The 72,089-nt window shown below is 42.0% G+C and overlaps 1 long non-coding RNA gene across 2 annotated transcripts; it reads left to right on the top strand.

Moving 5' to 3' along the window:
- Positions 1 to 26,210: 26,210 nt before the first annotated feature.
- LOC112963325 lies at positions 26,211 to 29,044 on the top strand. Of its 2 annotated transcripts, XR_003252568.1 has the most exons (3): positions 26,211 to 26,306; positions 26,988 to 27,765; positions 28,489 to 29,044. It is a non-coding gene; the product is annotated as an uncharacterized LOC112963325 (long non-coding RNA). The 2 variants fall into 2 exon arrangements; XR_003252563.1 differs by lacking the exon at positions 28,489 to 29,044 and having other exon boundaries at positions 26,988 to 28,414.
- The last annotated feature ends 43,045 nt before the right edge of the window (positions 29,045 to 72,089 follow it).

Genomic DNA, 72,089 nt, shown 5'->3' on the forward strand with positions numbered 1-72,089 from the left:
AGCTCTATTTTCCTGGTACGTTAGCATCTGTGTAACGCTCCAGAGATAAAATCTGAGGGGGTGAGGGGACATTTATGGTCCAGTCCATCAACAGCGCGCTAAATCTTTCTATTTCCCCTATCAAAAATGGGATGAGTTTGAGTCCCCTTCAAAACAGCTCAGTTTTGAAGCAACTGTTAGAAAAATAACCTGGAGAAGTAACAGAGAAATAAACCCCTACTGACTTGTCCCAAAGCCAAGTAAGATATGTGATGAGTTCAGCTAGGTTTTGCTATTTAGATTTACCTGCTAAAGGACTGTTAATCAGCTCTGCTCTATAGACCATTGCTGGCCTGGAAAGCATCACAAAGCGGGGTGAAATTTTACCACAAAGCGGTGTAATTATGGCAAAAATAATAAAAGATGGCAAATGTCATCAGTAGCTGCTTTCTGATTGCTGACCATGGCTGCCACCAAGCATAGCTGGTACTTGTCATTTACAATGTTGGTAAATGAACAATAATATTTTGATTTTAGAAACATTTTGTTTATCTACTTTCTAAATACAATATTTATCAATCTCACTCCCAGCTGCTAAACAATAGCAGATCTCTGGGCCAGAAATATTTTGTTAATCAAATAGGTTAGTGGTTCTTCCCCTGAAAGAGCTCACTCACTCTCAATCACTTCTCTGTCTGGAGGTTTTGGTGTTTCAGGTTTAGGTCTACGTGAGGCTGCAATGATCTCATTCCAAGCACTGCTCTTAGAGCAGAACATGAAATCACATCTGATTTCCACATGAAAAAATGAGCAAACAACAAATCTCTGAAAAAGTACTCAGGGAATAGGTTGTTTAACTGAGCTGATAGTGGGTTTTTTGACTGCCAGCAACCAGGGTCTTGGCTTGATCTTTATATTTAAATGAGAAAAGAATAGCATTAGCATTCACTGAATATTTTGATTGAGATAATCATCATCTCTATTGATAACATACTTCCTTTAAACATCTGTAAAGCAATCAATCGGGAACTGATGCGGTGCTTTAATCTTACTTTACAATCTGGTTCTTGCTAAGGAGTTTTAAAATCATAATGGAGAAAAAAAGTAGACTTTTATGGAGGTGAAGCTCTTCTAGTAAGTATTCCTTTTAAATATATTTTAATGTTTATTTTCTGAAGAAAGTTTTCCTCACGGTTGAGGTAAATCAATGTAGCTCCACAGTATTCAATAGAATTAACTGACTTACCCAAGTATCAGGGAGGTCAAGAAAAAAATTCCTCAATGAAAAATACACAGCTAATAATTAAAGAAATGYCTTGCTTTAGTAAATCATTTTCCAAGTGTTTCATTAATAGTCATCAGGGTGTTAAAGTACAACTTCTTGAGGCTGCAGTATAGCTTGCAGTTGCTCTTCTATGAGCATCACAACAGCTATCATTAAATAGATAAAGCACAAACACTATCTGTAGCAGACTTCTAGAAAAATATTATTCCCAAGGGAATTCCCCCTTCAGAAACCCCAAAGAGTCATGAATTTATTTCAAGTTCCTTTTCCTTCATCAACCAAAACTGGTATAGCAACTAAAGAAACAAGTATACAAGTTTGGGTTTTTTCCCTCATAATCTAAGTTTATAAACAGAAACGGAAGGATATATAACTCAGCTTTTAAGTACAATCATCAAAGATCTGAAATATGTCAAAATTCTGCAGTATTTTAAAAGGTCACATATTTGAATAGTTGGTCTAAATTACCTATGTTAGGAACAAATTCCCAGCAACTGACCTCCCAAACTTGGGAACATACTCTAAAAATATGTGAAGCTTTTGAAACATTATATACAAAACGTGAGCCAGAGCATTTTGGAAAGGCGGGAGCAATTTCTCAGCTGGTGTGAGCCGTCACAACGCTCCGATGGCCAGCGGCAATTTACACCATCGACCTTAATGGCTTTTGAATGAGGCCCTTCCATCCTTCCCAAAACGAATTTTGCTGGTTGAATGGAAATGCTCAGCTCCAAGCGGCACTAGCCGAGGGCAAGGGTATGGCGTGGTATTCCCAGGCAAGGGGAGACACAAGAGTCATTGCTACTGCTTGAGCTGGACAGACAACTTTATATTGGCTTTCTTTCCTGTCTACAAACAGGACTTCTGATAAAGTGATACTGAAGTATCAGAGGTGCGGATGGTATACTGATAGCTTCACCGTGCCCACGATGTCTTGTGTAAGAGGAGCTGTGATGTGGTGTAAATTAAGGGAGACAGCCTACATAGCTTTATTTATTTACACTGGAGCGTTCGTATGACAGATATCCAGCATTTTATGTGTTTATCTTCTGTGAGTCAAAATGTTGGCTAGTTTGCAAACAGAGTGGGCATGGATGTTCTGCAAACCACCCGGTAAATAATTACAACCAGGTTTGCATTAACTGCTTTTCCTTTCTGCAGTGTGCTGATGGAAACATGCAATTGGTGAGCATCTATGATGGGCACTTGTTCTTTCTCATTTTTGTCTTACTCCAGGAAAAGGCAATTTAATTACTAGTGCCAAAATAGATAAAACATAATTTGTTCCTGCTTTGACATTTGTTAAGCGTTTTTAAGCATTAAATAGTAAAACAAGAACTATAGTTGTGGCTTTAGATAAATAATTCCAGCAACTGTGTAGAATGATGAAAATACTAAGGCAGGATTTATGTCTTCAGTGTGATAGTAAAGAATATACAAACTTTCTTACACCAAAGAGTCTTTCCCTGTGTCTATATATTGTTTGCTGTGTTGAGCAGCTCTTGTTATCTGGAGGTGAACAAACTGTGCACATTAGAGAACTGGACAAAATTGTCCAGACAAAAGAAACAAGACTGCTTTTAACCAATGTTAAAAATAAATATAGCATAAAATACAGAGTGGTGAGAATGATGTTCATGCCTGGAGATGGATTCAATTTAGGGTTAGTCTGGGTTTTGAGGTTCGAATGAGAGAGTTAATTAAGACAAGGGTTGTGTTCAACTGCAGTGAAATCTGCAGGAATTTCAGACCCTCCTGGCCAAAACCTCCTAAGAATCACTGTTTTCATGAGATTATATGTATAGTATATACAAATGGAAGCAGAACATATGTGCTCCTCCAGGCTTGGAAATGACTTAGAACCAAAAAAATGAGAGTTCAGATTTCAAAATCTAGCTTAGCTCATTCTTCCCTAATGTTAACAAATTCAAGAAAGAAAAATATATTAAAACACTATGAAAGTGTGAGAAAACAGATTTTAACTTGAACCATGGAAAGATGATCGCTCTCTATCACTGGCCCCTGCCTGTGGCCTATTTAACTTGCTACTAGTATACATGGTCTTCTGTCAGTCCTAAATTGCTGAGCGATGTGATATATTGTTGGAAAGCGCTTGGAAAACTTTCCTGACTAAAGTGCAATTTAAAGATCTAGTCTTACAAACAGCAGTACCTTAGCCCACAGCGTACGAGAGAACCTTTTTCAGGATTTTTGAGCAGAGGCACCATTCTTTACTGTGTTATGCAAGTAGCTTAGAACATTTTTGATCCAAATCAAGTTAATTTTTAGCTTCTCCTCTGCAAATCTTCTGAAACTTTTCCTTGAAGATGAAGATCCTGTTACTTGCTGTATATTATGGAAATTAATAAAGCTAATGAAATCAAGTGCTGTTGGTTCATATGTGATTCATCAGTCACACATCTCCTTTTAGCTGATTTGCACAGGTTTTGAACCTACTTCTCACTTACACAAAAGTCTCACACTGGTAGTTTAAGAAGTCCTAGTATGAAAAAGAATCCATTTTGTGATGTACCATAAAATATCTAATAGCAATGAATGATTACAGTCACAAGAGCTATTTTGGCTGGAATCGTGCTAGTTCCCCAGGCCCAGGATTAACACCACCTTCCCTGTGTCTGAAGAACATAGCAATTGCCAGGATCCTACAACCAGCAGTGACTAAAACCAGATGTTTCAGCACAAGAAACCTCTCATCAGGCTCATAAGGAATGAGTATGGAAAAACTGGTTTGCTTGTTTGTTTGTTTGTTTGAGCAAAGGGGAGTGCAAATGCACCTGAGTGCAAATGCAAATTGAGCTTTTTGAGTTTCATGTTGATACAGCAAAGCCTAAAGGAAATGACAAAAATACCCAGCCAACAAACAACCCTGTTTAGTTTGTGGTTTTGGGCTTAAACTCCAACCCTTGAGGACTGCTGAAGGCAAGTTCACTTTAGATATTCTGGCCTTTGGAAACTCTGCATTTCGTAGTAAAACTCCCAAATTGGTGAGGCCTGGTAGATCTCAGATTTCGTTCTGAAGGACTCATGTATGGCTACCTTCATAGCCAGGTATTTAGTTTGTTTAAAATCATGTTGTTTTGATATTAAGACGTAAGAGATAAGCTAGAGCTCTAAACATACCACCAACACGTGTCTTCAAGTCAGATGGGTTTTTAAACAGTAGCAGTAAAGCAGGAGAACATGAAGCTCAGCTCCGGCAATGCCTCAAGTAAAAACACCACCCAAAAATAAGAAAGATGGAGGGTTGTGTGTGCTCTGGCTACGGATAAAAGAACCTACTTCAGAAATGAGGTATGAGGCGAAGCATCTCGGCTGAAGCAGTTTGCTTTGGAAGTTAAGCCCTTTCTCGAGGCAGCCGCGGCGTGGCCCACCCGTGACGGAGGCTCGGTTGCCGGACACTCATCATGAATTACGGGCTACCACTAGGCACATAGTCACCGAGGTAAACCGCCAAACATCTTCAGTCATGGACACGTACTTCAGTACTTCCTTCCCTCATGTCTTGTATTTATCTGGCTGTCAATTTAACAATAAAGCTATTCTGAGTTTAGGGGTGACTGTTGAATTCCAGCCCCAGGCTGAGCCGTTAGACATCAAGATGGCCCATAAACAGCCTCTGTCTCAGGAAGAGCAGTGTCAGGACAGTCTGCCTACAAGGGCAGGTTTTTAGGGCTAAAGAGTATGGAAGAGGCTCGCTCCGATGTGACGGGGTGCAGCCCCAGAGGAACGAACACGCACGGGGCATCCCTGCCAAAAACAATATCTGCCTAACTTCAAGCAGGTCACTTCATCTGACCCACGCCGTCTCTGCAGAACGGATAAAGTGGATTCTTCTTGGAGGGACTGAGGGGAGCGGAGGCCCTTGAATAATCCTGAAGTGCCTGAATTATGCTGAACCCCATGACAGCACGTGGAGAGGGAGAGCCCCCACTTCCTTCCTATTTGCCAAGTTCAAAGCTACTACACAAGAGCCAGGACACCGAGATTAGAGAGAGAAACACTCATAGAGGACGGGATCCCAGAGGGATTATGCATTTTCTGCATGAATAATCCTGTGTGCCCCCACTATGCGTCTTTGTCCAACATCACATTCTACATCTGGGCTTTGGCAGCTGGAAAGGTATGTTCAGATATGGCATGACAAAATGGCTCAGAGAAGCATACCAAATATCAGTGAGGTTTAGTGGGTTTTTTTTGTTTTTGCTTTTGTTTTTTTAAGTCAGGGGCTTTTCCATTTAAAAACAAAATTCCAGTGAAATAACAAGTGCTTAAAACATGTATTATTTATTTTCAACAGAATAAAAGAGCCCCTACAGTATTTTGAAAGAATGTCTGTTTTATAGGTCTGCAGTGATAACATGTTGGAAGTAACTAACAATTATGTTATTTTTGTCCTCGCTAATAATGCTCAGGGAGCAATTGATGTTTCTTTTAGAGTTAATAAGAAACATTTGCAGCAAAAGCAGGAACTGTGGAGATAAAGCAATTGGCAAGAAATAGTATGTTTAAATACCATAAAACAGCCAGTATCCAAACAGGTGTGAGATAAAGTGGTATAAATAAACTACTCTGTATGCAGCCCATCACACAGCAGAGTTGTGTAAAAAATTGCATGAAATAACTTCACTCCTATTCAGACGAAAATATAACAAAACCGATCCTTGTGTCTCCTAATTAGCCTTAGCAGCTGAGAAAACATTTCTCATGTGGAAATTTCTAAAAGTTAAGAGTTGTTCTGTAAAAATGAAAAACAAACAAAAAAAGCAGTCAGATGTACAAATCTTTTGGAGAAGCCGTATCTGAATTTTGGAAATCTCTCCACCAGTTAAACCTCTCCACAAGTTAAAACCAGTTATTCCGCATCGGCTGGTGGCATTACGATAACTAGATGATGTCTATGTTATTTTTATTGGTGCTGCTTTCACAAACACATGGACGTTTGCCCTTTCTTCATCCAAACATTTGGTTGCATTAAGGATTGTTTGGTTTAGATTAAAGATTTTCTTTTTTTAAGACCAGTCAAATGCAAAGTAAATCAGCACTAGCAGACATGAGGTGAAAATAATTACACATGCTCACATGACTGATAAGCAGAACTATGGAAAATGGCTCACAACAAAATCCACCTGGTTTCTGTGGCTCTTACAAATTAGAAGCCACGATAGGTTCATTGAAAGGTTTGTCAAGATCCATTGACCTTTTGGGCAAGTCAGGCTAACTGTGGCATGATATATTTTTATTTAACCAGCATGTGAGTTTGTTCAGCATGAGAATTTTAGATGATTACCTATTATGGTTTTTGTGATTCTTGCTCACTGTCTTTGGGTTTTTTCAAACTCAAGTTAAAATAAGTGAAGGAATTATGTGCACAAGTGTGCATGTAGAAGCTCCTATGGAGTGAAACTGCTGAATTTCAGACAGGTTTAGTAATCACAGCTTTCAAATGTTCCTCTCTGCAACTCCCTTGTTCGTGAATCAGGTCCCTGAATGCAGCTCTGTGCTGTCCAAGCTGTGCAAAAAGCCAAGGAAAACAGCATCTCTTCTGCAACTGCTTCTCCGACCTATAGTGCAGAGCATGAGTTGGAAAAAGCCACCTCTCCACTGATACTCTCTGCTGACAAACCTCTTCCATAATTTGTGTTACGTATAGCGTGGAGAAGTCTCTAAACACAATGGCTTGGTTCCCACCTGGTGTTAGGACTAAAGGAAACAAAATTTACGTAATGCCAGTTTTTGCTTCTCCCCCAACATTCAGCACTGGAATGATTCAGCCTGCCGGACCAGAGGGGCTAGTCTTGAGATTATATGACCTTTTTTGTGTGGAGACTGTAAGAGAGATTTTAACAGTCAGATTACTCTGGACCAACTGTCCACGATCGGGAGCAGATGAACATGACATTCAGGTGGGCACCACACTTAGTTCAGAGTCCCTTGGAATCAGTCTCAGAGAGGACTCACTGGGCCAAGTCACACACAAATAAATATTGTGTTACAGAAGAACACGGCCCCGTAAGTCCACAGGAGCTCACATCATTTGCTTTCAAGGTCCACCACTCCAAGCATGCTGTATGGAGAGAGCCAGTGGCCACAAGATAAGGGTACTCCCATGAGATGCCCACACTGCTTGGTGGAACGCAGCTGGAGCAGCCCCATGCTGCTCAAAAATCAAGATGCACATGGGGTATGCACAGGTGCGGCACCAAACGGATGTGAACTTGTTTTGGCTGCCCAAGTACCCTCCTGTGCTAAGAGAGGTGCCAGGACAGCCTGGAGTTGGCGTGGGGCCCTTGCAGCGTATCGCGTTGCGCAGTGTGTACATGCCCCGTAAGAGCAGAGATGTTGAGAGAAACTGATACAGTACAGAGAGACACAGAAATGGGAACGCTGCTTTTTCAAGTTGGCTCTTTTCTGTTAACCACTGATACATATGATAAACTCCCAGCACTGCTACTAATAAGTAAAGGAAAGGAAGCCAATGTTCTTTTATACTCTGACACATGGTGCGTTTTGGTTTCACTCAGAGTAGCAAACCTTTTTTCCTTGTAGCAAGTATTATAAATAGGCCCACTTCTTATCAGATCCTCCTCTTAATGTTTTTCATTAGAAAACCACAGTTAATTTTAGATAATTGTTAGAGATAATCTCAAATTTGTGTGTAATGTATGCCCCAGTTCTAAGAAAAACATGACATTGGGGAAGGTACTGCCTGCCTAACAGCTTTTCATTTACAACACTGCTATGAGATCTCTTGTTCTTGTCAAATGAATTCTTGTGTCTTAGACATTCAGGCTCCTATCTCTCAAAGCAGATAAAATTTTAACTTGCTTAGTATTTATTGTCTTCTATATTTTGTAACAGCTTCTGAGCAGTGTGTTCGGGGACTGAGCACACGTTCTACCAAACAAGAAAAAGGTTTCCAAACAGCGTATGCCAGAATTTGCAGTGGCATATCTGACTCTTTAAGCTTTCCTGTGGGAGTCAATTTTACTTTATTTGACAGCAGTGGCATTTGCTGCCAGAAGAATAAAGACAACAGTTGTTTAAAAAAGCACATGTCACCCAGCACTATCAAACAATCTGCTCTGCATTGCAAGAGATTTAAGATGAAGTGAACAGATGAATTCCCAGTACTAGGGAGAAAAAATGTTTCTAACTCCAGAGAAGGAAGGAGGTTCATCTACCAATAAGAAGGGATTAAAAGTGGACTGCAAACATTATGTTATGTTATATTTCCTTTCCTTCTGGAAAGGACAAGAAGGAAAACTAAAAACATAACAAGAGCCTAGAAAAAAAGCATTATGAGAAAAAGGGAAACAGTTACATATCTCCCAATGCTTCTCAGAAGACTGAGCAAAAAAGTAGGTTTCTGCTCAAAGCACCAGTTTTCTTCTGTTCAGAAGTAGAATTGCAAAATATTGCTTGAATAGTATTAAATATATATAAAATATAGCAGTACAGGGGGTTATAATATGCAAGATACCATAAAAATAAACAGAGTAAAAAGCAGTCTTGGATCTTCCACTTTAAACAGATAAAGAAAGGCAAAGGGTTTCTTTGGGTGCCATAAGATGGTCTGAGAGAAACATGAAGGATTTGAATATCTTGGTCTTCCTACTCCCAAGCAGAGACCTCTATTGCCTGAGTAACATTCACTTTAATATCTGGGGCTAAATGTTCCAAATATTTTTGTTGCTGAATTCTCACATTTTGAAGGCTATGTACCTTGAATGCTGTGTTTTCTGGGCAAATTAATGGAGAGAGCTCTTCTTGGCATATTGAAATACTAGGAAATTTAACATCATGCACTAAATTTCAAATCTGCCTTTAGGAAAACCCAACTTCCTTTATAAATTGGCTCCTTCTCACTGGCAAAGGTGAGCAAGGTCAGGCAAAAAAGCAAACACAAGCCTACTTTTAACTTTGTGAGGAAATTTTAAACCCCATAAATTTCAATAAATTTTGCCTTTTATCGTGAAGTCCTGGCATATTTCTAATAGCAAGTTTTTTAAACAAAGTTCAGCTCTGCTATTTTATACTCTCTGTTTATGATATGTGTGAATGGACATGTATCCAAGTTTATAGCTGACAGCCCAATTGGAATGTCAGCTAGTCTAGAAGCCTGGAAAATTTTGAGGTCAGTCCCATTTTTCCACTCCCTGTGGTCCATGGAAATCCGTAGCTTAGAGATCTTAAGATAGAGAGACCATAGTGTTTTCACCCAGTGTTAATTGTTGTTTTAAACCAGCAGGCATATGCTTTTTACTCAAATGCATACCCGTAAAAAACAGCTCACTTCCATACTTACTGGTGAAGGAGAACAACGTGAAGGTTGCTAGCTTTATTCATATACAATAGTTTTGCTAGTTAGCCTCATTTCTGATCTTGCTATTACTGTCTTGCACCTTAAATGAGCCACAACTGCTAGTAAGATCTGAAGGTAGAGTGTTTTTAATAAAGCGATACATTAAACTCATTTTCACCTGTGATCAGAAGCCTTTCAGTATAGACTTAAAGAAGTTAAAAGTTAATGTATGAATGACACAGATTAGCTAGCCTGGGATATTGTAGAACAAAATATTCTGCTCTTCAGGGCCGATCATTCTTGTGGCTGCATTAGCAAATTAACAAATGAAGGGAAAATACAAAAAAACAATATATTAAAAAAAAATCAGGCTCTTTAAAGATATCTATTAGGTCATAATGCATCAACAGCAAAATAGAGGACTGCCTGCTTTAAGATTTCAAAAGTAGAAACTAGTAGGTTTACACAAGTTCATTGGTTCTTACTGTCAGCATAGGACTTCTTGGACCAACAAAGCTCTGTGGGAAGAGCCATGCTGTGAGTGAGTACCTCACTATAGGAAACTTTGTAAAACACAAAAAAATGGCCCTATTTCCTGTTTTAAAACTATAGGTATGCATTTGACAGCAAGATGAGTTTGACCAGAAAGTCTGTCTTGAAAATCTCAAGGGTGAACTTTAACCCTATATAGCTCACTAACTATTTAATAAGGCTGGCAAAAAGGCCAAACCACTGGCTGTACTCTACTGTCCAAGGACAAGGATAATGTTAGTTTAAGAGGCACATTTTGTTTGCTGAAGCATACAGCACACTGCCAAAAGGGATTGTCCGTTGTCTCTCATTGGAGCAGCCATCACAAGAGGGTTTGTAACTACTGTCTCTTGACTGCATAAATAACCCATAAAGAAAAGATAAGCTCACATTTAAACAATGTTCTTTTTTTCAAACATCTATGAGGTGACTTATTTGCAGAAAGACAGGTGTGGATTCCTTCACCTCTCCTCTCCTGTTAGACGTTGCTGTCCTTCCAGCAAGCTGTTTGGAAAGGAAGACCCCTGAACAGTCCTGCAAGGGATGTGAACTAGTCATGCAAAAAGCACAAAATCCAGGAATCCTGATTTAAAAAACAAAAACAAAAAAACAACAACAAAAAACCCACACTCCTTCCTTTCAGACCCCAGGCCAAAGAGAAAACCAAGACCACAAACTTCAATGGGACTCCGTTGGACTGATGGCACTGTAAGAGACTAAAATTTTATCATCATATAGGCTCCAGAATGTGCTTTCTTTTCTAGTCTCCAACCTCAGTTCCTCCACAGCTGTGTAAAGACGCTAAGGCTAGCACCTTCACTTGCAAATGGTTACAAGCTGCTTTCTGCATTGTACGGCGTTACAGAACAAAGGATTGTGGAAGTCTACACTCAAATAACACTCATGAGTTACCTACAGCTGTGGGGCCCCACACGGAACAAGCCTGTATTTCATCGTCCACCTCTAGTGCAATCAGAGCCCAGCAATGACGATGACCAAAAATGCATCCCACTTTCCAAGTGCAGCATACCAGAGAGTGGTTTTGGCATCGTTGCTCTAAACAAGATACTGATTAGCTAGTAATCAGCCAGCGATTAGCAAAGACAACTGGGTCACTTGAAGTTCAGCATGTGCATTGTTTGCTGGGAGGCACAGGAATGCTAGCAGCATGAGCAGACCTCCTGATACGAACATCCACTGCAAACATCGATTCAACAAACTTGGTTTGGAAAACCAATTTGTGTCCCAGAGAAGTTTAAGCATAAATACTGCAAAATGAGAATCATGATACTGACTGGCTTTATAAAACATCATAAGGTGTAGGTTATTCATGTTTTTTTAAACAGTTTCTCTATGTAACACGATCAGGAACACTAATGTTAAGAAGAGCCATCTTTTTTTCAAAGACTACTATAAACAAGTTCTACCATTACGTACAGCAGTCCAACCACTGTTCATTCGATATCAGATCTGGAGGTACCAAAAATTGGCTGATAGCTGATTTGCATAAAGAGCAATTACACAGTAGCCTTTTCTGAGCACAGATGCACTGAGAATCAAACGTGTAGCTGATTTCAGTCAGCAGGTTTTCATTAGAGGCCAGCTGACACTCCATGTATTTGTGGACCTCCTCCTGTTCCAAATCAAAGCTTGTATTGACTTTGGAGAGTCAAAGTTACATCCTGTGAAACCTGCGAGTCCTATAAGTTCATCACTTTTACTCTTTGTGCCACCATAAAGGGAAATCAGGAAGAAAGTTCCAACCACTTTAAAAACAGGGCTAAATTTATACCCAAGGCAATTTCACTGTCTTCACATTATCTATTGCAGCTAATCCAATTGCTAGGCTAGAGGTATCCAGGGTAGTTTATTAACTCATCACTAGCTATGTTTGAAATCTTCTTGTTCGTTATGCATGGCGGCAGTGGAACTGATGTGGTCCCACCTCAAAAGAGAGGAGGGCAGAAATCTCCAGTGTTGGCATTTTGGTAATCTGGGGAAAAACAAATTTATGTACTGTCACCATCACTCCCTCCTTGCTAAAATGGTGGCTGTCTATTCCTGCCAGAGGACAGTTGTGTTAATTGTATGAAAAAGCTGTTAATTTTTGGAGTTTCCATATGACTAACAGCGCCAGAAACTTGACCTTTAAGTCTCTACCTAAGGGTTTTGAAAAAAAGGCCTGTTGTACAGCACTGTGTAGTGGCTTGCATTTCCTGATAATGTGTATTATCTGCAACTGGACTTCTTTTTCCTACTTTAAACTTGGTTATTGTTGACTTTTACAAAGATTGTCATGCAAAATTCCAGTAAACTTTTAAAACTCTAATTTTTAGCCAGGTTAAAAAGAAAAAAAAAAAAGTCCTCTATCAATCTGCCCTCTTTTTCTTGCCATCTTTTAGTGGGTGTTACAAGAAAGCAGCTATTCAGTTATTACCAGAAATGACTGTTTTGTTAAAGCACAATATTTGAAGTAAACAGATATTTCAGAACATGAATACGTCCCAAAGTTAAGGTGAGTCTAGAAACTGGAAGCACTGAATCCAACTAAAGTTAAATTAGACTGGAACAAATATGGACAAATCCTCAAGCCAAGAGGCAAAATAGTTTTTTGTTTCTAGTCTCTAGGACACTAAAAATATCCTGGCATGACAACACTATATAATACATGAAGCCTGATATGGTACAGAATAAAGTCTGATGATGCCATCCTGGAGACATTCCTTGCATCAGGTCTGGATTTGGCCCCCAGTACTAGGCAAGCTTGCTAGCCTAGTAAAGCAAGCATTGCTTAAATCAGAAGGTGGCCCCGGCCTCTTCTTGAACAGGAACTGCTGGTTCAGGAGATGGCTTCCTTCCCCGAAGGAGTCCCAGTGCAGCGCTGGTAGGGGTTGCTACACTCTAAAAATGGTGGTTTTGAGACCAAGGTCACTTGGAAGAGTTACAAATAGGAACTAGTCCTGGTCCCATCCTCTCCCCCGATGTCTCTTCCTTCTTCGGGGAGTGAGAGGGACAGAAGACCCAGGTATGCCACTTGTGTGCATCTGCAATAGGATATGGAGACATGGCTACCCTGCTTAGGGTAACAGAAAACATTTTGATTTTGCCATGTACATGCTGTTGTAACCTAATGTATGTGCGGAAATGTGACCTCAGATTAGAAAAACAGAAATGAGGCATACAGAGGATTTACAGGAAATAAAGCAAATGGAGAGGAGAAATATTTTAAGTTTTTTCTTTGCCAAAATCACACATATCCACAATGTCAGTGCCAAGCCAGTGCCGGCTCTCAAAATAATGCCTATAGGGCTGAGGGAAAACATCACTGTAATTATTACAGTATGATTAACGAGTTGTTGCTTGAGGAAAGAAAAGCATTGGAAGAGTAGGGCTGATTTATAACAGCACTACTATTAGCAAGAGACACTCTAGAAGGGGTGAAGAGCAGTAGGAGAAAGCAGAGAAGGCAAAGAAGGTGTGACAACAAAAGGTTGGTTGCAGGAAGCAGTATCTCTCTGCTGCTCTACAAAATCCACTCAGTTTTCTCCTCAAATGGAAGTGGTTAAGAAGTGTAACCAACCTTCTCTCTCTCTCTTTCTTTTTTTTCCTTTCTTCTCTAAAACCCCCCACCTTACCTACTGTACACAGAATGAGACAAAGGCTGATCAACACCATGCCTTTATTATGAATTATCTTGTGCCCAGAAAGAGCATCAAAGCTGAGACAGAAAGCTGTTATAAACCCTTATTGAGCAGAATGCCTATACTATTAATTGCAGAACATCTGTGTTTCTTTGTCTGCTGCTAGGAACATTTTAATCTATATGGACCACAGAGTCTTCTGTAACCTTCAATGTGTGCTTTTAGTTAAGACAAAACTGTTCTTGATGTTACATCAAAGCTCTTCAAGGAACTTTGGATTTAAATTCATTTTCGTATTTGGGCCTGAGGTGTCTCCCTTTAGCCCTTATGGAGGTTGACGTAGCAGCCCTGGAAGTTCACGGTCAGTAAATGGAGGCAAAAGAAAGAGAGCAGAGCCATCAGGGTTACCCGCTATGCGTTGAGGGTGTGCTCACTGCAGCACGCAGCAGGGACAGCCGTGTTTGCACCGTTTCCCAAGAGGATTTGGAGGGCTCTTCTCCCTTAATTCCAGAAACGCTTAGGAGGGGGCATGTAACAAACCCAAAGCTTTGTCCGGCTTGAGAGAGGCTGACTTGCTACTGCACTGGGATCAACACTAGGATTTGGGATTTGAATACTTCCAATATTAAACGGTTTGAGGCAGTCCACTGGAAAATATAGCAAACCCAGGGCAAAGATAATAATAGATATGTGAAGAGAAAGACAGACAGACAGACTGGGCTTGCCTCATTCCTCAGCCTGTTAATTCACATTTGGCTTAAGGATTTTCTTGCCCGTTGTTGTTAAAATAATCCTAAAATTACCATTGAGCAGATCTCCTAAGAAATACAGCCAGAATATCAGTTTACATCACAAGAGGTTCCTGTGCAAATAGAAAACGCTGTCCTGTTGAAACTGGAAGCTCACGTCTCCCACACCGCACCTCTCTACCGACTGTCATGTGTTTCGAGTCCAGCAGGGCTAATAGGCTCCGTAAAACCCAAGGACTGATTATACTCAGAGCACAACACAGCACTGACTATTATGTAGCAACTTAGCTGGTATATAATTACTTTTGAGGAAAACGCATTGCAGAACAACATCAGTTCTCAAAGATTTAAGTTATTAAGGAAGATTAAGGAATTTCACTCTGGAAAAGAGACTTCACAGTGACCTAATTGAAGTTTTTAGCATTCTCAAGGGAACTAATAAAAATTGGTTCATGCAAATTCTTCGTACTTTCAAAGAACATGAACACAAGAGAACATTAGCTAAAAAAAAAAATTAAGAAATTGAGATCAAAAAGAATTTAGAACAAAAAAACCAGAATAATTTGAATTAGAGGGGACTATTCTGCCAGGTCAGTTAATCCATCCCCTCCTCCCCTTGAATCACAGAAGGATTGATTTCCTTATCCTTCAATAATCCCTAATAGATGGGTGTCTACTTGAGCCAATGATGACAATTCCACAACCTCTCTTAGCAGTCTGTACTTTCAGAATAATAAACATATTGAATAAATTATTAAAAGAGGCCACTGTGGGCAAGGAGAATCAATAAAATCTAGGGAGAACTTGTTAATATAGAGTGGGGGCTGAAAGACAGAGCACAAAAATAAGCTCATTAGATGAATGAAAGATGAAAATGGCAGAAAAGGAACAGAATCCTGCGGTGTATTTTTTATTCTTGCATTATCGTTTTCACTTACTATTTAAAGAAAATGCACAAAAAGAACACCCACACATTTCTCCAAGCATTAAGCAATTTCAAGAATGATCACATTAAAACTGCAGCTAATCTACTGTCAGCCTCTGACAAAGTAAAACAAACAAAAGAAATGCCCAGCACTACATATATGAACAACTTTCTTCCAAACTGAAACCAACACATTTGCAAAAGATAATTTCAGGTAGATTCATAACAGTACATTCATCCATAGCAAAACATACACAGAAATAAACCACATTAATAAAATACTAATATGTGAAAGTTAGATTTTAAGGTCACACAGTATAAAGACAAAGCTCCTCATCCTGCAATCAGGCACATATTTCGCTTTGTGCAGAGGAGTAGTCCCAGCCAGCTCACTGGGAATATTCACCTCTGCAAAGTATTACTCACTCCGTGGCTGCCACGCCAATTAACTCAGGGAAATTAATGCCGGTGTCCTTGGTGCAAGATTGTCATCAGACAACCAAGTGCTTTCCATGCCGCTGTGCCCTACATGCTTGCCACAGGAACACAGTTAGGATTTTGCACTTGAATTGGGGCTGGGGGTAGATTACCTGGGTGCTGGTACAGTCTCTGTGTTGTTCATGGCTGCAGGGGATTATGCCTGGTTTAGAAGTAAACCTGATCCGATTTTCCCATGGTTTCTCCAGAACAAGCTGGTTGTGAAACCATGCAGAAGGTATGGTTGAAGGGCAGCAGAAAAACTGAAGAAGTTGCAGAGTGGGGCTGTGAGAGCCTTTAAGAGTTCACATGAGCTCCAAAAGGTGCAATAGGCTTCAGCTGATCTTGGGTGTAATTCAGATTCTTCATTTGAACTTTTATGTGGTGGCTGCCATCCTTGCACTGCAGTGCTTGGAGACAATTTGTTTTCTAGAACGAGGTCAAAACTCACAGCTCCTCCTCTCTTCCCTTTCCTTTAAATGCTCTTGGTGGGCTATTATTAGATGTACGTGAGTCTCCTGAGAGGAGAGGGAGGGATGCGGCTTGATTGCTTTCGCTCTGATGGATTAGCTAATTGCACACGGTTACATGTGACATTTGGATCTTTTCCTTTATGCATTTTGGGGTTTTGGATTTTGGTTAGAGCATTTCTGATAGACATTTAACAGGGACTGAAAAGCAGAACAAATATAAAAGTGGAGAAAGTTTCCACTGCCTACAAAGTCACAGATAAACATGCTGTGTTTCAAGAGAGGCTGAAGAAACTATCAAACAGGTTTTTTTAGGCCCCTATATAGTCATGACTGCACATACAATATTTGCAATACTTGTTCACTCTATATACATGAAAAACTGGATCAGTTCTGCTCTGTCACTGACACTCCCCATGTCCCATTAATAATATTTACTGTTTGTTAGACTTACTTCTACAACTTCACTATTTATTCAGGCTATTATGCATAGAGCATGGCCATATACTCTTTACTAACTGTCTGTGCAAGGCATTTAAGTGACCTACAAACTATAATTATAATTCTGTAAGTACTTTCTGTCACTTTTACTATAAAGATACAGATTTACGTATCCACATTATGGATTCACATAATTGCAAGGTTCTACCTGGTTTGTTTTCAAATGTAGCAACATTTTCCTTAAAAGGAAAAGAAAACAACTCTCATTTGAGAAGTTTACTGTTAAGTTTTGATTGTATTTCATCAGGATTTTAGCTGTTTGTTAGTGTACAGCCCTTGCTGAGATTAGTCTGTCTGTATGCAATGGATACAGACCAACATTTTTGTTCCTGACAGGTAAACCTATACTTCCCAAGGCATTGAGTGCGTTCTCTCTCATGCACTTTTATATTTTTGTTAACCCCTTTGCTAGTAAGATGTGAACTCTAGTTCTGCCTTGAAATTTTGCACTGTACTTGGACTGGCTGCTAAAAACCAAATGACCTCATTTCAGCTTAAGAGACATTGTGGGAAAAAGATGATGATCAAGAAATAAAGATTCTGTTTTCCTGCATTTATATTATCTTTTGCTTCTAATAAATATTTAAGTAAAATTGAATTTAACTTAACTTGAGGATTGTTTAAGCTTACCAGTCATTAGTTTATTGCAGTTACTTTCAGAGAATTTTTATCTTAAAAATCTTTGGCATTACACCAAAAAACACTCTAACTTTCTTCTTCTTCGTCTTTAAGCTTATGAGTTGCTTGTGCAGTTGTTGTATGAAAGTAATTTTACATATTTTTTTTCCTCTTATAGGAAAACAGATGGAGAAGAATTTATCTGCAGTTGGGATTTGCTGCATATAATTTATTTCACAGGATCAAGCAAAAGATAACTGTGAGCTCACGCTAGCCAAGCTTCCAGGATGCCATCACTTCCAAATTATATATATATTTGAGATTATAGTCATGGAGAGACGTGGGTAGAAAGCCATTGAGGCATTTTTTTTGATTTCCATGAAGGCTAAATGCTTCTCTGTAAATATACAGTACATTCCTCATGCTCCCTCTTGACTGGGTGGCTCCCATGCACAGAAATATATTTCATATTCTATTTCCCAGCTTTCTGAAGCGTTTGGTATTGAAGAAACAGCCTAAGCACCTAAAGGAGCTGTGCACATTTCCACGGTGGGCAGGAAGTTGTGTAACTTTGCCATACGCTCGGATTATGTGAACGGGGTGGAACTCATTCTGTCACAAGCTTGTTACAGAAGTACCATTTCTCAGTGGAAATTTTCTGGTACGTCCTATTGTTTTAGCATTACATTTTATTATTTTTCGTTAATACGGTAGGAAAATCACATTGCTTCCAGAACACGTTGATGCTAGTCAGGACGCTCTTGAGGCTAACAATGAGTCAGGACTCTGGATTCTCACCAAGCTCCCCTGCCATTGAGCTGCATTCGTTTTCCTTCCTCCTTAAGGAACTAGCTTTTATAGGCCTCCTTAGCTTTGGATTAACTTACATCATACATTTCATAGTATATATATTCTGGTGGAAGAATACAAACAGTATCATGCAAATTAATGCTCTAATCAAATTAAAAGGTTGAATGACATATATAGAGCAGTGTGGAAAAGAGGCTCCGCACTGCAACATGATGGTTCCCATTATGCGCCTTACAAATCACTCATCCGCAATGCACTTAGGGAGTGATAAAGCCAAATTACACTTGTGAGTCAAATGCTGAAAGAGTCGTGACAGAAAGCTGTACAGCGAGCAAACTTTCTCTTCCCACGTGTTTTAACACAGTTGGGCACAACACTAAGTTATGGAGGACACACGGCAGTTCTGAAGGGAGAGGGGGAAAGGTAATTTCCATTAGGAAAGGAAACAAAAGGGTTTTTCTGTCAACAGTGCAAATGGGAGACAGAGGTTCAGTTCCTGTTTTCTAAGCACCTTTTGTACCTTTAACCTCCCCCCCCCCCCAACCTTTTTCTTGCAGCTCCACTGTCTAGGACGGGAGTCTCACCTGGGCAATAGACTGCAGAGAGCAGCAGCGCTGGCTGTCACTGCCTGCACAGTGGGACGTGGTCACAGACATGCATCTCTTCTCTCAGACCAAGAAGCTCCCCTATAAAAAAGGAGTCCGTGTTATGGTAAAGGTGTAGGATGAAATACTGCCAGCACATGCTTTATGACATTTTAATGCCTCTCAGTGCCACTTCAGTGCCAGCAGTGCTGTGACAGTTCCTCTCTCCCCCACACCCTCGACTGTTTCACTTCTCAGCAACACATTTTCGTCCTGTGGCTCCACTTGCTTTGCTTTGCTTGTTTTTCTTCTGGTCCTGAGTACAGGGTCACTGACTGCCTTAATCAAAACTCACACCATATTGAAAAGTAAAAGGCATATGTACCATTTAACAGACTAACTCTCCCCTGTGCTGACTGGCATATGATTTTTCTCAAAGAACTAAACTTCAGTAAGACCTGAATGGCTCAGTTCAGGAAGAAAGAGAGGCCAAATATCTTTCTAATCACAAACCTTTGCCCCATGGGGTCTGAATTCTTGCTTTAAGGACCACATCAGAAGATTTATGAAGTCTGTTGCTTTGTTCCCATTTTTAGGAACCCCTCCAAGTCACACTGGAGTCAATAGGAATCCTTTCATTGCCACGATTGGGCTTTGGAGCAGGTCCATAGAGAATGTCACTTTTCTGTGATAAAAAGAGATGAGCACTGAACATGCTCAGCATTTCCACTGATGCTCACGTAGGGTGGAAAGTGTTTCTTTCCGGATGAGTGATCATCCTGCACAGTCTGTAGAAACACTAACCAGATGCAGCACTTTTACCCAGTTCATCTTTCTATTATTCAGAGCAAGGCAGTAGAGCACTAAAGACACAGCTTTAAGAACACTTTAAGATAAACTTGAATAATCACTGGAATTATCCAGTTTCACAGCTAGACTTTTACAACGCTGAGCCCAAAGGAACCTAAATGAAGGCAATTTTCCCTTGGTCAGACAATCAGAGTCTTCATGAACCAACCTCTGAAGAATTCATTACAAATTACTGCCATGTTTACCTTGATTTTTACTTTCCTTTATGGCCCAAATACAGCTGTTTAAAAGCCCCTGCATTATGTTAGTGTGTATGAGTTTTCTCGGTGTGAAAATCAGACTTGCGATATGCCCCAAAACTCTGGATCCTAGGACCCCAGAGATACCTGAGACAGAATGAGTAAAGATGATGGATTTTTGTTATGGTGTTTTATAAAGATCCATTTAATACTAGCTCACTGTCGTACTCACCAAAGCCTTCATTCACTAAATGACAATACGTCACCTGTTTCCTGCCAAACCTGTTAGTAATTTGAATGTAAATAACGTTGCTTTAACTGGGCAGTAACATCCCCCTGAACCTCCAGATAAGGAAAAACTCTTGCCTACTACCAGAAGGACAACGAAACTGCTCGGTTTGTAGCCAGGAATGTTTTGTGCCTGCTTTAGGGGGACCCAAAGTTGGCAAGGAATGGAGCTAGCTGCGCATGGTTGGCTGCAGACTCCAACATACCTTAACTACATTATCCCCATGAGCTGCCTATTCCCTGCAAAGACCTTGGTTTGCATTGCTGATGCTTTTACCAACATAATAAGGAACAGAAGACCTTCCCTTGTGAAAGCATCATGTTACCAGCGCAGCAGCTGGGCCCATCTCTTTGTTCAGCAGGCTTAAAAAGAGCAACAAGCATCTCCATCGTTATCACCGCTACGCGCCGTAGGTGTCCCGGCACTCTGTTTTTCACTATACATTGACAAAAAAGATGCTGCTAAGAAGAACATTAATTAGTACAGGAGGGGAAAAGAAACAAAGCTGTACGTGGGAGCACTGTGGATCGGATCAGCTTGTTCGCTCCCAGCAGGAGCACACAATAAGTATTTATTTACTTGGAAGTGGAAGGTGTGCCGTGTCAAATATTCTCTCTGACGGACGCAGGCCCCTGTTGGATCACGCTATTCTGCTCTCTCTTTGGGGCTGTTTGTCTTTGGTTTTCAACTGTCTCATCATGATATATGTGCACTGTGCATACCATGGCGTGTCAGGCTAGATCAGACTACAACTTGTCACACACAGCAACAAATTAAGGCAGTATGAGTGAGCTGCAGATACATATCACATGACATGGTGAAGTTAATAAAACTTAGTTTGGTGGAAAATATTTTGGTGTGTAGTAAGCATCCTTTGGATCATGTTTCCTGCTCTCTTGGCTGGTTAAAATCATTCTTTTTAACGCACAATTTGAAATTTAAAAGGTAATTATATTTTTTAGAAGTATACTTTTAAACGTTCGTCTGTGTGGCTCCCTTTGTTCTCGCAACAGAGTAATCTGTTACTGTCCTCTTTGCAAAATTATTCTGACTCGCATTTATTTTATCACGTATCTTGCATTATTTGAAGGTGCCATTGTGACATAACAAAAGATGAGCAAGCTCTTGATAACTGACTGAAGCCACCTTGGCATTTATTAAAAGGAAGAGGGAGAAGCACATTTTTGGCTAATATAAGAACCACCTGAAATTCTAGCCCAGATCTCCGCTCARATGTCACCCCAGCATTTCTGAGGTCCCCTGACTTTCCTCTGCTGCCCCCCTCATGCATGTTCCTGGTTTGGGTCAGAGGTGTTGAAAACCTGCGTGAAAGAAGTCCTCTTCCAGCACCTGCCCTTCCTGCAGAAGCTGGGCACGTATCGGAGACAGTTTGGGGGGCAAATCTGGAGAGGAAAAAAGGGCTTGAATTCGGGGCCCCAAAGTGGAGAGCCAGCAAGCCGGAGCACGGTGCTGGGCTCGGCCGGCGTCTCCCGGTTTGACTTTCTGCAGTTTGCTTAGGCTTCAGTTCAGCAACATGCAAAGCCCCATGGTCATCTTCGAGCACAGGTGGCTTCACGGAAGTCAACAGAAAACAAGAGGACGGTTATGCTGCTGGAGTCGGAGCTGCGCGAGCGTTTCTGTTGGCCTGGTGGCAGACCTGAGAACTGAAAGAAGGAATCAGGTGGGGTTGCTCCCAAAACATGCCGTGTTTTGGTGCGACAGCCATAAAACCCCCTGAAAAGTTTCATTTTGGATCATCTCAGGGTGTTTTGATTGATCTAGAATGGAAATTTTCATTTTGTTTACATTTTTTAAACTGAAAGTTAAACCACCAACAAACCCCAAGCCCTTGCTGAAAAATCCCTCTGTTTCAAAAATGTCAAAATGAAACTTAAAGCACTGACAATTTCCTCTCATAGTGAGAAGTCTAATATTGCCTTCATCACATTACTTTCAAAATAATCCTGAACAAACAAAAAAAAAATTAATTCTGGAAAGTAACTGGTATAAAAAAGGTCAAAATGACATGGTTTATTTTGAAAACATTGAAATGAAACATTTAAACTTTCCTGGGAAAAGAAATTCCCCCGGTTTTCTTTCTGACAAAACTCTTCATTCCATTCAACCTGAATTTGTGAGGAGTTTTCCATTTCAAATTGCCCTTTTTGGCAAACTTAGTCTATCCTGGAAAGATTCCACCAGCTCTGTTGAAACTGGCACATGCTTACATACTTCACTGAATAAGAGATTTCATCCTGTAAAATGGGGATAATAATAAAACTCCCCCATCAATGGAGAAAAATCTATAGGTCGACTTGTTACTATTTGTAAGACATAAATGGCTATGGTAGACACCACAAGTTTTGACTTTTCGAGGTATAACTCTTGACAACAAAAGGAATTCTCCTGGATTTTAATGGAAACTAGATCAGCTCTTAAAAATCTTAACCAGGTAGGTGAACAAAGAGCTAAAAGATAAAACAAGTGTAAGCACTTTACAATTATGATATAGAAGACCCCTAATTTGCAGTATTACGATACAGCTATTTAGTTTAGTTTAAAGTGATAAATGGACCCAGGCATCTGGCTTCTGGCTGCAGCGGTGAAGGATGAGGGCTGGCCGTTGCAGTCGCTGCACGGGATGCTTTGCCGCATCCAGCAGCGAACAACAGCGGGGATGAGTCTCTTGGCTGCAGGAGGTCTAGTCCTGCCGGTCGATTCAGGTATCGCCCACAGCGTCTCGCTTATCCTGTCCTCTTCCTGACCGGGAGGGAATTTCACTGCTAAACTGGGCAATCAGGTGGCAGAATGTTTTGGGTGGAATTTTCCTGTTTCATTATATGTGACATGTTTGAGACTGAATTTTGCTACAGACTCGTAGCCTATGGCAGTGGGCAGGCCAGATGAGGCTTCACCGAAATGTGGAGCAAACGTACACAGAAAGAAAATGGATAAAACATTAAAATGACAGCTTGCTGAGGTAGCTTTTTGTCAGAGCAGCTTTAGCAGGATCACAAAGTGATGTGCAGTAGTTGACATAGCTCGCCGTGACGGGGTGAAACAAAATCGATGCTTAGTTTGCCCCGCTAGACCAGGATTTGCTACATGCACAAAATTTCCAAAGCGGGCCACAACAGGTGTGCCAACAAAATTGTGAACGTACGAAGAGATGTGTCTATACAGGATGCTTGAATCAAACATCTAATCAAACTTTGTCGCGATGCATTCAGTGGTTTGATCAATGAGCCGTGCTCTGCAGCTCACGTCCGCTGTTAACTTTAAAACGGTTTTGCGCCCCATGCGATGTGACAGCATAGATGCAGGAAACAGTGTCAGAGCTAATAAAAAAACCTCGGAGCCAGAAGGAGAGTAAGTGTTTTTGGCAAAATTCTGGCCTCAGGAAAATCAATGGCAATACTCCTGCTGCTGCTGCTGCAGTGCCAGGATTTCACCCTTTACCTGTAGGCAAGTCAGTGGCTACTCACTAACATGAATATCTGTTACACTGAGCTTTATTTTTAAAAATACTTGGGTTTAGCTTCTGAACATCATTTCCAATGAGCTTTTGTTTAGCTCACAAAGGTCAATTAACGTAATTCCAAAGCTTCTGGATCAAGTTTTGTATAGATCATTCTCTCTAATGCATCTGTCTCTCATGAACTACTCACATCTTCAGTTTTCACTTAATTCCCTTTGAAGTTACCTGTATGCCTAAAGTTAAGCCTCTTTTTTTTAAATCTTTACAGAATCAGGGACACAGTTTTTCTAATTCTCCATTCAGCTGATGTGGTAAGAGCAGTAAGGATGGGCTGTGATGTATGCAGAATTACATGCTGTGTTCTTCCTCAGAGCTGCTGCTTTTCCACGGCAGTAAAAAAAAGCCTATTTGCAGGGAATCTTGTAGTGGTTAAAATACATATTTTAGTTTTCTCCATTTCTCCTTCTCAAACTGAACTAACAGGTACAACACACATATGTATGAATGCGCATGCAAATATTTAAGAACAGCAATCGTACAAAAAGGCTGTGGAGGATGCTGGAAAAACATGCACTTGTTTTAACCACTTTAAAAGTATTTTTTTCAAAGGCTAAAAATGGAAAATATTCATGTGCTAATTACCACAGGATGTGCAAATATAGGAAGGGTTTTTTTCTGTGTTTTCAGAACCTTTACGAGAAATGTTGTCATTTAATTCATGTATATCACGAGATTTTTAAATTTACATTCCTACTGGTTCCAACAAGAATTTTTTATCATCTACAGAAGGAAATAATAAATACCCATAAATGTAATAAAACCTGCTTGCATAACATGTTATTTTTTAAAAGAAAAAGATAACTTATCTTAGCTGCTGCCAAGTATTTAAGTCATCTTTGTTTCTAGCATTCACTCAAAGCTCAAGGACTTCAGCTGGGAAAGCGTGCACGCGTACAGATGTGTACACAGGGCACCCTCCCCACGGGAGTGAGAACATACCCACTTTTTGCAGTTGCAACTGGTGATGAAAGGGAAAAAAGGGTTTAAATGACAGCTCCTAATCTCTCAGACCTACAGACAAAAGGGAAAAGTAATCCTCTATTAAACCAACAAGTTTTCACAACTTCTCGTGAAAGTTTCACCAGGTCTTTATATGCTTTACGTGTCTCTCCGGTACGTCAAGGACCTGCTGTTTCCCTCGCAGCAAGCGTGAAACCACGTGCTCGCAAGCCGTTCCCTGAAAGGTGCGGGAAGGCCATCTTTAGCTATTGAAATCTAGGAGAAAGGGGACGAGCCATAAATAAATACACGCATAAACAAGCCCGCGAATGATCTGTACACAGCATCTTGCTGAGAAAGCACAAAAACGAGTTGAAAAAGCCAGGTGGATGAGGAGATGGGGAAGAAAAGAGGGAGGAAAACCCTAGCAGCCTCACGGGGCGGCGCCGAGCCGTCGCGGCCAGGGATGGGGAGGACGGAGGACGGGCAGGTCTCTGCCCTTTTCCCCGCCGCTATCTGAGAGAAGGTAAGCAGGGAACATTTCCCGCGTTTTAGGATGGTGGAAAAGCGCGCTTTTGCCTGCACGCAGTCTGCTTTGTAGCTAGGCAGCAAAACGGCACGGATTGACCCATTCCGCAGGCGAACGCCGGGCTCTGGGCAGCGGCGCCCCCGAGGACGCCCTCCTCCCCGCTCCCGGGCCGCGCGATGGGGCAGGGCCTCGGAAAGGCCTCGCGGAGCCTCGGCAGGCCGCCGCAGCGAGGGCTCTTGCACGTGCAGAGCGGCAGCGCCAGGGCGAACCTCTCCCATCGCTGCTCTTCCTCCCCGCGGGCATTCCCGAAAGCCCGCGCTTGAGCTTGCTCCTCCGGAAACGCCGGGAACGGCTCAGCCGCGAAAGCCCTTTCCAAAGGGCCGGCGAAAGAGTTAACAATGCCCTTTCATGCGAAACCGCAAACAACCGGCGGGGCGGGGGGGAAAGGGTTTTTTAACTGGGAAATGGAAATCATCCAAACTCTAACCGAGAGCAAAAGCGCAGGGAGAGAATGAAACGCACAAATCATTCCGGCGTTCGAAGTTGATAAAGTTATTAAAAAGGAAAAAAGGAGGTGGTGGGGGGAAGGAAACCCCCCCTTCAGTTCTGCCCTATACCTTTAGGCCGTGCAAACAGAGCGCGAGAGCCCAGAACAAGTCGGGCAGGATAAGGATCTGCAGCAGCCGCTGCCGCCGGCCTCGGGCTCGGGCTCGGGCTCGGCGCGGGGAGCTGCTGCTCTCCCGCTCCGCTCTGCCCAGCTCTTGGCCGGAGCCGCCGGGGGCTTGCTTGCATAAACTCGGCACTTCTCGGGCTTTTTAAAAAATTATTATTATTAGCAAGTGGGAGAAGAGAGGCTTTTAATAGGGGCGGGCTGGAGCCTGGCTCGGCCGGGCGCGGGGTGGGGTTTGGAGGGCCCCGGCCGGCTATTGGGCCGGCCGCGTAGCAACAGCGCCGAGGGCCAACCCCGGCATTTTTGCAGCCAGGCCACTGTCCAAGGATGGGTGCCAAATGCTTCGCTCCTCTGCCAAGAAAACAAACAAGGGCATTTTTAAAAACTCCAGAGTTAAAGGTTCCTTTTTTTTTTTTCCTTTCTTTCTTTTTTTTTCCCCCTCCTCCGCAAACTATCCTCGCTCGCAGTTAATGCTCCCCCTCTCCCCTTATCGCTGCAGTTGGCGCTCTGGGGAGTTGTTGCTTTTGCAGGTTTCGGAGCCGCTTCCACTTTCACTGCATGGGGCAGTTTCATGTCTCTGCACCCCAGAGCTGTTGGTAGGGCACAGTCAGCTCGTTTCTCCTCAGACCCTGTAGGTTCCCTCATTTCTTTCTTATGGGAGAAATTGCTACCGTGTGCATTAGCTTTGAAATCTGCTTGTTACTGCTGTGCGTTTATATAACTTACATAATTTACCATCTATGTCATTCTCTCATCTTCAGTCCCTTTATTTCAAATCTGCTAAAGACATGGAATAAGAAGCACAGAGGCTTAAATTCACAAAAAGTGGCTTGCAGCTAGAAACTCTTTTTTTCTGCAGAGAAATAAGAAAGGATTTTGGAATCCTCCCTTCCTTTTTATTAAAGACATATTTTTACATTAGATTTTTAATGTGGTCTTTCTTATATATTAGTCTTTGTGACTGCTGAAGTTGGGGTAGAGCCAAACTTTTTTTGAACAGCAATCCGGACTATGGTTTTTACCAGCTGAGAAATCCCTAGGTCTATACTGTGACATAAAATCCCTTCTTTCCTTGTGCAGGAGAAAAGCACTGAGCTCAGAGCCCATTTCCAAGAGACGCCAAGTGTCTTCAGGACCTGGTGGCTTAGTGCCCACCCAGACAGAGTGAGCTCTCGCCCTGGATCTTGACTTTTATTGTGCTACAGGAAAAAAAATGGAATTGAGATTTCTGTTGCTGTTGTTGTTGCTAGAAGACAGTTCACCATGAGGTGAAGCCAAACAGGACCTCTTGGGAAATGCGAAACACTTCACCGAGAAAGGCCTAGAGAGGCCAGGACTGCAGCCCTCTTCTCATGCAAGTCATTCCATGAATTTCCAAGACGCTGCTCACATGAGTAAGTCTGGCAGGGTCAGGCCTTTATTTACACACAGTAGCACCTCCGAAGGTTAAAGGATGTCATTGGCAGTCATGATCCTCTTTCACTTCCTACCTCTACCTCTCTTTACTGGGCAACCTTGAGTAAATCACTTAACCTCTCTAAGATCAAGTTTACCCAAGTGCAAGCGTGTTTGGAGCCTCAACAATGTGTGAAGTGCTTTGAGGTCCTTGGAGAAAAGAAATAATGTACCTGCAAATTATCCATGTAGCTACTTCTATAGAAATAAATCTAAGTTCCTGTGTTTAAGCGCATATCCCGGCTGCATCCCAATCTCAGGTCTGCGTAATAGTGGTTATATCCCATACTCTCCCATTTGGCTTTCACAGGAAAAATATGCAGGAAAAGAGGTTGAAAGGGCCTCTCAGCAATTGCACTCAGGTCTCCTGAGCCACAGAGCTGGACTTCGCGCATGTTGCAAGGTGAACTTCTTTCTCAAAAATTTGTATCTGATATATGGAGAGATACATTTCTACAGCTGCATGCTGAAGTTGGGCATGCAGGTTACAGATTGATTAGCCACATGCACTATTTGCTTTCTTAAACTACCTAAACATCTTGTGTAAATACAACTGGACCGGACAAGATTTTTGGAGCTCAATTTCTGAATAGCTAAGAAGCACGATGACAGTAACTCGTGTGGCTGTGACTATTCTTTCAGTCCTAGGCAGAACTCAGAAATGCAGAGGTACAAAACTGCACAACAACAGGAACCATACAAAAAAGAGAGTTTGGGTAAAGGTTCACTGCAGGGAGAAAAGGGAAGGGGCTTCCTTTTTTATCATCTGTACTGGTTCTGCTTATCTTTTACTAGAGGTTATTTTTAGTGATGAGGAAGTAGAATGAGAAATCCATTTTGTTTTGCTCATGACACAGCAACATTCACAACTTAATAACTCAGAATAACATCCCTTCTGCCCTAAAGAAATAATCTGACAAAATTAAAACAAGACTTTATCCAGAGACTGTCCAATTCAACAGTAACTTTCCACTCAACTGAAGAGGCTTTGGATAAAGCCTTCATGTGGAAATCCAACAAATTGAAGCAACACAATAAATGCTTGCTATGAATTCGGGGCTGTGGTCTTTATTATTTTGCATTCATTACTAAGCTAAGTATTATATGCTTGCATGGGAATTTACAGGACTACAAAACAGGACAAAATACTGTGGCACAGAAGGGCAGCTGGATCAACCAGGAGGCCTTGAGCCATCAGCCAGCCAGTAGGCGCTGAGCCGCGTTTGCACAATGCCTTCCTTGACGATGGCTTCCCCTCCCATGCTGCTGCCTCCAGCATGCTCTGCCTACCTCCGCCATCCGCGACAACATGTTTCACCACCATCTGAAACGGTATGTTTTTTAAGGGGTACATGCATTGTGTCGGTAATTCCTATATACCCATAATTGGTTTTATAATACTTGGTTACGTATAGGTAGTACAGTAGGTAGTATAATTTGCCAAGAACTTGATATGAATGCATTTCATAACACGCTTTATATAATCCATTATTAAAGAACATAGCTGCATCTGTAATTATGTTTGCAAATGCATTTTATTGAGTTCTGCTTAAAGTATGCAGTGCTGAAACCAGCTGTTAGGCTGCAGAAGTATATATACTTTGCTTCTTTCCATATAATTCTTCTTTCTGTATAGACAACACAATAAAGGGAGAAGTATAATATTTAGCCTTGTTTTCATATCAGAGTCCAGCCCCTGAAACTTGGGGAAAAGTCTTAAACCTTCAGTGGAATCCGGTCATTTTTATCTGCTTCAGTTCTAAACAACAAAAGTGATTATATAAATTCTGGTTTGAGATCGATCAAATCTTTGTGTGTCTCCTCCATCCCTGATACTGCTGTGAGAGGCAAAAATTGCATTTTGTACAGGCTTATGTTTGCAGAACCCACCCAGGTATGCAAGCTGGACTCTACTGTAGTGTGTGCTAGAAATGCTAAATATATTCTGATTTCCCAGCCTCTTTTTGGCACGGTACGAGCCAGAGAGGATCTGGCTTGTCACATCCCAGACTGACTTTGAACGACCAGCAGCAGCTCTGGGAGGGGAGCTGCCTTTACAGCCGCTGGTACTGATTCGGCTAAGCACAGGCAGCAGAGCTTAGCCTGGTGCCTATAGATTTCCCACAAAATCTCTCCTGTACATGGTTAATTTGCAGGAGTCAGGCAGCTCAGACAGCAGCAGCATCTTTTCTCATACTGCCTTTCCAATAAATGCCCTTTCAGTCGAGGCTGATTAGTTCATCTGAAGCTTAAGTCCAAGAGCATCAAAGCCCTTACATATATAGAGCAAATATACTACCCCACTAATCTGCTGTGAGACAGTTATCTGTTGTACTTTAAAATTACTGAACATGTGAGTTTTGGTGTATTTTTTTCTCTTGCATGGAAATACGGTAGAAATGTGGTAAAACGCTTGGACAAGGTGAATTAATTATAGTTCCAGCCTTTTTCCATTTATGGTGAGCTTTCTCCTTCCCTCCCAGCCCCCCGAGGAATTGCACTGTAAAACACTCCCTCTAATAGGTTTTATCTCATTCTGCCTCGCCTCCGTTTTCTCCAGCTCCTCTAGTGAATATTTGTCTTTTCTACCTGCTGCCCAGTTAAATCAGCCTCGGAGGCAGTGACATATGCCAGATCGCGGGTGCTGTCACTTTAATTCCCTGTGCTCATATTTTTCTCCTCCTAGTGGGGAGCTGGGGGCAGATGTTTAGAGAAGGGACCCCTTTGCTGCCTGGCACACTCAAGTCCTGACGTTAGCTGCTAATTACTGGAGTTGAAATCCTGGCCTTCACTGACAGTACACAGAGTTAAACAGCCGGCTTCTCCCAAGCGCACTTGAATGCAGGTGCTAGACATTAGAAATGAAATTTCGTGCTCCACCACAGAATATTTCCGGAGCAATTCTTCCAGTTTAAACTCAACCATCTTGTCTAATTCTTGCCTGAAGGTGTAGGCCTCCAGAAGGTGCCCATGCTAAAGCTAGTTGGCTCCCATCCCTGAGCCTTTCACAAACGAGTTATTTTTCCTACATGGCAAGGGAGAGACAAAGTCCCAAGAAGCTGTGGCCTTCCCCGCCGTATTGCAGAGATCGTGATGGGTCCCAAAGTGTCCATGACTCCCAGCTGTTCCACTGCAGCAGTGCTGTGCAGAGACCATGCCAGCGAGACCATGTGTGGGGCAAGGCTTGGCTGGGTGACCCTGAAGCTCCTTGGCTGGGTCACCAGAAGCTCCTGGCAGTGGGCTATGGCTGCTCTGGGATCACAGCACATTACAGATAAGCCAACAGATGCATATCCTGCACCTTCTCTCTTTCTAAGAGGGAAAGAGAAGTTGATGTCCCCTTTTCCTTTCACAGTGGTGTGCTGCCCAAAGTCCACCTAACTCAGGTTTCCAACAGCTAGTGAGATTTTACCCTCTTGGATATATGATATGCCTCAAAAGCCCTTTGAAATCGATGGAAATATCTCCATTGACTTCAAAGGGCCTTGATGAGAACCTGAACTTTAAAATCTTACTGGGCCAAAACTCCAGTCTCTACCTGGCTTGTTAGTGGTGTCAGTAATTTTTCAGCCAATGTGACTAGGAGAACATATTCTTCTACTGGCATCTTTTCTTGGGAGTAAAGTGAAATCCTAAAGCTTCTGATGGTTTGCTAAAAACCAGCTACATAAACCTTCTTCTATCTCTGACACCGTAAGGAGCACTCTAATCTAAGTGTTCCTCAGGGCTGGGGAAATTTAAGGCTGAGCCAGATGAAATCTTGATAGAACAAAATAACCATGATTTATTAATGGACTACAGGTTTGGTTTTTAAACTGATATTTATCAGGAAAATACTGGAAGGGGGAAAACAGACAAGTCACTGATTAATGCAGGCACAATGCCAAAAGCAGCCAAATCATAGCTCCCACCTGATGGGATAGAGTAAAATGGACCATCCCCTTTTCTTTCACCTTTACACCACTAATCCCCTACACCCAGCGCAGGGGAAATCCTTAAAAACTGCTGTTCTGAAAAAACTAAGATGCAGTTCCCAACACCACACCTGCCTTTTCCAGCTAGAACTTAACACCATCACTAAACAGACAATGATATAACACACATTTCTAAGTGAGAGTGTCCAGGGAGAGATAAATTGAAGGTTTGGGTTTTATTTACATTAATAATGCATATAGAAATGCTGTTTGAAAATAAGAAAGTGATACGTTTTATGCTGTGCAGTTTCTGGGGCAGGAATGGAAAGAAGAAATTTAGTTTTATGCTTCTTTCATGCCAGCTAAATGCTGGGTCAAGGTGACTCCTATTGTAAGTTAGAACAACTCCACTGGCAACCTCCTACACACCTACCCAGTATCGCTCCAGATCCTCTCCCGAGCTTAGTCATTTCTCCAAGCACATCGTAGGGGTGAGCGAGAGAGATAAGGTGCAGCATTGCTCATCCCCTCCCTAGAATGGCCTGGGGCAGGACATGGGGACTCTTTCCACTCCTTTAGTCCTGTCTCCTGATCAGAGCCAAGGACTTTGATGGGAAAACTGTACTTAAGGATGTAGATGTTAATTGGGGAAGGAAATGGCTGGAGCTGAGCCCTCAATTCACTACTCTAAAGAAAGCAAGCAAACTGTTTCTACTGAGCTTGAACGACCACACAACGTTCACATGAAACACTGTGAACACTGACGTTGCAGCATGCGTTTGCTTCAGCTGTCCTGGTACAGGACGGCAGGCCACAGGCATTTTCATCTGGCAAGTTTGGGGAATGCATGCCTGACTCTGCTCACTGGCACTGGCTTATTTTATGAGTGCTTGATTCACCCAGGGAGCGAAGAGTCCTAGCACGAAGACAACCAGTAACCAAACCCTGAGAACAGCCAGCTGCACCCTTTGCAAGAGGGACTGCTCGCACGTACAATTACTCCTACCAGCCGCTGTCGTGACACAAAACTGCAGTGACGCACTTGGGGATACATCCTATGGGATGTGAATGGGACGTTGCTTAACCAAGAAAGGGGACAGGCTTCCCAGCATCCCAGTGTGGAGGCAATTAAAAAAGCCTCTGAGCCACATCTGACTGTGCCTTAAGAAATTAATGTGATTCAGAATGATTTGGGTAAAGGAATATTTTCCTTTAAGGGTTCTCCCTGGGCTGTTCAGTGTGTGGAGGGTAGGAGAGGAGCGTTTCCCAGTCTTTGTGCAAAGGTGAACTTTTCCCAGAAAGACGAAATTTGAGCCCACTGCAGCCACCTCAGGGCATTCCATGAACCAAAATGGAAAATTAATTAAGAGGGTGAATCATTTTCTGAGACTTATTCAGTTTTGTGCAGCTTTAGTTTTCATCTTTTCTGTCAGTGGAGAAGCTTTTGATCCAAAACAGTGTTTATAGCCATGTTTCCACAGAGCCCTGGCTTTCAGAGCAAACTTGTGTGAATGACCTGCAAGACCTGTTTATAGACCTCCATTACAGGGCCTCTCATTTTCTAGGATGATTATCATAGGTGTCAAATAAAGCTAGATTACCTGTTTTATGTCTTAGAATGATAAGCAAGCCAAAGCAAGTCATTTGGCTCGTGCAGTTATACAGGTATACCTAGATATATGCATATATACATTATTTCAAACACTCAAGGCAATCTTACAGCCTTTCTTGTTGAGATTTTGAAATCTTTTCGTTTTACCAAAATGTTCCTCTTGGTAAAGCGATGCTGGAATTTCAGCTTTTCTGGATGAGCCAAAGAGCTAGTCTGCAGGATCTAAAAGAAGATGGAGTGGACACAGCAATGTGGTTTCAAAGGGTCAAGAAGCCCTTCTTCCAGAGGGCTGCCGTGGTCCTCACTGCACGGACGGGGTGTCTTACCCACGACAAGGTTTGGCTTGGCGGTGGTGCCTACGATGGTAGCAGGAGGTGAAGCATGTGCTGACAGAGCTCATTGCTGGGAAGCGAATAAACGATTCCTGGCACTAGAGTTGGCAGTGGCCAGCGCTACCAGTCCTCCCATTGCATAACATCTGCACTTTACCACAATCACCAAAACAATCAAATGAGAAAAGCATGCTAACGCTTGTTCGCGAATAAACTCAGCAGTCGCTCTAGTATCACCACACTTTTTCCAGCGCGCGGCTCCACCTCCTTGTGCCTCGTCTGCCGGGGATGACTTGGTCCTCCCGGGTACCCGGCGGCCCCACCTCCGTGGGTGCGGCGCGAGCCGAGCCCTGCTTCCCTTGGGCAGAGATGTGCTAAGGCTTTGGGATGTGCTGACTCAGTGATGCACGGCTGATTGCAAGCAGCAGTTTCAACCAGCCGGCCAGCTCCAGCTCGCGTTTAATATGCATTTACCAACAAACAGACCCAACCACAAGCTGCTTTTGTAAATGGATTCCAGAGCCCGGACAGCAGAGAGCTGGCAGTGGCTGGAGACATGCAAAGTGCAACCCGGGGTATGTGGGAGGCCTGGGCAATGGCAGCCTTTGCGCTCCCAGAGCTTGGGTCAGCTAAATCCGGAGCTAAGCCCCATCCCTCAGCGTAATCCCGAGATGTTCGGAGGCTGCTCTAGTTAAAGCAGAGTGCCGCAGCCCCAGGGAGGCTGTTACAGGAAATGGAGCTCAGCTGGGCCTAAGGAAGCTCTTTCCTCACCCCTTCCACCTATTCTAATACACTAATTAATGCCCTCAAAGGATCCACTTCTCAAGGTATGCCCTACATGCCAACAGCTTCAAGTCACTGCAGGACAAGCTGTAGAGAGAAGCAGCCCTCACAAGAGTCTCAGGTCCTCACTTGAGAGCAGCCCTCTCTCTCCTCCCCAGAAACGACGTGCTAGCTCACATGCTGCTCCTCTCAAAAGATGAGGCAATATCCCCCGAGAAGAGAGGGTGTCTCTCGGATAGACAAGCTATGCAGAGATCTTTGGGCCCGATCCAAAATAATTGCAGTACACGGCAAGTCCTTCCACTGATTCCAAAGAGGTTTGAATTAGACCCAAATATCAAAGCCAACACCATAAACTCTGCCTGGAAGCCAAGAAGCAGCCAAGTACCGATTCCTCAGCATTGGTGTCATGTGCGTACAGCATGACACCCTGCTTACTCAGCAGGCTGCTCCCAGTCAGCACCAGCTTTTTGGTTCCCAGTGGATTTAACTTCCTTCCCTGCATTGCAGTGCTCAAGTCTGCAGGTGACAAAACGTGGATAAGAGCGGCAAGGTCCGCAGCCACGAGGGGAGGTCACAGCACCTGCCACCAAGCAGCGACAGGGGAAAAAAGGACAAAAATCAACAAACCAACAAAGTTCCTGTATACAGCGAATGGGGTCTCCAAGCTCTCAGCCAATTATGATAAATAGTGGGAAAATCATTATTCCCCCCCAACCAAATGGAACAAAACGATGACACAATGGCCTCAGCACTTTAATCAGCAGGACAAGTCAAGCCTTTTATTCCTTTGTATATTCCAGTCAATGGGAAGTTATTGCTTAATTAACCCCCTTGAATGAATACCTGATAATTAATAAACCCATATACTGTACCCCAAGGCTTTGAGTTTAAGAAATCTCTTCTGTTCAAGTATGAAAAAAGAAAACATGCTGAACTAATGGGAAATAATTCCGGTAGAAGGCAAACCAATTAGGATTAGTGAATTCCATTTCATTTAAAGTTCCAAGATAGAGAAGTAATTTATCTAGTAAATTAATAGTGTTAGTGACTTTCCTAATATATTAGCAAGTCTTTCGTATCATATTAGTGAAAACCAAGCTGGCTAATACAATAAAAGACTTATTATAAAGGTATGAAGGTTACTAATGTGATAAGATTTTTGCATCCAATTAGTATTAAAAGAACGCTGTTCTGAAGTGGACTTCTATATTTATTTATATCATTAGACAGTCTACTATTAAGGCCACAATTTTTATCTCAGCAAATTACTCATTCTCCTCCCAAATTTGGAGCTACCGTATGTTATGTTCCTCATGCAAAACTGCATGTGTGCCTGTATCTGTATATCTGCATGTATTACTGACCCAGATTATTTGGTCTGGCTGCATTGTGTTCAGCACAACACTACGGTGGTTTTGCATTCTCCTAACCTTGGATCAGCTTGAGACTGGTCTAATCAGATACAGCAGCCTAAAGGCAAAACAATTATGTTGAAATTATCATATGGAATCAAGCCAATGCTCCATCTTGTCTGGTATCCTGTCTTCATCAGTTACTATATCCTCCCACCCTTCTTTGGAGGTAAGTAAAAAATATCTACTGCACTGAGTTTATGGAATAACCTACTCATACAGGCATTTCTTCAGAACCTAACTAGATACTGTGCTGCTGAATGAAGCAGCGAGGTTTATTTCCTTTTCAAAATCTTGAATTCTAAGCTTTATTGTGTAATTCTAACCCATACAAATACCCCCAACTAAAACTATCCTAAAATGTCAGTGAGTTTAAGGGGTGACTTATCAATGGTATGAAAAACTATCATCTCATTCGGTTGATTTTAAAGTGTGCTGTCTTCTACACTGTATTAATAAAAATTGTATGAAGACAGTTTTTTTTCCTGTCAAAGATCTCAGCTACTTCCTAATTCCCCTGTTGTGGGTGCAATAGCAGAGGAGCAGATTTCCTTTCAGTCCCCAATGGAAACAAGGTTACACATGGTGACACACAAAAATGGAAAAGACAAAAACCAAAAAGAGTTTTTGTAGGCTTGTTTGCCTACGGTTGCACAGATAGGTACGCTTTTGAATCTGCCTATATTTAATCTTACTTATTCTTACCAACAGTTCAGGAGTATTTACCTATACATTTGGCTTTGTACCGTTTACGCACAGTCCTTGGAAAGAAGCTTTCAGAACATCATAAACCCCCTTGTTATGGGGTCTGCAGTCGGAGTTGAATCAGAGATCTGCAAATAGGTGCATAGAGATCAATTGCATTGGAGAATATAATTGGTGCTATTCTTCATCTTTAAAGTTCCTGCAAGAGTAGTTTTCCTAGGTAGATCAAATTAGTAAAGTAGAAACAGATGCAGTCGATCGTTCATCGTTCAAGCAGAGGTATGGGTTATAAAGACTGATCACGGCCGAGGGGATGCTAATGTGAGAAGATATACTCCTGCTCATTCCAATGAAATCTGGGCTGTAACTGGTCTGATTCATTTCATATCCCGAAGTCACTGGAAATCTTCCTAGTCTGGATTTCAGACTTAGGTCCTACTATCTCACCCCCCCTGGAAAACACAGCATCTTATGTACCAATCCAGAATTTCGCTTGACTTTGCAATACATACACCACCATGCCTCCACGCCAGAGATGAAAACACAACAATCCAAGGCACATGCTGGGAACAGGTGGGTGATATGTCAGGTTTTGTGCTGGGTACAGGAGTATAAGGAGTCATAAAGATTAGGATAATTCCACCTAGGAAGACATCAATGCACTCCTTTTTTGAGCCCCCTCCCATAAATTCAGACCAAAGGAATTCCCAGTAGGATGCAAGGTCAGTCTTTTTTAAGAAAAATAAAAACTGCATGTTCTTCTGCAGCAGTCAACCTGAGTCATCACTGAGACAACTGCTACAGAAAAATTTAATACAGAACCTATTACCTCCCTGATTGTATGAAGAATAAATGTGTAAGCACAGGAACAGGCACATTTAACCTCATGAATTCATTTACTGCTCTTATGAGTGTCAGAAGGGATCCCACAATATTAAAACATACACTAAGCATAGAGCTAGCTGCATTTCTCGTGCGTCTCTTTTTGAAAAATCAGACGATGGCCACAACTGGGCCGAGGCCACAGCAAAACTGCTTCTATTAGATACCTTCTAAACCGCCAAGCTGCACAGGCCTTAAAGGGCAGAAGGGGTAAGAGGGGCCGAGCCAGAGGCTCGGGACATGGCCCGCTGAGGAGGCAGAGCTGGGGTGAGGCTCTGAGGAGAGCCCTGGGGCAGGGACCGAGAAGGAGCCCCGGGGCAGCGCCGGCACCGGCAGAGCCGCCGCAAGAGCAGCCGGAGAAGCGGGAAGACTACTGAAGAGCAAAGAGTTACGGGTGCTTCAGGAGGAGAAAATGACTGACTGTCAAACCAGCACATAAAATAAGACAGCCGAAGAGAGAGGTCACGGGAACAACAAATACCGGGGTGGCTGTGGGAGCGGGCAAAAACGAGAACAGTCAGAGGAAATCAGCTGATAATTTGATAAGGGGAATCAGATTCAGAGGTCAAAGGGGAAGAAGCTGGTGGTGAAAAATAGGTCAAGGGAGCAGCCTACCTCCATTATGTTGCTCTTCAAACCTTTAATTGAACAGTTGCTAATGACAGACAGTGCACAAAATGACATTTGTATTACCCTCCAACACCGATGTAAAAATAGGCATAATCCTGTTTTTGTGATGATTAATGCAGTGTGAAAAAGATAATTAAATGAGGCCTGCTGTACTTTTGCTTTCTATGCCTCACTGCTACCTTCAGTGGCTCCTGCTCAATCTCCTTGAAAATCTATTAGACTTTGCTACCACCGTTTTATCGCTTTCCCTGCATTATGTTAGGCATGCCGTCCCCGAGCTTTAAACGGGGGGCGCGAGGAGGAGGCCGAGCAGCGCCGAGAGCCGCGGTGGCCTGGCACTCCACCTGCTGCTTCCTCCTCATCCGATTACCTGACCCTTATATAAATCCCAGCACAGAAAGTTTTTACTGGTAATACTCACTCTTAATTAGCTACTCTACGTAATAACAACTTTTACCACTTGACCCAGTGAGGAAAGCCTTTGGAAGCAAAGCTCCACTGAAGATGATGCACTTCGCCAACTCACACTTCGAAATTTCATTTTGGAGAAACATGCGAGGAGAACAGGGGGAGAGGGGAGTCCTGAAAACTTTAGTAATATCCTGGAGAAGCTATTTGCGCATTTGTAGAGCATAAAGTTTTCAAAGTTCTGCTTTGGAGTTTTATTTATTTTTATTTTTTATTACCAAAAAACTATGCAAATTTAAAAGTGCATCAAATGCCTGAAAAAATATTTTTATAATTATTTTCTTTGTTGAGGGTTCAGAAATTTGCTGCGTTTGATCCTAAATGAAATGAAAACAAATGACAGTTTCTTGACATTGCGCATGAAATGGATTTTCTTCCTTTGCACTGCCCTATACATAATCAAATGCACATTCAAAATACATAGTGCTCTGCTATTTTAAAATTATTGCTTGCTCCTGTGGCTGCAGAAAAGCAGTGGAGTCAGCCGGTGTTTCTTTAGGGTAAATCAGCAACAGAGGCAGGGCTAGAACTAAAGATATTCCAATACCTGCCTCTCTTCTCGTTCCAGCTCCCAAAGCAATAAAACCTTTCTATGCTAAATTAGACTATTGATCACTGGCTACCATTCCTAATGGACATCCTGTCTCTTCTGTCTGGGATTAGGATGTTCCTTCTATTGCTGGATAATCTTAGGACTGTATGATTGCGCTTTCTCTGTTAATGACTGACTATAAGAAGAAATATTTCCTAGTTGCTTTTGGTTTTGCAAAATATCATCAACAGGATCACATGAGAGGAACTAGCAACATCAGTTTGTGATCTGGTGCTATCTGATCGAGTTCACCCTAGCTACCAGGTATGTGTTTTCTTTTCTATGAAGGGATGTTACATCATTAAACCACCATATGCAGCATGCTATAAGACACTTCGATAATTCAAGCTACCATGTCATAATGTTCATAAGAAAAAAAGGAAGAAAGAAAAAAACTAACCCTTCTTCCTGTTCTGGTGACTGCCAAATGATAAACATGAGCCGAAAGTCACACCTGCCAAATTTCTGAAAAAGCACCACAGCCTGAACATCTGCATTGGATGCAGGATAGGGGCGTCCAGCCGGGGCAGCAGTACAACCTCATCGGCGCGCACCAGGGCTGTAGGCAGCCACACCATCACCAGATTCAAGCCCTTTCTAACCACAGGAGGGAAAGCGTGAGATGCTCTTTTGACCAGACACCCACATGCGCTCTCACACAACCAGAGGCAATCCGGCGTTTGGTCGTATGGTGGGTGGGCAGGCATCTAGTGATGGATGAGGATACACCAAGCGATTCCCCAGCGCCTGGCCTTGTCTGTGGGGCGCCCAGCAAGGAAGGCAGCAGGAATAGCCACAGACCAGAAGATAGCCTGAACACTTCTCCACCCCTTCCAGACAACGTTGCTTCAGGGCAGTTCTTCCAGATTCTTTTTCTTTTGGCCAGGGAAGAAGATGACACATGAATTAAAGTTTTGGAATCTGAGCTGTAATCCTGTAGAGGATATATTCTTACGGCCAGACTGAAAGCAGTGAAATTTCCAAAAACTGAACACAACTTTTGTTCGGAGATGCACTTATCTTATCTTCATCCAGCTTTTTCATGCTCTTAGCAAGTCAGATTCCCAACTACATCCCAGTAGCTGACTTGTGCATCACAGGTTAGCAAAGAAAGAAAGCAGTATTTCCTTGCCAAATGTACCCTAGACTGTATGTTGCTAAATCTCAAGCACGGATGATGAATTAGCAGCACTGACACAGAGCTGGAACAGTGGCAATATCTGAGAGTGCTGCTAGACTTCCCAAAAGTCCACGAGTGTCCAACTGGATGTCAAGAGAGGGTCTTTTTTTCTTTCAGCGTAAGCTGTTTTCCATCACATTGTGGCCTGGAACTCAGCACACAAGATGTACTATGGCACTATTAGATAGCGACAGCTGCTGAAGAAATGCTGTGTTATATACATGCAACGATGCAGTGAACTGGCAAATCCATATGACTGGAAAAAGGAGGAGAAGGAAGGAGGATAAAAGAAGTATTTCAGATTTTTTTTGAACAAAGTAGATACGCAGGAGTTTGCTTCAACTTATATGTCCTAATCACAGCTTATTTGCACTAATGAAAGGTTTATATATGCATATATACATATATATGTACACACACACACACATATGTATGCACTTCTGCTATTGCTTTTTTTCCTAGGTATAATCTATTGCATGTGGCTGGAGAACCAGAGGTGATATTTTCATAAAGTATCCTATTTCTGCTGCTTATTTCTTGGAGATCTTTGGCTGAACAACCAGTATCTTCAGCTGCAACAGTACTAACTCCTTCAAGCATCCCCCTAAAACCTATGTGCCGTTCCCCCCTCCCTCTCCTGGGCAGATGGATAATCTCTGCATATATAGGCCAGAGAAAGGTTAACCACTCCTGCAGTGTTGTGGGTCACAGAGGATTCTCTTTGTGTCAGACTAAGTGCGTGTGGGCAGGATGGAGATAGCACATCACGGAGGGAGACCCCAAAACCACATGTCAATGTTTATACAGCTCATACATGTCCTCATAATTGATGGACCTCAGAGAATATACATGTCCATAGCTTTTAAAAATGCTGATAAATCCACACCCATGACACATTCTTCTTAGGAAAGCAAGTACTATGACTTTTCAAGAAAACCAAATGAGGAAATGGAAAATTGCAGTCACATCAATCCACAGTTTCAAAACTGGCTGCCAAAGCTTGCTTCCTATTTCTGAACTTAAGCTGCTAATCGACCGAGGCACAATGATCACTGGTACTGTATGTTAACAACAGCAATCCAGTCCCTTCTCAGTCCAGCAATTTTTGCTTGGGTCCTAAGTACAAGGTTAGGAATCCCAATTTTGTCATGCAGGTTTGAACTTGCAGCCCAAGAAACAGATGGAATCAGAAGCCTGTTAGTTTTCTCGTTTGTGTGCCACTTTTCCATCCACATTTAACCAATGACATCTGAGAAATGAGGGCTCAAAGAGTATGGAGTATGGCACTGACAACATTTCCTCAGATTTTTATGGAGAGCTTTCTCCCCAGTGATTTTTTTTTTTTGTCATTTAGTGCCACTATTTCAGATTTCCTCTTGCTGAACTGCTAGAGTGTCATCAGTGCATCTATATAGAGTATGAGAATATATTTGGAAAGCTTATTTCCAAGGGCCATTGGAGATGACTAACATTTTTACACTGCACAAAAGAAGAGAAAATAAATTTAGGAGTAGCAAATAGAGCCACTGTGTTATTTCCTTCCCTGTAAATAAATAACTGTAACACTTATATTCCAATCGTGGAGCAGGGTATCCAGCCTCTTTGTGGGGAAGGCACATTTCAAACAGCCATAAATGTTCACCCAAGACATTGACAATGAAGGCTTAAGACAGCACAAATTATAGTGAACATGAAAGAAGCCCTGCTTCCCTTGAAGACACCACCTGTTTAAGCACCTGGGAAAAATTATTCATAGCACTTTACCACTACACAGACAATAAAGATCCTATGGAAATGTCTTTGTTTAAAATCAGCATTTATGGCCCAGATTTCACAGAAGTGTATGTAAATCCTAACTGATGTAACAAATGCAAAATGACATCTCTAAAAACATGGGTGCTGCACATCAGGCTTCAGAGCAATCCAGACTGCTCCAGCTTTAGAATCTCGTATTTTAGGAGCAGAGACTTGAGACCAGAATTTGCTTCTTTTAAATGTTCATTCTAGGTTGTTTCACCTCAGTACATATTTATATAATGATTTTTTCCCTGAACAAAACTACCCTACTCAGCTGAAGAGCTATTAACTGGAAAATGGGAGCAAAAACCACTGGCATTTATCCTAACGTGGCTACTCAGTGCTGTGTCCTTGCCCAAGTCACTAGAGATCTGATCTATAAGAGTAATGAAAACCTATTGTATTGGTCCCCTTCCCTTTTCTGTGCCGATGGATAATCTCTGTATAAACCAGGGAAAGGAGACAGACACCAACCACATGGGAATTCATGTGATGTGCATCTTTAAGCCCTACTTTCTGTACCTAGGGACACATGTCCAAGCCTTCATTTCTGTGCTGTGCCTGATTTGCCTATCTGCAAAATGGGAGCTGTAATATTTCACATCATGCTGCATCACAAGTATAGTTTCAAAGCCTTAAGATACTTTCTAGAAGTTTAAAATACTATGTTCAGCAAGTACAACTTAATTCAACTCTGAACTACAAATTTTACAGTTACCTTACACTGTTTTGATTTGTTTCAGATTCGTGTTTGAAGATCTTCTGAAACCAATTAAAGGGTGTTCTCCACCTGCTTCACATCAACTCTTTCGTTGCTGGTACCTTTTGTGAATAAATGTTTCACCAAAGTGGAGAGAACTTCCAAGTGTATTTGATGAACACCACCACAGGGCAGATAAGTCCAATCGTTCAGACGTATTTGGAAGCTGTCCAAAGGACTGGACACCTTCACACTCCTTAGGAGTGAACGAGTCAAGCGGTACTGAGTGCTGGATATGATGGAGTCAGGACACTTCTAGCTCTTCCCCGAATCATCCTGGCATCGGACTAAAATTTTCCCCTTATAGAAGGGAATAGCACTGTGGGGTCACATATGAGTAAAGATTTCTTGTCTCCATTACAGCCATCAACATGGTATCCGGCCCTTAGCACACAGCCATGAGATGGTACCACTTCAGAATTCACATTTTCCAAAGCACTTCTTTTTAGTCACATAGGAAGACTCATGAGTTTTCTCTGCTTTCTAATCTCAGGAAAATACCAGGAACTCTCCTCTCCCCACCTCCCACTTTCTTTAGAGAAACCCAACAGCCTTCACAGAAATAGGAAATGACTGTTACCTTCGGGCTTGTGGGTTTTTAGGTTATAGCCTTCTTTATTTTCAGTTTTAAAACTTGATTCTTCCTTCCTTTTCTATACGTTTTGCCTCTGTCCTCCAACTGTGTTGGGATCTCCTTTTTCCTTTTGGTTGTGCTCCTAACTCAGCAGGCTTCAGTCATCACAGAAGAGATGCCCACAGCTAAGCACCTTAGAAGAGCCCAAACAATGAATACAATCCAGTTTTGATGTTGTTTATCACAAGGGAGAAATTTTCTATTGTAACTGCTCTAAAACCCAGGAAAACATTGCTTCTCCAGAAAGAGAAAAGTTGGTGAAGGGACAAGAAAAATCTCTCCTCTCATAATTCTGCTCTACGGGAAAGGGACTAGAAAAGGTAGTTAAGATATTAGAAGTTATAACTTGCAGTATTTTTTCATTACTTTTTTTGATTGAGTAAAAACAAGTCCTTAAAATGCTATCAAAGAAATCATGGAATCGTTCAAAATTACTTGTAGTGCTTTGTGCAGAAGATTTTCTTACTACCTGGTTGAGGATACAATTTGTCCTGGAACATTTGTGGCTGCGTATTTTTTCCATGTGAATGAAAACACAGATACAAGTAGAAGCTACTGTAACTTTGACTGCTTCATTTGCTTCTGGAGTCAAGTTTCTACTGGTACAAGCACTCAAGTTTTATACAGGAAATACAACTGCAGACGCAAAAATGCAAGCTCATATTTACACCCACCAGTGGGAGGCTTACTTTCTTAAAATGCATCTGCATATGTGCGAAGCACTGTACAAATTGCCATAATAGTTACACTTCCTCCAGTGTGCACATAAATATTACAATCTGCCTTCTGCAGCAAAGAAACTTAGTACAGGAGTAAAGTACATCACTTTAGGTCACAGAGCAATGGAACAAAAAAGCCAGGGTTTTCAGGAGTTTCTGCCTTTTGCAGGGTAAGACCATTTCACAGAATCTGCTTCCCCATTTTAACTTGCTTTTAAAAATAATTAAAAGTACTGAGAAACTTTATAAAAACCCACAAGAAGCTTTAGTTTTATTTGTTTTACAGTTGCCAGAAGATCTTTTGGTCTCCTTGTCATTTTGCACTGTATGACCTAAGTAACACTGATATTTATTGCTCATTTTCATTTAGCTCTTTGAAGACCAATCCACTTAATGATCAGAAACCTCACACAATTTAGCAGATAACATCATTGCAGAGACTTGTTGGGAAGTTTTAATAAGTAAAATGCATACTAAGAGGTGGGTCGGGGTGATTGCTGTGTTTTAATCCTAGATGATAAGAATCAAAGTCATACCTGCTCATTCTTGCACTGCGATTACAGACACAGAACTGTTCAAAGTGGACGCACATTTTAGAGGAGGTTGTTGAAGCATCTACCTCAGATACTTGTAAGACACATGCTGGTAGTGCCTGCCCTTAGTGTCACACATGTTTCTCCGCACACAGTTTCTCATGTGGTGGGTGAACCTGATCTGCGGGTAGGAAGCTGCTGTGTAGACCCACAGGTCCTGGTGCCACGCACAAGCCCAGAACTCCCACATTAGCCAAACTGGTAGCCTTGGTTAAAAGCATCTTTGGAGGGCCAGCAAGCCTGCCCGGCTCCACTACTGTCCTGCATGGGCAGCTCCCTCAGAGCGCCCCAAAACCTTCTTTTGGGAGGCCCCTGGATGGCTGAGTCCAGCCTGAGGTCTGCGCGGGAGCCAGGACACCTCAAATCACCACCCGCAGCCGCAGTCAGCCCCGAGCAGTGCTGGCCGGGGGCGTGCACGGGCCAGGCTGGCCATCACAACCATGTCGAGAGGAAAACCGCAAGAGCTGCCCCTTCTCAGGGCGCGTGGGGAGCGTATACGGGGGGACCCCAGCCCCGAGCCGCCCCGGGCTGCGCAGGGAGTGCAGGACGCGGTATTGCAGAGTATCAAAGGGAGTATAACGGAGTATAAAAGGGAGTATAAAAGGGAGTGTAACAGCGTCCTGCCTGTGCGCACAGACAGTGATACCAAGTAACTTGCTCAAGGTCATGCAGGAAATCTGTAGGGAACAAGGAAGAGAATCCGATTCCTCCTCACTCCTAGTTTGTGCCATAACAGCTGGACAAGCCTCTGTGTCTTATGGAAATGCGCCTTCAGTCCTACTGCAAAATATTTCACATTACAAACTTCCTACTGTCTTGAGAGAGTGTTTTATTTGCGGCAACTTTAAAAAAAACAGTCTCTATATAATAACCATGGAATGTTATTTTCTTGTAAAATTGTAAATAAGGCAGTATTTATATTATTGTTATAATCTCTCTGGTCCTCAGCGACAGGGTGACCCCGGTTGGTGTACGGAAATGGAGCAATTCATAAGTAACGGCCCATTTCCTGATAGGCACACACTGCAGCCCATCTTTTGTTCTCAGATCTTCAGGGACTATCTCTTATCATAGGTCTTTTCCCCTATGCAGAAACACTTCAAGGTTGCTTTAGGTAACGCAGTAAAGGGTAATTTCCAAAGCCAACTTAAATTAAAGGGTCCTTTCAGTAGTTTCGAGTATGCCATTATTGGAAGACTGCAAAAGTAAATGATTTGAATCACCCTCGAAGAGTTTTAGGGTTACAGATTCTTAAGATTTGGACATCTTGTCACTAAATAAAGCAGTAGGTACCACCACTTCATTTCCATGAACAGTTAAAAGTCTCATTTGAAACCACTGAGTTCTGTTTTATAATCTGAAGTCTTTACAGGAAATATAACTTTGAGGGCTGAATTATGGTTTGTTACCTATCAAAAAAGGCCAAATCCTTGATTTTTGGTTCTGGGGGATGTTCACCTTTTATATACAAATAGATGGCATTGGAACAACAGGTCTCTGTGCATAAGGCAGAGTTTTGTGGATGTGCAGTTCTGCAGCGAGCATAAAACAAAGTAAAACCAGATTGAAAACTTTCATTACCCAGCAATGCAAGTCACAACAGCAGGGTTAAATCTGTTTCTATTTAGACAATATCTGGAACACCATTTTATTATACAGCCTGTAAAGTACTGCCTGTGCATGGGTGGAAAGTACATTGTCTCCTTAAATAAAGAACTGGGGCAGGATTGTTTGGCACTTTCTTTTTTCTTCCTTTTTTTTCTTTAACCATAAATACAAAGTAACCATTTCTCCATAACACTGAACTCTTTGTGGCCTTCCTAGAAACAATAAAAATATCCAAAAATAAACATCTACTTAGAATAAATATTAACTCAGAGACTTTTAAAATATGAAGAAAATAGTCTCTCCAATATCATCTCTTCCTCGATAATGCAAAAGCCACCCCATGGGGTTCAAAACTGACGGATTTCAGGGCTTCGGGGTGTCTTGTGATGCTCACTCTGAGCAGGCTGAATGCCAAGCTTTGTGAATGCTTCTGTCTTAAAAGACAGAGCCCTAATCGCTTTCAACTTTTCTAATTCTTCACATTCCTTCCTAGCAAAATAACTGCCTGCCTTATAATGGCAGAAACATTTGGAGACTAAAAGAAACAAACAAAAAATAATCAATTTTCAAGGTCCACTTGCAGACGGAGGAACTGTTTATGAAACATTTACTGTTCAGTTGCAGGAAAAAACCTTGTCATAACAGCAAAAGGGGAAGCATGGAAATACTGGAGAGAGTTTTGTGTGTGCGTGTGCGTGTGCGTATGTGGGCTACAAGTCGGACGATTGACTTTTCCAGCAAGCAGCTCCCACATCCGTGCCTCGCCCAAGAAAACTGGAATTTTCAGCTCCGTGGATGGCTCTCTCCGGGGGAGAGCCACCGGCTCTCACAGGGAGCCGAGTGCGTTTGCCGCCGTCGAAGGTGTGGGTTTAGCTTGTACAACCATCCCCAGCCCCAAACCGGCCCGGCCAAACACTGAGCACAGCACAGGTCTGACGGCAGAGCTCGCCCAGCTGTCCCGCATTTACCCTGGGCAGTTTTGGTTTCCGAACCCAGAATCTCCAGCTGGGTTCTGACTCACTATTTTTACCAATTTCCCACGCACAGAGGACAAGGGACAGAAATTTTGAGCCAGTTTTGCTACACAGGACCCATTCTCAACTTCCCACACTTTTTACATAAAATATGGAGCAGTTCTTGGAACGGTGGCTTTCACATTGCCCCACACCATTCCCATGTGCTGCATTCCCTTGCCACAAAAGACTGTCACAAAATGGAAACGCCTTTGATTAAAACCTTATGAATTCATCAGACTCTATTGATCATACTTCTGATCATAGCCAGTCATTTCTTTAAAATGATCTGTCTGAGGCCCATGAGGTTAGAGGCTCAGTATTTTGTTAGCTTTATCGCCTCTTGAATCTGGTTTTGATCTTTATCTTCTATGGTAATATTCTAAGAATTCAAAAAAACAACAGCTTTTATTGCCTTAATTTAAAAGTATGGCTTACTTTTCAATTCCAGTTAAATACTTCATTTAAATCCTGCCAGAGATGCTGAAAAACTAATGTGTACAGATGAGAAGCAACCTTCCTAAAAATATGAATGGAAAACATCCAGTCTTTCCTGTTATGTTTATAGTTTTTCCCTTACAGCATATCATTAAAATTACCAGCTCTCATGTGGTATAATTTGGTTACATCCCCTAAAGACACATGAAAGTAGTCCCAAAGGAACTATTTACCTCAGTGAGAATTGAAGGTGCTGAGTAGATCACTGAGGAACATTTTTTTTGGTCGTTAGTGGGTGGGAAAATTGGTTTATTGCCTAAATCCCCAGCCTTCACTTCCCATGCCTGCAAAGACAGGGCCGGGTGGGATGGCGCAGGTCACACACCACTCTTACATTGAGTTTTAATTTCTCTAGCTCTTTAGTCTTTACAGGTTCTAGCTCTGTAGCCTTTACACGCACTAAGGAAACGAGCCTGCTAGTGTGATGGGGAAGACAATCGTCCCCAGCCTAGCGATGAGGTTAGATGACTTGCACAACACAGCACATCTACAAGGGAGCAAAGACCAGAGCTCAGATCTTCTGTCTCCGACGGCGGGATGGAAACCGTAATTTTTCTCTGTTACTATTCTTAACCTGATGAGCAAAAACTTTCAGAAGCACTCAGCAATGGCCTAACTCTGCTCTCCTTGGGGTTAGTGCCAAAACAAGCGATGTCTGCTCAGCTTTGAGGGCTCTAGAAAACCGGATCTGCTGCTGTTCGTGAGCTGCTAAAGAGCTGCCTTGTGCATCTCCCCTGTCCCCAACCTCCTACCATCCCTCTCTCCCTGGCTTATTAAGAGCTGGAATACACTGGCGCTGAATGCTTGTGAACATACTGGCTGAGGATTTTATGCTTTTTGCCCTTAATTCTGGAACAGGCTTTATGATACCCACATTCCTCCAACTTCAATAATTGCCTCTATGAGTTCTGGTAGATCATTATCTAACATCTCTCTTCGTTCTTCCTATCAAGTCAATGAAAGATTGAGTCTGGATACCTGAATGTGAAACTTAGTGACATCAGGGATTCCTTTAAAGACTAATCCTGCAAAATGATATTTAAATGTTCACTTTGCTATCCCCATGTTACATTATGTATTGCTGAGGAAGTCACTGTTGGGTGTTATCAGCTGTGACAGTGAACGGGCAGATGCAAACATTTTCTACAAAGAACTAGAAATAAATGCAGAGCAAACCTGCACACTTTCCACAATTTGCTAGTTGGTTGTGTGTAACAACCAGTTGCTGATGTGCAACAACAGCAAAAGAGTCCGCAGTAAACAAACTAAACATTTGTCTTGCATTTTTCAAATTAAGCCTATGGTTAAGTGCCTAACTGGTTAATTCTCTCCCTATGTGCTTTGACTCAAGTTTGTTTGGGATCAGTTGGGATCAGTTGCTCCATCTTACACATACACATATAAGAGCACAGCTTCTCCAAGACATCTTCTCTAAAACATCAGTTTTCAACAGCTGAGAATCTAACGGGTAAGTGTCTAAGGATTCTTCTTCCTATGAATATGACCCTCAATTTCTATCACTACATTTATGAACAGTTTATCACCCAAGAAGCTGAACCCGCAGTTCTCAAGATATCACAGTTTCTGCTTGTCATCTCAGTGCCACCAGGGTATGGGCTACATTACCAAGCCTTTAATGTAGAAGAATATATGGTAACTATATTTCTAAAAATTTGTGTACATCTGGCTACAGTTGTTGTTAAACCAAACAGTCGGAGCTAAAAGAGTCATTTTGTCTAGCTGGGTATTACACATTATACCTTCACGGTCTTCACATTTTAATGGTAAGGTTTTGTCAGCTTCATAAATTGGTCCATCATGGTCCATCAGGCTTGTAAAGAAGACGACTTGTAAAAACTAGAAGCTTTTTTGTGTTGTCGTTAGGTTTTGTTTTGAAACAGCTCCCCCACATCAGCTGTACAAATTTGAAATGGGACACAGTGGGAGAGAGGGGAGAGGCGTGGATAGACGGTTCTTCATAGATTCACTCTCCAAAGAGAAGTCAAGGAGTGAAATTTCAGCGCAACCACTTGTATTTCAGTGGGTTGCGCTGCCCTGAGAGGGAGAATTTTTTCCTAGTTATTCTCTTGTTACTTAAATGGCATCTCTTTCACAGTAATTCTGCTTTAAGGTCACGTCATATTTGTGACTCTAATAAGAACTGGCTTCTAACTAATACTGCATTTTTCAAAACGCCACTAGTAGGGAATTTGCATAGGTACCAGCTAGCACTGGTTTTTGACTTGCATTACTCACGTAAAGGAGTAAGAGTTTTACTTGCATCCAGACACGAGTCCCTGCTCTTGGCCTACTTATGGACTTGTGAGACCAATGTCCCATGGCTGTGGTGTGAGCAACTGCTCCACGGCAGGTCGGCCGCGAGGAAACAAGTCTCAGCTCCACGGCCCAGCCTGCAGGCCACAACACCAGAACCGATACAGATGAGCTGCAAATTCCTTCCCCTTGCCGAAGAGGAGAAATCGTAATCCTCGCAGTGATTCTCTGCTTGCAGTGTGGAACCCTTCACTCAGAGGCATAACCTAATCCTCAGAGTTGCTTTTGAAGAGTCAGTTATAAAATCCAATAATTAGCTGAAGAAGCTAATTGTTGATATTCCGTTAAATAAAAAGAAAACAAAATGCTTCAACGATCTGTGTTGCATGCTGCTCTAAAAGTATATTCAAATAAAGCATGTATCTTATTGAACACATCCAATACTGGGCTTTCTGGATTCAAAATAAATAATTAGACCTGTCTCTCTTTAGACAAATTATCAGGAGGGAAAGCTTTAAAAATATTTTCTTGTGAAATACAGTGCTATTTCTTTAAATAAAGGGCTCTGGCAGTTCTGTGAAGCAGTTAGCTTAGCACCATTAATATAGAATACAGTCTATCAGCATTTAGTGAACTCTCCATGACCCTGGCGGAAAGTAACTACTTTAGCTTATACTTATGAAAAATATTATTAAAAAATGCTGTTGAAACGTAAGCATCATTTATAGTCAATGTTAAATCGGAGTGATATTGCTAGCTCCATCAAGCATTTCACCAAAGATGGGGACCACTCATCTTCTTTCCTCGGGGACGCAGAGGAACTCTGGGAGCTGAAAATTGGAGCTTTTCAAAACATCTCGCTTACACCCTGCTTCATGCACTGGCAGGCTTCTCCTCCATTCGCTACACATCTTGCCTTTCAGCAAAAGTCTCTCAAAACTGGCCTACATGCTAAGTTTTGAAATTCACCTGTTTTGCAAAAGAGCAACTAATACTGCTACGCGCAGGAGTATGTCTTGATGTGCCAAGCCACGACCTTCAGAGGTCGCAGCTCCTTGGCAGAAGGGGCACCTTGGTCAGGAAGGACTTTGGAGAGGAAGCCCAGGGTTGTGTCTGTTCTTCCTGCCTTGTGGAGGAGGAAATCTGAATAGTTCTCTGCCAACAAAAGACAGTAAACGGCTTCTTTTGGTCATTCAGCCATAGAGTCCTCTTGCCTGCTGAAGTAGTATCAACAATACTATCCACAGGATTATTCCTGCTTGTAATGGCTGTCCACTAAGTAGTACATGAGGCCACGTAGGAATACCAGCCTTCTAAAGAAACAAATTGCAGTGATTCTTTGACACGATACGTAGCTATTAAGGCCCACGTGCATAGCACCTAACTACAGGCACCCAGTGAAGATGCCCAAGTTGGACATTCATTATGCTAGGCTCCTCTGAGAGTCAATGGACAGACAGGCACCCACAGAGGACAAACACACTTCCCCAAGGCATTTCCATGAGTGCCTATCTCCCTCTCTATTGAATACATATGGGGGTATATGTGCCAAATTTAGGCTCCTAATTTAGACATTGCAATTAATCCAGGCCTTAGTCCAAGCTTTAACAGTTAAGAACCAAACTCAAGGATCCCTTGCAAATGCTGTGCTTGTATAACACTCAGGAAATACATCTGGCGACAGGGGCTGAGCACTCAGCCCACAGCGGCAGTACATTTGTGGATCAAGCACACAAGATGATTGCCTGTCTGAACCCTGTATGTCAGAAAAAGGGGTTTTCCACATTTGGAGGAGAGCCACCACTGGAAGCTGAACCTGGCTAGACCAGTTAGTGACATTTTCATGATAAACAAAACAGTGCATTGCTTTGGCCACTGGCTGATTATAATAGCTATGAAATTACCCAATTTAGTTCACCACGTCAATAAAATTTATACAAAAATACCACCAGAATCTTGGCTAACATATGGATAACTGTAAGAAAGTTACCCAAGCCAATGTGACAACCATTTAAGAGGACTAACCTCTGTCATACGGTTTTCATTTTATGTGTAGGCTATACAAACACAAGCACCACAAATATGCATTGCAGGCTGCTGGGGACTCACTGCTGAGGTGAATTAGCACTGTAGTCTGACCTGTTGAAAAGCTTAACCTTTAACCTCCCAGGCAACGGTGGTTGCAATTTGCAAGCCATTCTTGTGTTGAGTGGCTGAAAACATACTTATTTACTTGTGCAAAGCCGTAAATGAAATGGGTTGGGTGAGCTCAGCTTACTTCCCAGTTCATAGACCATGTCACAAAACACTAACACATGTTCAGCGAGTAATTCAGCGTGAACACTGAACACTACTGCACTGTGACCCAAATTCACTCTTCAGAGAAAGAAGAGTTTCTTTTAATTTGGAGTGAAAAGGAGAGAATTCAAAATGACTTCCTTTATAAGTAACTTCCCACTATGCTTCCAAGAAAAAGAAATTCTAAGAAATTGTTTGAAAGTAACTCGTTTACCCTCGCGAAGGTCTGCATAAATTTATAATTTGAGAAACCAAAATCCTCTATGTAACCGCACTTATGTACTTGTTCTTAGAAGAATATGCTTCTTCTAGCTGCCCACTGCCGAGTCTCAACTCCGACCTGGATACATTACCCACATAGGGTGAAGCACTAATTCAGTCACTTTTCATCTCATCTGCAGAGGCTGCCAGTAGTGCTATTTAGGATTAACTATAGAGAGGGACTTGAGACAGAAATATCATTTCCCACTCACAGCTTTTGCAAGATTTATCACTTATCAGTCTTTTGAAAGATGGATCATTTCAGGATGTGAAGCGCTCTCATGTTAGAACTGCTCTTGTCTATCAGATGAAGTCAAATCAGTAGATAACCCAGGTTTAGCAAACTGGATGTTTTGTAATGTAGATAGCTGGATAATAACTATTTCTAGATCAAAGTCAGTAACTAGGCGTTGCTCTCAGCTTGTTGGCTTTTGGTCTGACTGCATAACCACAGGTAGGCTTGAGTTGCAAAATTCAGATCAGGATGCAAACTCCATAATTTGGGAATTGTTTAGTTGCAAAGACCTGGTATGGTTCACRGGAAGGGAGATAGGAATCAGGATGCTCAGAAACAGGTTAGTGTAAGAATTACATCCAGCCTGGCCATATGTTGCAGTCCTGGTCCATTTTCAATCCCAATGCACATGCACTTCCACCCCAGCAGAGTCTTCCAGTCAGACTAAAGCCACAGTTGGTTTTTCCCCTTTCCCTATATTCACAATTATGTGTTTGCACAGACACCAAACATTAAACTTTCAAAACTACAATAAAATTATTTCATTAAAGTAGACACTTCTGATGTTTGTTTTCTGATGCTTTGGTTCTTGTTCAAATATTTTTTTCATTTCAAGCCCTACAATAGTAAAAGAAAACAAAAAAATGCCCTACAATATATATTTGCTATGCCTCAGTAAAGACATAGACAAAAAGGTTTATTTCTCTCTCACTTCAGAAGACTTACATTATCCAGAAAAAGCTCAAAAGCCCTAGATGAGCCAGGAAGGGTAAGAGAGGGATGGGAAGGAACRGCACACACACTATATATATAGCTGCTTTTCACTGCTTTCATACACATACCATAGGCAGCTGCAGTCCTACAAGTTTTAGGTTAAAATGTGACATAAACCCTGGGATATATCAAAGCATATGAAAAGATGACACCAAAAACAATAGGGATAGAAGAGGATAGAGCAGAACAGGGGTGTACAAGCTTAGCTTACTACAGCTGTAGGCACATTTGAGAATCCACAGCCCATGCTGGTGCTGAGATTCCACTTTCATTTATTTTCTGAAATGGGAGTAAAATAATAATAATTATTAAACCCTAAAAAATAACACCATCATTCCAGACAGTGTGACAATCTACTTTCTAAGTATTGGTGAGAACTGCAAGATTCATTCTTTAGAATAAATTTTAATAAAAAAGCTTGGGTCTAAAATTGCAGTTTGAAAGAAAACTAATCTTGGAAGGGATCCATGCCACATTCTTCCACCATATTTAAAAGTTGGTTTCAGTGGTGGATATCAGTGTTTGAAACAATATTACTACTAATACCAGGGTCATATTTGTTGATTATGAAGAAAGGAGCAGATTTCCTTTGAAGAGAGGAACCAGTATTCCCCACTGGTTGAAAGCCTGCTATGATAGCTCTGCAGTCAGAGGCTGGCAATAATTACACTTTGGGTTTTGCGGTCATTTTGGATTGGTGTGAACATGATAAATGACACGTTTTAATTTGAACTATTGCTCAGCAGGCCTGTTCAGGTAGGCAATAATTCACTCAAGCAGGCAATAAACCTGAACAGGCAATAGCCCACACTTTGAAGTATGCCAGCAAACTCTTTAGCAACAAAATAAGCATGTACATGAACTTCCGCCATAAATTGCATTTGGTGAGGCAGACCTAGTAAGAGTTTCAGAGCTGGCTTTTCAGGTACTCATGAGGAGCAGAATGAGTCAGTGGGCAGATCTTACTATCGTGTTAATTCTTTGAAGCTGGACTAACGAACTGGTCCAACATCCACTGAAGTTAGTAGGAGTCTTCTATTCAATGAAAGCAGAGTGACTAAAGCTGGTAGGGCAGTTTTTCCTTTTACTAATATAAGTAAATTGCCTTCACATGAAACCACCAGCTTATAAATAAGCCTATTCCTATGCAGTCAACCAAACTGAAAAAATGCAGCGCTAATTTGCAGAGTAGCTTTGCTATGGCTCTGAAGAGATAGAGGGGAGGTCCAAACAGCCCAGATTGCCAGTGCTCGGGAGATATGTTGGTGAAGCCGTGCTTGCACAAGAGATTTCTTTACAGGGTTCCTTTAACTGTTTTCAAACCAGGCTGTTCGTTAAACATTACATTACATTTGTATTACAAATACAACTTTTCCAACCTTTGGGCAAATGCATGTATTGTTTTAGTCGCTTAAACCGATACGTTTTGCGCAAATGGCACCAGACTTGTTGGTAATGGTATGTTTCCATCACTGTGGCATGCTGTAAAGAAAAGCAGGTCTGTCTTGGTTGCCTTTTCTTTTGGCTGCCAGTTGCTCTTACTTTTCCTATCAGGACCTATAGGGTTACCACTGATTACTCTAGTACATATGAACTTGTGACAGGAGGGAAAAATACTTCAGAGAGTAACACTATTCAAGCCAACCTGCTCCTAAAAGAAGCTAGGTATGGTTTTGATGATGCAAAAGTAGGCTACTGGTCTGTGTGAAGTTTTTTTTGCCTTCTGCTTTTATAATGAACAAAGACAAGAATTTAAAAAGGCAGAAGAAAAAAACAGCAACAGATTGAATGGAAAGAGGCCGTTTATCATCAATTGGAGATGTCAGTAAGTCTGGGCAGTTCTGCAGCCCAACTGTGCTTTCACACCAGACACCTACAGGAGAGGCATTATTCTGAGTTACTTCAATCTCTGAGACTGTAGAGAATTCCACACTTGTTTGCAGAAATTTCTCCATCAAGTCAGCCTATAGGATAGGGCAGCATGTGCCATCAGCCGCTGGCTGCTGGGAAGAACACAACGGCTATGGCTATACCTCACCCACTGCTTTTCCTTGTCTGCTTTGAGGTGATTCACCTTGCAGGGCATAATGTCCTTTGCCCCCTCACCAACAATCATTTACCTTTAGAAACAAAAGAAAATGCACTTCTGGGCTGGGCTCCGAATCCAGATTTGCCTTCTTTTCTTGCTTGAAGTTGCCCAGCTCTGTCATCCTGGCTTGATCCATAACAGAAATAAGATCCAGCAGCTTCCTTCAGATGTGAATCTGGACCTGAAAGCCTTCCTGCTCCCTCCCCACGCCATCTGGGAGCTGGGATTTTCCATCTTTTGTGAAAATAGTTACTTACAAGAGGAGGAAAGGGTTGAGGGCAGTTCACCACGTTCATTTTGCTTGGTATGTGTTTGCCTCTGCTTTAACGCAGGCTGTTTTTATGCCAAATGACAGTTCTATTTGTTCCCCCACCCCCTTTTTTTTGTGTAGCTTATGTAGAACATCTGGTTTTAAAAGTGTCGCAATTTCTAAACATATTCTAAGGCTCTTGGGATCAGAATATCAACAACTGTCTATTGCGGTAAACCGCATGTCTGGAAAACATTCCTGCAAACTGAGTTCTTAAATAAACATAAAGCATCTATAACACATAATGCAAAGCAACATTCACTCATAAACTCAATATTTAGACCAGATGAGGTGCAAAATATGGTTTCTCTGGACTAAGCCATCACAATTTACAGAAACATTGACGGGCTTTCCTTTGTATACAAGAGAGGGCAGAGGTGTGGCATGCAGATTGTAGCTGTACTTTAAGTGATCATTCTGTATTTAAGCCTCATCTGAGATTTTGTTGCTTGAGATGGAGAAGGGAGGCCAGAAGTAGTGTCCTCTGAAAATTTTCTACTGTTATTAGAAAGTGGGAACTCAAAAACGAACCATATAAAGGACAGGCAGATTAGAAATGGCTGTATCTGATAAGCCTGATCATCTTGTGTAATATCTGCATCTATGCTAATTATCTGCATACATGTGTCTGAAATCCAGAGGCAATTCAGAGATAGCTTCAAGATTAAATAAACTGAATAAGATGGTGAAAGGAAAATTGCACTAAATTGGCCTGAGTGGGAAGCTTTTGTTATTTTCGATTATTATTATTATTTATAGGGTGTGGAAAGCGGAACTATAGCAACTTTATTGAAATATGTGGTCATACTTTAAAAAAAAAAAGGTTTCACTTTGAAATCCCCCTCTACACTGGTTTTAGAGACATTTGCTGTACTCACAATGAGGACTAGCACCAAAGCAAATAATCACTGCAAATCACTTTTTAAGAGTATTGGTGGCCCACAAAGTTGGTTGACGGGATATAGAAATGCTGAAAACTCACTGAACTACTGCTATATACTATAACTATACCATCTGATTATTCTTCCAGATTACTATTTCTTAAAAATATTACCTTCCTCCGCCTAAAAAGAGTACCACGTGCCTTCTTCCAATAAACCCTTTAAGAATTTTCATTCTCAAGTTGCTGCAAATATGTATTATAAGAAGAACAGATAATATGTACACTTCAGGCTGACATAATTGCACCTGAAGATTACTGAGAAGTCTATTGAAACTACCTCCTATGGCAACTCAAGGTTTATCAAGAGAAAACTGAAAAATTAAGTCTGGCCTTATCATTTCATTCCCTAATATTAAAAAGGGCTGGATCATTTTTTTGATGATTAACATCTGGAGTTATGTAAGGTGAGATAAGTGTATTGGAACATCTCACTTTCCTGCATAAAGAAGATCATCTGAACAATATGGAAATGAAGGCCTCCACCCAGCTACACCATTATGCAACTGAGAAGATGTTTTGGCCCAAAACCTGCACATATCAGGATGAAAACACCTCCCTTGTAAGTTCACCACTGGAGATACGCACCACTTTCTGGACCTAAGTGATCACTGAGGGATAGAGCCTGCTTGCTTTGAAGATTAAAGACATCTTTTGAAACATCTTTTAGTGGAAATTTAGATCTCACAATGGATAAAAGCTTGGGTTCTATTTTTTACTTCTTCCATATCAAAATCAAAGCTCTGCATTCCTAATGTGGGTTACTGGATTGAGCTAGTGTATCTGAAACTGATTCTCCTTAGAAGCTCAAACAAATGGTTTCTAGAAAGCAGAGCCGTTTTCAGTTTACTGGAAGCGAGCAAAATTTTAACAAATCAACCAGAGTGAAAAAGGCTGAGCATTCAGCTGAACATATATCAAGCTTGAAACAACTGTGCTCTAATGCAAAGCAGATTTGTGCCAACCTGCAGGAACTTCTCAGTCACAGCACTCCCTAGGAATTTACTAGTGTCCCGTGGCTTGGGACAACCAAACGGCTCAGCTGCTTGCTTCTGTGAGTGACACTAGAGGAGATGTGCTGTTAACAATGATAATTGTGTTGTTGTCATCCATACAAAAAGCCCTGCTTTTTGCCAAGTCTAATCATTATACTATGCACCTCTCCTTCTTGAATGAGAGGTCCTAAAGTATGTAGTTCATTCAAAAATACATGCTGCATTCATTATAGCTGAATATTAATGAACACCTCAAATTCTTGGAGCATTACTGGTATCTGGTCTCTTGGCTGCAGCTAGGACAGGATGCCTTATGGGAAGCTTGACACCCAGCCAGGACTCAGATTACAAAGCATACACATCCTTGTTTCAATATATTGAAGAATCCACTGAACCTTACATATCATCAAAGTATTTCCTAAACATGTGTTTTTCCAAAATGTTTATGTTGGGATTGCAATGACTCTGGAAAACTCTGGCTTTCCTTTTCCAGAAGCTGGAATACCGGGATTACTCTACTGAGGCTCTTAATAGGCATAATTGTTTCATAATAATTGTTTCTTTGGTTGTTTAACAGCTTTGATAATATCCTGTAAGAAAACATAAAGAAGCAGCTTACACAAGGAGGACAGTTTAGAGCTTAGGTCATATAGCATCCTCTTGCTCACTATATGTTTGAGGCAAATGACTAACATACATAGTTCCACAAAATCGTAACTACAAGCATTTTCCAGGAATCTGATCTACCCGTATATTTGCATGACCTTCATCACTTGAATATTTGAGAACTTGGCAAATTGTTTTGTCTTATCATATAACTTTCCTGTGGAGCACAAAAAAATTACCCAGATTTTTAAAGGCCATCAAACTGTCATAAAGGTAAGTAAAGCCAGAGAAGAAGCCTGTGTTTGGGTAAGAGGTGGATCACCTGAATACCAGCTCAGCATCCTGCCTCTGAGATTGTCCTTGCTCTAAACATAAAACAAAACCTCATCTTACTGGGAGACTCTATTATATTATTATATTTGTTTAAAGGTACATCCAGTATAACATTGCTGGCCCTATTCCTTCAGAGTATTATGTTTTAAGCATCTTTAGCTGAGTAATCTAGAAATAGATGTTTCTGTTATTATTCCTAAAGAAAAATATTTATTATTTATTCAAAAGCGTCATGGAAATAGACTTCTCAGATGATCTGGAGCCAGTATTCTCACCGGTTTCTCTTCTATTCTACGGCAATTGATTTCCCTGACCTCAAGGACTATCTTATGGCCCCTCAGGGACCTCTGCCTGGCCCACCGATGATCCCTCTGGTGCAGCAGGAACGTTCTGAACAAACGACAAAGAGCACTTGAATGAGGCACCTGGTGCATGTCTCTAGGACAGAGGACAGCACCTTTGCAGAGTTCCTATTTTCACCTTCACGTTCGTTCTGCATCCAAATCCCTGTCACAGACTCAAAATCTACCTTGAAAGGGAGCCATTTCCCAAACTGCAACACACAAAAGGCAGTAAGCATCAACCCACCTCTGCCCTTAACCGAAAATATGCTTGGAAATGTAGGTGAGCAGGGGAGGTGCTTCTTTAAAGAAACCAAGTCATGGATTTCTGATAGGATTAGGCAAAAATATCCTTCTGCCTTTCTAAATATTGACAAAAGGAAACAGGAAGATAGCTGTGCCCATAAAGAAGAGGTCTATTAACCATAACGCTGCTCTATTCGAGTGATAGTTTTATCTTTGTATTAAAACAAAAAGGGTAAGGCTACATATTACTTTTTTATATTGATAGTTCCAAACCTCATAAAATATTAGTATCTGAATCAGCTATAAAAATTAACAGCTCCAGATCCTTTTGTGTTGTGCTCTTCAATTTTATTTTATCACCAAGTTTTCAGTTGTGTGTGTGTGTGTGTGTGTGCGCGTGTGTGTACGTGCACACGTGTTCTTTCCTTTCTAAGTTGCTTGGCTGTTGATGAATAGCCTTATAATTGTTCACTAAGGCTGTGCAGTAGGTTTGCAAGTGCCACTCTTGATTCCTTTACATCAGAGGTCACTATTGTACAGTAAGATCCTGATAGGAGATAGTGATAACATGATAAAAAAAAAAAAAAAGAGAGGAAAACTCTGGGTTTGATGGCATGGACTGTTGTACATTTAAATGGTTTTCTAGGAGCAAAACTAAAAAATTCTGTCAGCTCTCTCAGTCCCAAACTGGCCTTTTTAAACGTTTGGAAGCCAATGTAAATACTAAAATCAGTATGCTGTTTGTATTCACTTACCCAACCTAACTTTTATTAACAATTAATCCATCAAATTTAAATGCCTATAAACTCCCCTGAGGAACAAGCCCCTCAGAAGCCTGTAGCTAGAAAATAAAATTTGCAATTACTGGCATTATTTTTTGATGCAGAATCAAATTTAAACTGGGTTTTACAAACTGAAGAATTAATCTGTATTTCTACTGTCTAAAGGCATCAGATTCCCTTGTTAAAGCGCATATAGAGTGTAAATACATATGAACTACAGGAGGCAGCCAGTACATATGGAACAGATAAAGGCCACATAGTTTATTGAACCCTGTGGCCTGCTGATGTAACAAAATAAGCTTCGCAATGAGCAGTAAGATCTTAACATCAGCTCGCTGCTTTGCCGAAGCGTAATAGATGATAGCCCTCACAGGGCCAGACTTGGATCCCCATATTTATCAGGAGTTTTACTTCAGGCACTGGCCCTCAGTACACTGAATGAGGGATTTAGAAACATTCATTTGTAATATTTTCTCTTCTCAGAGTAAAGCGTGGTGAGAGGCAGCTGTAGGGTTTAGCGTTCCCACAGTAAAAGGGAAAGAGATCCTGAGACCAGATATATGAAATCTTTTCAGTATTGATGAGTCCTTTTCTTTCAAACAGGTAAAGAGCTCTTGGATGGGGTAAAAGCAATTTGGGTCGAGCTGACTCCTCACTGCAGTAACCCCTTGCCGAAATGTTAAGCCGCAGAAGGTTAAGCCCTTCCAGCGAGAGGAGCCAGAGCAAGCAGTGCATGCCATGGTGTTTTCGTGCTAGCAGCAAGCAGTCCGTCACTCTTGAAAGGTACCCAAATTTTTTTCCAGCTTCACATGAAGCTTTTTCTTTTAACTCAGCCTTCCCTGGATTCTACGTCTAATCACATCCCCACGGGCCAGAGGCTGCACTTCCAAAAGGCCGGTGGTAAGGAAATCGGCCCTGGCGCGTGCAGGGGGTAAGGGAGACACTCCTACCACGCCTGAAGCCTGGTGCTAATGGAACAGGCTATTCGCTGACCTAGGTTGCAGCCTGCGAAAGGCTAAAGGTACCGCACAAGAGCTGTGCGGGGTGTTGGGGACTATCACCTTGACAAGCGGAAAGATTCAGCCTCCCAGTATGGACTCCCCATGTTCGAGCCCCGAGGAAGTGGTGATCTGTGTTCCCCTTTGGTCTGCATAGAGATCCTCATGATGACAAACTGTGGCTGGGACACAATGAGCTTTGGCTCATAAGGACTGTTTATCTATTAAAACAAGGAGACTTTTTTGCTTGAGGAGAGGTTTTGTGAATGGAAACTACAGTTGTGAAAAGAATAGTTGCTTATTTAATAACCTACAGTTTCGAACATTTCTCCTTGAATGCTTTCCTTTCCTTGATTATTTCAACTCTGCTGTTGGGAAGTAACTAACATCTTCCAACCCCAGCTTCTAGGGAAATTTAGGCTGGAAGGAACCTCTGGAAAAATACACTTTCATTCCAACATCTCAGAATATCCCCTTTCGTCCTAGAGGTCTAGCCTGTATTTTCTTCCCATGAGCCATCCATATCCTCCCATATACTACAAAAGAGAAGGTTAATGTTATTGTTTCTCTACAAATCCTTTTACAATTGTGCACTCATTAAATGTCCATCTTCTCTTGAGTGAAGAACAGAGCATATTCCTAGCCCACTCCTGTTCTGGAAATGGACTTGTTATTCACCAGACTACATCCATATGTCCATATTGCCCACTAGAACAAAGTCATCAACCCACAGGACAAATTAAATGTAAGTACATATGAACTCATTCATAATATAGCAGCTATCTATAAAAAGCAGCTTCTAATTTCCTGTTTTCAGAAATCTGCAGGGAATGAGAAGTACATTTCAAGATTATGCACAAACTGAAAGCCCTGAAAAACTTGCATATACTAAAATTGATGCAGATGATTCTCATGGATAAATAACATCACCAGAGAAAAGACAGGAGCTCACTGGGAGTCGCCTAAAGTTACTAGGGCTGAACAAAAGGGATTCCCAATCCTGGCAGTGAAAGAAATACAATGAATCAAATGAGATCTAATCCAGCTCAGGAGTCAGGCAGGTCAGTCTCAAGCCCAGATGAGAAAGAAGGGTCATGGTCCCCAGTGGCATAAGCAGATAAAAAGATCCAACAACAGCATGGAGACATGCCCCACTGAGTAAACAGAGGAAGGTCACTCAGATCACAGCTTTCATGCGACTCACTGCAATGCTGTCTCAGTGCCATCGACTGGTGAAGAAACCAGTGAAGCCCTATTGAAAAGATCAAGTTATAGCCTAGTCGTATTCTCCAATTATCTCCAAAAGGTTCTAGCCTATTCTGATACACTCGGAATATAATTTGCTCTTTTGTCTACAGAGACAAAAGAGGAACAAACATTCACAATATAATAATGTGTGTTGATTCACAAATAATAAGAACTTGAGCTCATTTTCCACCTCCTTGACATTTTCTGCATTGTGTGGGTTGCAGTCAAGAGCCAATTGTATCTAAGGTCATTGTGTCTATTTTGGTTTAGGAGATGAGACTTAAACACTTCTGGATCAACCATTATTTTTATCTATTTTTTTCAGAACACATGACCTATGAAAACATCTTCCTAGGAACTGGGGAGATGCACACACAGACTGATCATAAAGCTTTCATAAGAGCTTGTGGTCTAACCACTGGAAGCATTGGTTCAGTCCTGACTACCTTTCATCTTTCAAAGGTTAATACATTTCATTCCATTTGCTTATATTATGTGGACCTCTTAAAGGAAAGTCTAAAAGCAAAGGTCCTTTGTAATTCTTGCTCCTTTGTAATTTTCCATGGGCAGACTTCAGTACAATTCTTCACACAGGAGAAATGAAGCTTTCTCCTCAGGGAACGGATCTTGGGAAAAAGGGCCTACAAGAGAATTCTCAATATTCAATGTCATACCATTATTACATTTGATTAAAAAAAATCTGATCCTCCATACAACAGTTAATACACTTTTAAATGAGGTTATATATTTGCCATAGAGTCCTGTATTGACACATCCCCTATTAAGCCTTTATTCTGTATCCTCTTCTCTATTTCTATGGTACCCTTGGATTTGCATTTCAGTGAGGCACTTTGGGATCCTCAAGATGAAACACTCTACTGAAATATTAAAATAGTTTCACAGTCTTTATTTAATACATTTTTATCATTAAAGGACAGGAATTATAGGAGAGGTTTGCTGCCTAATGCATCAGAAAATAATTATTTAGATAAAGTAGATCTACATGGCTTAAATATTTCTTGTTCTTCAACCTATGACATCATTTTAATATAAAAGCACTTTGCAATTATGATGCCTTTCCTGATAATTCTTTGTTGAACACCACTGCATCTTCTTTATCTGAGCCCAGAGATCTTTTAGAGATCTTATACTCACACCTTAATGAGGTGCAACAAAAAGTCTTTCAACCTTCTCAACCTCTTGCTTCACTTTGGTGTGCTTTGGTGTGCTCAGGATAGCATTTTATCTAACTTCTTCATTTTAGCTTTAACCTTGCCTAGAGGGCAGCAAAACAGCATTTCCTGAGGACTCCAAAAACTAAATTTCCTTCTCTTATTCAGCAAAGGACCACAAGCTCTTCTTCAATGTTTCTAATGCTGTGCTGAAAGGTACAGCCAAAATGTAACCCATCTTGGCCACTGTGGGTTGGCCAGGGTATGGTGTGGTTAGCCCTGTCTGTCTCCCCACTGACCTAACAAACCAAGCTTGAACCTGCCAGGAAGAGAGCTTCCACTCGCCGTCCTCAACGGGTTTTGTCAAGCCTTCTGCCAGCGACCCACCAGCTATGAGGTAGCGTCTCTAACTTCTGGGTTGAAGACTGCAGTACTAACTCAATTATTTAATGACGGGGGAGACATTACTGCTGAGACTAGAACTTGCATCTCTAGTTTCTGGGCCTAAATGGAGACTGTGAAGAAACACTGGAAACAAGACAAGTGCATAACTGTTCAGTTGCAAAACTCAGATGTCTGTAAGATTTTCCTCCAAGATTTTCCTCCAGTGAGGTATGCAGCTGAGATGCTTCTTCATGGATCAAAAGTCACCTGTCTAGTGGAACGAGATCTCAGATAGGCAAACAGCCTGAATATTCTTTTTTTTTTAACTGAAAAAAAAGATCAAAACAAAACAACCTCCAGAAATTTCTATCTAGATCTCAAAGCTCTGAGAAAAGACACTTGCCCAGTGGGACTTACTCCTCTGTTACTCATCTAAATATCTGTATTCTGCAAAAAAATGTACTTGAAGCAGAAGTGTTTTTCAGATTATAGTAGATAGCAGTGAAGCTTAAAATGCTGGAGTTAATGGGAAGAAGAATGCCCCCAGCAAAGAAAAACATCTGAATAACTGTCTGAGCTAGAGGTAATAAATCTGGCTTCTCTTGGCTTTGTGTATCCTGAGTGGTTTCTCTGATGCCTAGTGAGGACTCTTGCTCTAGTTTTTTCCACTGGGGAAGACGTAACCAGGGCCTTTCTCCTCTATCCTGGCTGTCTATTTTCATAAACTTGTATGGACACATTTTCCCTGTGACATTTCCTTTTTTTGTCTCCTGTTAAAATTAGCCAAAAGGATCAAAAGTTAGTCAGGGAAGATAAAGATGGACAGAAACATGATATGATCATAGTCTCTCTTATCTACCAAAGGTACTGGAGGAAAAAAAAGTGACAATTTAAGTTAGATATTTGGAGATTGAGGACAGAACGCATGCAGGAGTGTCATCCCCTCAGTATTTGCCATTACTTCATCTTGCTGGGAGACTATAACAATAACAGTAATAAAAAAGGCTCCAGTTAGGTTCTGTCTGTAGTGGAAATCTGCAAATGTTTTCAGGTATCGCTGCAGAAGAAAAACCCTCTACTTGCAGAGAGTTATCCACTTTCTAGCTATTGCAGGCACTGTACTGTTTCTTGTGCACAGCTTTGGTTATGGTGAGCCACAAATCGTTCTGATTTTCTTTGTGGATGTTTGAACCCCTGCACAAAGCACAGAAAGCTATCGGGGACATCAACCAAAACTTACTGGAATTTGAAGTTTTTCTGAACTGGTTTGTCTGAACTCCCTGCTTACACCGATACTAAAAATTCACAGCACACACACACCCACACTCACAGGTTGCTCTGAGTAACAAATGCAACCTTCCCTTTATCTCTGGCAAAAATCGAGAAGTAAAGTAACACTGCTTGTAAAAAGCATTTCATATGCAAGACAGATTAGAACATTAGTGGTGTAATAAAGTAAATAAGATGGCAATTGACCTGAGACATGAGGGTTTTACCCCAATTTTTTGTTTATAGTTGAAGGTCGTAAGCTATACAAACCTCTATTGATCAGAGTCCTCTTTGTTTAAACAGAACCTACTGTATTTATTTGTGCTGTTCCTCTAAAGTCAAACAAAAGGGGACAGTTTTAAGTAAATCTCTGCATGACACTGCTGCCATGTGGTTCATTCACTCAGTATACAGATGTTTTCAATCTGTACAGTTTGTCTTTCATATCCATATGAGATGAAGCAGGCTTGATTTAGGCTGGGAATGATGCCAAAGAGAGAAGATACATCATTAACCCTTAATAAACGACTTATGAAGCATCCCTGGTTTATTCATTAAAGGGACTCCATGAAGTATTACCACTACACCTTATGAGTAGTAAGAACCCTTTACTCTGTCTGTAATATTGCGTGACAGACATTTATATGGAAAACGAAAATGCTTGGTGTGGGAGATCCTCTTTGCACACTAATATAGATGCTAAAAATAAGCATCTAGCCACACTTAGCATTCAGATAACTAACATTTTCAAGAATTAGAAGGGCAGAATTCATTTGGGTTTTGCACTGCAAGTAATGTGCTGACATCTCAGTGAAATCAGGACCCCCGGGCATCACACAAGTATTTACAGTTAGTTTGTGCTTTACCACCTTAATACATGCTATATGTATTTACCTAATACCTGCTATGCGTAGGAGACAAGACGGTGCCTCTTCTTACACATCTGTGGAAGTGAGGCAGTAGACGGGGTGACTTTCCCAAGGTCACGTGAGAAGCATGCAGCAGAGCCAGGAAATGAACCAAACTGTCCCAAAATGCAGTCCAGAAAGTTAGTCACAAGACCAACCCTCCTCCTATATTGTTTCCACTCTCCTCAACACCCCTTTCTCCTAACAAACTATAAAAACCCTTGACAAACATTAGATGTGTGCTAGGCACAACATTGTGCTCGTATTGGATACAGGGATATTAGAAGCAGCTACTGGCTTGGAAGCAATTGGGGAAAAAAAGGACACAGCTTTTTCTTTAGACAGTTTACAGTGTTTTGCACGCCGATTCTATTCTTGCTGTATTATTCAGGAAACAAACTGTTGCATCACTGCAAAGAAGAAACTGCTGATCTAATGTAACTAATAAACAATCTCATTCGATCCATTTCTTGCTCTATTAAAACATGCAAAACAGTAGTGAGTTTAAGCCTGCTGTGCCAATAGTAACATCTCTTGATTTTAGCAGCGAGCAGTGTGGCTTGGCAAATAAAAAAAAATCAGAATTGATTTGTTTTTTTCTTCTGCTCCAGCTCAGTTAAAAGGCAGAAATTCACCACACCACCTAGCTTTAAAAATTCAGAATTGAAGGCCACTGCTCAGAGGGGGGGGCTGAAAAGGCTGCTCCCTGCTCTAAAGCGTTGTCCCTACAGATTTGATAGCCGATCCTATGCAGATAGAAGGAGAAACAGCTTAAGAACTTGGAGGATTTTCTGCCCTGCTTCAGTTTTTGTCTGAAGAACGGGCTATACATAGTCACATGTATGTTCAATTATTCATTTTCCAGGAGGTGTTTCAGTCAGGGAGAGCAGCCTCAGCACATACCATAAAAATAGTTTTGCTCCTTATTCTCAAGATCTGCACCACAGGTCAAACGAGCTCCGTTCAGTCATGGGACATTAAGTCGCTGTCTCTTGAACTCCGGCTGACTGCCTCACCCAGGCTTTCGGGCGAAGCGCGCATCTCCCAGCCTAGCCGCCGAGCGGGGAAGCCGGCGGTCAGGCTCCTCTCAAGGACACCTTCGCGCGGCCCGCACCCTCCCCAGGCACAGCAAAGGCGAGGAACCAGCCTCGCTCCGTTTTCCGCCTCCCGCCCCGCCACGAAGCCCTGCCTGCCCTGGGCCAGGCCCCAGCGCGAGGCGGACGCAGCCCTTTCCTAGCCGACCGGGGAAGCGCCTAGCTCACCGCAGCCGCCCGGCCCGGCCACCCCGGCGGCGGCGCGCGCCGCGGGAGCCGCCCTCAACCCCGCCGGCGCTGCGGGAGGCACGGCACGTCCGCCCTCGCGGAGGGGCACCCAGCGGGGAAGGCGGGCGCGCGGGTGCAGCTCGTGCGCCCGGGTTCAAGCAGCGCCGCAGAGCGCCTGCGCAGCACCTTCCCCGCGCGTGCAGGAGAGGGAGGAAAACCCCCGTCCCTCGCTTCCCGGCGGGGACATTCATGTGCAGCAGGGCTGAAGGAAGTCTTGGAGCGCTGGTAGGGACCCGAGACTCAGTGCCCTGGTCCCTAGTCACGCGCTCGCCCACATCTCTCTTGGGAAAAATGAATTTTGAATTTGTGGCCACGCAGTTGCCCAGACCTTTCTCACAGCCCAAAGTTCTCTGGGAGAGTAACGGCTGCGAAGTGGAAATACCCAAACCAAGGGTGGGCAGTCTGTCCAGGTCTCTGAGGAGGTGCTCTGACCACTGGGCCGCGACACGAAAAAGGCCACTGCCATTATCTCCACGTCACGGTCTTAAAACCAGGGCTTGAACTCTGTTCAGTCCCTCGGAAGAGCAGCTCTAGGTGCCTCCTGGCCGGAAGGGATCAGACCAAGCGTTAGACCGGTGTCCTTGATAAAAAATGTCAGACCAAAAAGGGGAAGTGAGAACAGGAGCCAAGTGAAATACGTGATCTGCTCAAGGTCATACACCAAGGCAAAGGCAAACCCAGCCGAAAGCCTGAGACTACCGAGTCTTCTTCACCAGCTTCCACTGGCTCTGCTAGGCAACCTATAACCACAAGGCCTTTTTGGAGGTACAGATTCCTCTAAAAAAATAAAATAAAATAAAATAAATAAAATAAAAATAAAAATACAGGCTGTTTTCTGCACGGTACTTCAGCAGAAAGCTGCTTCAGTGAGCCTATTTTAAAGTCAGTTACTCATTTAAATATGGAGAAGGAGGAGGGATTTGGGGGGGAAGAGAGGGAGCCACAGTTACTGGCCCCTTTTTAGGTTTTTAAACCAAACCAGAGACAACAGTCAAACTTGGGACAATCCTGGGTAAACCACAAAAGATGGCAGCACTTCTCCTCATCTTAAAGCAACAATATTTTTCCAAGTTTTTTCAATCAAAAATGCTAGCAAGGCCACCCTGGAATTTGCTACCATTTTTCCTTACCCAAAGCTATTTTTCAGCACAAGTATTGAGTTTACATATTAATACACCACTAAAAACAGGATGGAGGAGATTGGAATGCTGGAGTTACTGATTTGTTTGGGATTTTCTAAGAAAAAATAAAATAATTCTGTTCCATCACTTTTCTTTTTTTTTTTCTCTTTTCCCATTAAGTGGCTGTTTCAAATTAATAGAAAGAGGATGCAGCATTTCTTGGGTTTTATTTTATGGGCTTTCCCAGCATATGGAATCTTTTTAAATATGAGAAGCTGTGGGTAATATGTTATTATATGCATATTTTAAGTTAACCATTCTTTATATCTTTCTTAAAAGAAAAGATTTACCATGTTTATGTCTGAGAAATATGTTTATTTGGAAGATTTACTCCAACTCTACTGATTTCCTTTAGAGGGGTGTCAACTGGAAAACTGTACTAGCATTTTTCTAAATTAAAATTAGGGTGGAGTAGAAGGAAATGATTGCTTGTTGCTTTTCTAAATCCTGGAGGTTCCCTCCTGAATCAAACTTGACAGGTTCAGAACGTTATTTTCTGAGTTTGTTCATTTGCCAACAGGGCCACGTTTCAGGTGGTGAAGTCCTGATCTGTAACGCCAATGCTCCCATCAGCACACTTCAGAGACCACAGGAACCCAAATTTTCAAAAGTAGCTACTAAACTGAAATATGTCTTTTGGGGAGGGGATGGAGGGAAGCAACGGGAGAATTTCTAAACACCAAACTGGCAAAAGGTGATGGTTACCAAACACTGCAGATCTCCCAGGAGTTTTGAGCAAGAGTCATTGAAAAATGAAATGATGATTTCTATGTGACTCTGCTCTGCTCTCTTTAAAATAGATGCCATCATAGGAGGTATTACTGGGCTGCTGTGAGCATTAACAAATGTTTGTAAGAGTTTAGCTTCATGAGTGATACTTTGCCTATATACAGTGCAGACGATAGGTGGTATCCATGAATAGCTATTTGCCTCACAAACCTGAGACTTGCATTGCAGCCCTGCATGCTGARACCCCTATGGAAACATCCACCGCATCTACCACCTCAGCTGATACTCAGCACAGCTGAAATCTATGTACACAGTTTACTTTTCTCCTTCCACGCTGACCTAAAATACTAGCATAAAAAATCTTCTGCTACTTCCCAAGATGTTTTTTTTAAATGAAAATAAAAAAAAATATGTTCAACCAACAGAAACTATAGAGAAAACTAATTTTAAATAAGACTTTCCTGCTGTAAAGAAAATTGCATTTTTGGCTCAGGGAGGGCATTTTAATTACCTGGGAAAAATTATATGAAGTTGTTAGTAGGAGATAACTAGGGAGGCAGTTTTTGAAATCAAATTTGCATGACTTTGGGATTTGGTCTGGGTACAGGATTAGTGTTTGTGTGTGTCAGAATTGGCAAGTCCTGCTGCATGTGGCATTTATCTCCTTCCTGTATTGTAATTCAGTGTCGGTCTGAAATTTCACAGGATGGTGGCACAACAATAACGAGGAAGGCTATTAAACCTACTCGCACAGACTGCCCCTTTCACAACTGGCTCTCCCTTGAGGCAAATAAATAATTCAATTCTGAATTATTGTAGGAAACAAAACGATCATGTTCCATGGGCAAAGAAGTGAACCATGGACTGAAAGTGACCACAAGGCTGGAGATCTTGAAAATAAGGGGAGGAGGGGYGGGAGGTTAAGTTATTGGAGATGAACCAGGAGACAGCTGGACCAGGAGAGCTGATGTCTCTGGGGGTGCAGGGCAAAGAGCTTGTGCTCAGCAGTACATAAGCCCAGCATGGAGGGCTCCAAATTTGCCCACCATTGAGCACCAAGCAGGCAAAGGCCTGTGGAAGCCACAGAACAAGCTAGATGATTTGAGTTAAACCTAGATGTGCTTCTCCAGACCTGGTTCCCATGGCTTGTACCACCAGCCTACGTGATAAACTCAAGGGGCTCTAACAGGCAGCACTGGAGTGGTTATCCAGCTCTGCATAGGTTCTCACACCACCTTGATTTAATTCCCCAGTCCCTGTCAGTGTTCAGTTTTGGGATATGATTTACACACAACACATGGTTTTCCTTTTCACCAGAGATTGCTGGGTTTTTTTAAATCATGTACTTCCCTGTGATAATTACAAATTTAGGCTGTTTGCTCTTACATCCACAAAAGCAGATTCCCCAAGGCACAGTGACATCCACAAAACTCCCTGATCTACCTGCAGGAGGACTTACATATTTTGCTGTTTTAAAGGTAAAATGAACTCAGTAGTGGAGCAAGTAGGAATTAACAAACCAGCCTGTAGAACGGCTACCCCGACTAAGAAGTCAGGCTAAGACCACGTGGAAGTACCCTCCATTTTACATGCATGGTGTGGCCACACACGGCAAGGGGGTAGGAATATGGTCCTCTTGCGTATCCCCTTCTCCTGCCAATGGAGCGTACGGGAGCGGGAGAGCGCTGGGAAGAGGCAGCCTGGCCCTATCAGATGGGACCAGAACTGGCTAGACTGCTGTGAATCAAAGGCCTGTAGGCAGATCAGAAACACCAGTTTCTTTTGGTGTCTCATTTTGTATCAGCCTGAAGAGCCTTTCTTGCTCAACAGTTTGTACATCCATTTTTTTTTCCACAGCTGTCAAACCAAATTGATTTTCAGTCATTTTAACCTGGGCAGGATCAGCAAACCTACTCCCCCAGGTGAAAAGCCAGAACAGCAAGGAAACCGCTCAAGTTGGCCGAATTATCCAATTCTTCTAAGACACGAAGAATTTGTTTGTCTTGCTTACGAGAGCTGAGGGACTGATGGCACAGAAGGCTAAATCCTCACCATCCCCTCRGTACACACTTCGCACTTTGCTATCAATACACAGCGCAGAAATGCTTCCAGGGCTAGCAATGCAGTCGGCAGTGTCTTTTCAGGAAAGGACCTCTCCCGAGCAAGCTCGTTGTCTGAATTACATCTCAGCCCTAGGGAAGATGGCTTCTGCAGTTCCCATTCAAGGTCAGTTGTGGGGTAACATATGTTATTCGTCTCTCGGTCTCTGCTAACAGAAAATATGACTGAGCGACATGTGGAAACTGGGAAATGAAAATAAACAAAATGAATAAACACATTTAAAAGGGCTTGCAGGGGGAGACAGAATCCCGACCTGCACATAATATCCTTATCAACAGGACAATGCAAACTGAATTTGGGATTTGCATCTTGATGGGTACGGTAAATTTGAACTCTACATGACTCCAGCGCATCTGCTAAGCAAATAGAGCCACTCTTATTGCAGATGTGCGGCACAGAGTCAGGGTAAGAGCTGGGATCCAGTAAACTTGCTGCATTTGTGAACAGCATGTGTTGGGGGGGATTGTTCTTTTCCTTGCACATTTCTTTTAATAACTGAAGTGGAACAAGAGCCTGCAGAAATTAATATGCTTAAATAGAGTTTCAGCCTTCTTTTTATGTGCTGTAACAGGACGAACTCGGAAAGTCTCTGTGTTCCCAGCTCTGCCTCTCCTCACTTCTTGGTGCCGCGTTTCCAGCTGTCCTCACCCGAAGCGAGCCAGGAGCAGGTGCGAAGAGCGCCCGCGTGCGGCCTCGCTGCGAGACGGGAGCCCTTCGGCCCGCCTGGCGATTCCTCCGGACCGCCTGGGCATGAGCTTCAGCGCACATCCACACTT

This window comes from Apteryx rowi, unplaced genomic scaffold (assembly GCF_003343035.1).
Source record: "Apteryx rowi isolate R43461 unplaced genomic scaffold, aptRow1 scaffold_1, whole genome shotgun sequence".
Lineage (NCBI taxonomy): Eukaryota > Metazoa > Chordata > Aves > Apterygiformes > Apterygidae > Apteryx > Apteryx rowi.